General features: G+C 38.2%; 1 protein-coding gene across 1 annotated transcript; it reads right to left on the minus strand.

Moving 5' to 3' along the window:
* Positions 1 to 11,189: 11,189 nt before the first annotated feature.
* PTPN20 (protein tyrosine phosphatase non-receptor type 20) lies at positions 11,190 to 59,882 on the minus strand. Its single transcript, XM_019718076.3, has 8 exons — positions 59,771 to 59,882; positions 58,247 to 58,249; positions 45,867 to 46,012; positions 43,255 to 43,345; positions 32,098 to 32,432; positions 29,494 to 29,709; positions 13,427 to 13,489; positions 11,190 to 12,555 (listed from the first exon to the last, which is right to left on the minus strand). Exons 1-8 carry the CDS (start codon positions 59,865 to 59,867, stop codon positions 12,490 to 12,492), a joined length of 1,017 nt encoding a protein of 338 aa, XP_019573635.1. The 5' UTR covers positions 59,868 to 59,882; the 3' UTR covers positions 11,190 to 12,489.
* Positions 59,883 to 61,859: the final 1,977 nt, after the last annotated feature.

Below are 61,859 nucleotides of genomic sequence, written 5' to 3' on the forward strand. Positions count from 1 at the left end.
AAAACATTCTACCAACAAGTACTGGAAAACAAAAGAAAGACCTCTTCCTATCAACCTGTTGCAGAAGCCACTCCTCTAGATGTCTAGGAAGAGAAATAATAAATCAGTAATTGCCATGAATAACCAAGACAACAAGATAGCTCAGAAAGAAAGTGAAAATTCTCCAGAAAAGGCACTTAAAGATAAAGAAATATGTGATTTAAATGACAGAGAATTCAAGATTGCAGTTCTGAAAAAACTCAACGAGATACGAGAAAACACAGATAGGCAGTTTAATGAACTCAGAAATTCAATCAAAGAACAGCATGAGCATTTTACGAAAGAGATTGAAATTTTAAAAAAGAACCAAATAGAATTTCTGGAGATTAAGAACTCAATAGAAGAAATTAAGAAGGAAATAACCAGTTTAGGTAGTAGAGTTGATCAGATGGAGGAAAGAATCAGTGACATCGAAGATAGAAACCTGGAAATGACAGAGATGGAAGAAAAAAGAGACTTGAGACTTAAAAGAAATGAAAGAACTCTACAAGAACTTTCTGACTCCAACACAAAGAGCAATATAAGAATAATGGGCATACCAGAAGGAGAAGAAAGAGAGAAGGGAACAGAGAATATATTCAAACAAATTGTCGATGAGAACTTCCCAAATTTGTGGACAGAACTGGACCCTCGAATCCAAGAAGCAAATAGAACACCTAGTTACCTCAATCCCAACAGGCCTCCTCCAAGGCACATTGTATTGAAGCTGTCTAAAATCAACGACAAAGAAAGAATCCTCAAGGCAGCCAGGGAAAAGAAGACGGTAACTTACAAAGAAAGCCCATTAGATTATCATCAGATTTTTCAGCAGAAACTCTACAAGCCAGGAGGTAGTGGAACCAAATATTCAAACTATTGAAAGAGAGAAATCATGAGCCAAGAATAATATATCCAACAAAGATATCCTTTAGATATGAAGGAGGAATAAAACCTTTCCAGACATACAGAAGCTGAGGGAATTTTCTAATACACGACCTGCACTAGAAGAAATACTAAAGGAGGTTATTCGACCACCAACAACAGGGACAATTTGCGACAACCAAAACTCAAAAAGGGGGAGAGTAAAGGCCTGAACCAGAATATGGGAATGGAGAAAGTAAGTGTGCTGAAGAAAATGGAATACTCTAAATATCAAACTTTCTTTTACATAAACTTAAGGGTAACCACTCAAAAAAATCCAGAACTGAAACATATACTGTAATAAAAGAAGAAACAGAGGGAAACATCATAGAATACCACCACACAGAAATAATAGACAACAACAAAAAGGCAAAGAAACAATGGAGACACAGCCTTACCAGAAAACTAAAGATAGAATGACAGGAAATCCTCATCTATCAATAATCACCCTAAATGTAAATGGACTGAACTCACCAATAAAAAGGCACAGAGTAGCAGATTGCATCAAAAAACTAAACCCAACCATATGCTGTCTCCAAGAGACACATCTCAGCTACAAGGACAAGCATAGACTCAAAGTGAAAGGGTGGAAATTGACACTCCAAGCAAATGGTACCCAGAGAAAATCAGGTGTAGCCATAATGATATCAGATGAAACAGACTTCAAGGTGAAAAAGATAACAAGAGACAAAGATGGACATTTCGTAATGTAAAGGGGACTGTACAACAAGAAGACATAACAGTCATCAATATTTATGCCCCCAATCAGGGAGCACCGAAATACACCAAGCAACTACTAACAGAACTAAAAGGAGAAATTGACCAAAACACAATTATAATAGGGACCTTAAATACATCATTGACAGCTATAGATAGATCATCCAAACAGAAAATAAATAACGAAATAGTAGCCCTAAATGACACATTAGATGAAATGGACATAATTGACATTTATAGAACACTTCATCCTAAAACATCAGACTATACATTCTTTTCTAGTGTACACGGAACATTCTCAAGGATAGACCATATATTGGGACATAAAATCAGTCTCAACAAATTTAAGAAGATTGAAATCATACCAAGCATATTCTCTGATCACAAGGCTTTGAAATTGGATATCAACTGTAAAAAGAAAGCAGGAAAAAACACAAATAAATGGAGATTAAACAACATACTTTTAAAGAAGGACTGGGTCAAAGAAGAAGTTAGAGGACAGATCAAAAGATACATAGAAACAAATGACAATGAAAATACATCCTACCAAAATTTTGGGGATGCAGCGAAAGCAGTTTTAAGAGGGAAATTTATATCATTACAGGCCTATCTCAAAAAACAAGAAAAATCCCCAATCAATAACCTCACGTTATACCTTAAAGAACTAGAAAAAGAAGAACAATTGAAAGCTAAGGTCAGCAGAAGAAAGGAAATAATAAAAATCAGAGCATAACTAAATGAAATAGAGAACAAAAAGACAATAGAAAAAATTAATGTGACAAAGAGCTGGTTCTTTGAAAAGATTAACAAAATTGACAAACCCTTGGCTAGACTTACTAAGATAAAAAGAGAGAAGACACTGATTAACAAAATCAGAAACGTAAAAGGGGAAGTTATCACGGACACCACAGAAATACAAATGATCATCCAAGAATACTATGAAGGACTATATGCAACCAAATTCAACAACCTAGAAGAAATGGACAAGTTCTTAGAAACATATAGCCTTCCAAGGCTGAACCATGAAGAACTGGAAAATCTAAACAGACCGATCACCAGTAACGAAATTGAATCAGTCATCCAAAACCTTCCCAAAAGCATAAGTCCGGGACCAGATGGCTTCAATACTGATTTCTACCAAACCTTCAAAGAGGATCTAACACCAATCCTGCACAAACTCTTCCAAAAAATTGAAGAAGAGACAGTACTCCCTAACTCATTTTATGAGGCCAACATTACCCTGATACCAAAACCTGGTAAGGACAACACACAAAAAGAAAACTACAGACCAATATCTCTGATGAATACCGATGCAAAAATCCTAAATAAAATTCTAGCAAATCTAATACAACAATGCATTAAAAAGATTATTCATCATGACCAAGTGGGGTTCATCCCCGGGGCACAAGGGTGGTTCAACATCCACAAATCCATCAATGTGATACATCACATAAACAAAATAAAGGACAAAAATCATATGATTATATCAATTGATGCAGAAAAAGCATTTGACAAGATACAACATCCATTTATGATTAAAACACTTAATAAAATAGGTATAGAAGGAAAATACCTTAACATAATAAAGGTTACATATGACAAGCCCTCTGCTAATCTCATAATTAATGGAGAAAAACTGAAGCCCTTTGCTCTACGTTCAGGAACACGACAGGGCTGTCTCCTATCACCTCTGCTTTTCAACATAGTGTTGGAAGTCCTTGCCAGAGCAATCAGGCAAGAGAAAGAAATAAAAGGCACCCAAATTGGGAATGAAGAAGTTAAATTATCACTCTTTGCAGATGACATGATGCTATATATAGAAAACCCTGAAGACTCCACCAAAAAGCTATTAGAAACAATCAACGAATACAGTAAAGTTGATATCCAATTTCAAAGCCTTGTGATCAGAGAATATGCTTGGTATGATTTCAATCTTCTTAAATTTGTTGAGACTGATTTTATGTCCCAATATATGGTCTATCCTTGAGAATGTTCTGTGTACACTAGAAAAGAATGTATAGTCTGATGTTTTAGGATGAAGTGTTCTATAAATGTCAATTATGTCCATTTCATCTAATGTGTCATTTAGGGCTACTATTTCGTTATTTATTTTCTGTTTGGATGATCTATCCATAGCTGTCAATGATGTATTTAAGTCCCCTAGTATAATTGTGTTTTGGTCAATTTCTCCCTTTAGTTCTGTTAGTAGTTGCTTGGTGTATTTCGGTGCTCCCTGATTGGGGGCATAAATATTGATGACTGTTATGTCTTCTTGTTGTACAGTCCCCTTCACCATTATGAAATGTCCATCTTTGTCTCTTGTTATCTTTTTCACCTTGAAGTCTGTTTCATCTGATATCATTATGGCTACACCTGATTTTCTCTGGGTACCATTTGCTTGGAGTGTCAATTTCCACCCTTTCACTTTGAGTCTATGCTTGTCCTTGTAGCTGAGATGTGTCTCTTGGAGACAGCATATGGTTGGGTTTAGTTTTTTGATGCAATCTGCTACTCTGTGCCTTTTTATTGGTGAGTTCAGCCCATTTACATTTAGGGTGATTATTGATAGGTGAGGATTTCCTGTCATTCTATCTTTAGTTTTCTGGTAAGGCTGTGTCTCCATTGTTTCTTTGCCTTTTTGTTGTTGTCTATTATTTCTGTGTGGTGGTATTCTATGATGTTTCCCTCTGTTTCTTCTTTTATTTCAGTACATATTTCAATTCTGGATTTTTTTGAGTGGTTACCCTTAAGTTTATGTAAAAGAAAGTTTGATATTTAGAGTATTCCATTTTCTTCAGCACGCTTACTTTCTCCATTCCCATATTCCGGTTCAGGCCTTTACTCTCCCCTTTTTTGAGTTTTGGTTGCCACAAATTGTCCCTGTTGATGGTGGTCGAATAGCCTCCTTTAGTATTTCTTGTAGTGCAGGTCGTGTGTTAGAAAATTCCCTCAGCTTCTGTATGTCTGGAAAGGTCTTTATTCCTCCTTCATATCTAAAGGATATCTTTGCTGGATATATTATTCTTGGCTCATGGTTTCTCTCTTTCAATAGTTTGAATATTTGGTTCCACTCCCTCCTGGCTTGTAGAGTTTCTGCTGAAAAATCTGATGATAATCTAATGGGCTTTCTTTGTAAGTTACCGTCTCCTTTTCCCTGGCTGCCTTGAGGATTCTTTCTTTGTCGTTGATTTTAGACAGCTTCAATACAATGTGCCTTGGAGAAGGTCTGTTGGGATTGAGGTAACTAGGTGTTCTATTTGCTTCTTGGATTCGAGGGTCCAGTTCTGTCCACAAATTTGGGAAGTTCTCATCGACAATTTGTTTGAATATATTCTCTGTTCCCTTCTCTCTTTCTTCTCCTTCTGGTATGCCCATTATTCTTATATTACTCTTTCTGATGGAGTCAGAAAGTTCTTGTAGAGTTCTTTCATTTCTTTTAAGTCATAAGTCTCTTTCTTCTTCTATTTGTGTCATTTCCAGGTTTCTATCTTCCATGTCACTGATTCTTTGCTCCATCTGGTCAACTCTACTACCTAAGCTGGTTATTTCATTCTTAATTTCTTCTATTGAGTTCTTAATCTCCAGAAATTCTATTTGGTTCTTTTTTAAGATTTCAATCTCTTTCGTAAAATGCTCATGCTGTTCTTTGATTGAGTTTCTGAGTTCATTTAACTGCCTATCTGTGTTTTCTCGTATCTCATTGAGTTTTTTCAGAACTGCAATCTTGAATTCTCTGTCATTTAAGTCACATATTTCTGTATCTTTAAGTGCCTTCTCCGGAGATTTTTCACTTTCTTTCTGAGCTATCTTGTTGCCTTGGTTATTCATGGTGATTACTGGTTTACTATTTCTCTTCCTAGACATCTACAGGAGTGACTTCTGCAACAGGTTGATAGAAAGCGGTCTTTCTTTTGTTTGCCAGTACTTGTTGGTAGAATGTTTTATTATTTCTCCAACTGCAACTTATTTTTCTTCTCCCACACGGTAGTGCTATGTTTTCTCTGCACTATTCCAACTTCTCACACAATGGGGGGATTCCCTGGGAGACGGGCTTCTCCTCTGTTAATAGTTCGTCTAGGTCACAGGGCACAGTGTCCCAGTGGGTATGCGGAGAGCTTTTGATGTTCCAAAGCTCTTCCAGCTCCTGATTCTGAGCCCATATATTTCAGCAGTTCTGTTTACTCCTGCAGGGATCCGCCCAGATAGGTGGGGTCAGGGGCGGGGTGAGTTGTGAGAGGTGGCCCAGAGCAATGGCGGCGACCACCACCACAGCGGGTCCTGCTTCCACAGCTCCCTCCCCTTTGCTGGAACTAATTGGCCTGTGAATTTGTGTTTGCAGTCCACAGTTCTCAAAACAGCAAATTTTCTGTTGTTTTAATCTGACACTGCTACTGTTTCACTTCTAGCACCGGGGCAGGTGGGGGCGGGGCGAGCTCTGGGAGGGGAGGGAGGGGGCGGCTGGTCTCAGTGCCTAAGGCTCCGTTCTCTGCTCGGCAGTGCGGGTTTAAACCACCGTTTTCAGCCTTTTTCCCTCAGTCTTTTCTCCGAGGTCTCTGCCGTGACCGTTGGGTTCAGCCATGTTATATGCTGTCCCCTCAGCCCTGTGGAGCCCTGGAGGACCCCTAGCAGTCCGATCTCCCGCAGCTGCGGTAGTTTCGGGAAGCAGCGAGCTTGGCGCACTGAGCTAGGTCTGCGTCCTGCGCCCGCGCAGCTCCGTCTCTGCGTACTTCTCCCTTCCCCCCTCCCTCCACTCTCGCGAATCTCCCACCTGTAGGTGATTTCAGTCGGTAGTGGGCCTCTTCGTCTTGCCTGTCTGCTGTGCAGGGAGTCCTTTGTGGAGTTTTTGTTGTTCGATTCTTTGTAAATTCCAGGGGAGCTTTACAGAGGCTCACCTCACGCCGCCATTTTTCCAGAAGTCCAACCCCAATAAATTTAATAAAATAAAAAAAAACACATGGAAATAAAGAAACAAAGAAAGAGCAAAAAAAGAAAAAAAAAAAGGAAAAGAAATTACTAAGACTTATATGAGGGAAGATCCAAGATGGCAGAGTAGATAAACACTGTACCTGTTTCCTTCCATAAACAGATTAAAATTACAACTAAATTACATAACAAACAACCTGGAGAACCATCTGAAGTCTAGCTGAAGAGAAATCATATAACTAAAAATATAAAGAAAAAGACAGGTTGAGACTGGTAGGAAGGGTGGATATGTGGAATGGGCCCCAAACCTTCCTCTGGCAGTTGAGAATCAGGAGGGATATCTTAGCCATGAAGATTCCCCCCAGAGGAGCAAGGGATCCCCGCCCCACACTAGGCTCCCTAACACGGAGTACTGGGGCTGGGGAAAGGAGCTGCCACAACACCTGGCTCCAGTAGAAGGACAGTAACTCTAGGGGCCTTGGAGACATACATCAGGCAGACTGAGGTGTGTGGCTTTGGGAGGAGGACAGCAGGACAGTCGACATTTCCCAGTGAGGGGTGCTTCTTCTGTGCAGCCAGCAGGCAGGTGCCATTTTTCCTATGTAGAGCCTGGCCCCACAGGCCAAATCTGAATCTGATTGGCCTGGTGAGCTCTGTTGCTGTGCTCTGCTGACTCACTGGGACCACATCCCACCTAACTTGTGCACTGCTGGATGCACTTTCTCTGCAAGCAGCCAGCCCCACTGCATTGCACTCTTTCTTGAAAACTATCAGAATCCATGGGCCCCAGGTAGGCATTGACCGAACTCCGTGTGCTCTGATACTTTTGCTGAGTCACTCCAGGCTCAGCACTGGCACCAAACCAGAGTCTACATTAACCTGGTGACAACTCTTCCCATTCAACTGACTCCCTGAGACCTTGCCTCACCCAACTTGCATACCACACAAGGTTTTATCAGTGGCTGAAAGTTTAGGGAACTGGCAGGTGGCAGCAGGCCTCAGGTTGTCTTGGGATTTTGAGGAGCTATCCCAGGCCCAGTACTGATGGGAGACACCCTTGGTTCACAGTGTGGCCTCTCCCACCAGCCTCCAGGTTTAGCACAGGCAGCAAACAACTGCAGATTGCTTTGTAGCACTTACCAGGTACTCCCTGGCTGGTCACAGGCAGCGGGTGACCTGGGCCTGCACTAGAGTCTCTCATTAGAGGCCCCAGAATCAATATACCTGGAGGTCAGCTTCAGACCAAAGAAGAGCACTGCCCAATTAGCTCCACAAGTGGCACATTCAAAAGGTGGTCTCAACAGGCAGCAGAGACCACTGGGGCAAATCCCACCCAGTGAGGGAAGCCCCTCTGCACAGCAGCCCATGAGCTGTGGACGTGGCCAAACCCCATAGCCAGTCAGCCTGAGGGTCAATCCTACCCACTTCCATACCAATAGCAATCAAGGCTCAACTATGACAGGAGAGCACACATAACTCACTCAAGGGACACTCCTGAAGCATCTAGCTCCGGTGACCAGGGAGACTGCAACTGTGCCCCACCGAATACTTGCTACATAAGGCCACCCAGCCAAGACTGGGAGACATAGCAAATCTACCTAATACATAATAACAAAAACAGAGAGGCAGCCAAAATGAGAAAATAAATGCATCATAAATGAAATAGCAAGAGAAAAATCCAGGAAAAGAATTATATGAAATGGAGGCAAGCAACCTACCAGAAACAGAGTTCAAAACAATGGTTATAAGGATGCTCAAGGAACTTAGTGAGAACTTCAACAAAGAGATGCAAGCATAAAAAAGGACATAAAAACCATAAGAAAAAAACAGTCAGAAGTGAAGAATACAATAACTGAAATGAAGAATGTACTAGAAGGAATTACCAGCAGACTAGATGAAGCAGAGGACCGAATCAGCAATTTGGAAGACAAGATAGCATAAAACACCAATCAGAACAGCAAAAAGCAAAAAAATTTAAAATATGAGGATTGTTTAAGAGACCTCTGGGACAACATCAACATTTGTTTTAACAACATTTGAATCATAAGGGTACCAGTCATAAGAGAGAAAACAACAAATGGAGAACCTATTTGAAGAAATAATGACTCAAAACTTTCTTAACCTGGTGAAGGAAATAGACATACAAGTCCAGGAAGTGCAGAGAGTCCCAAACAGGATGAACCCAAACAGGCCCACACCTAGGCACATAATTAAAATGGCAAAGGTTAAAGACAAAGAGAGAATACTAAAACCAACAAGAGGAAGGCAACTAGTAATTTATAAGGGAGCTCCCATAAGACAGTCAGCTGATTTCTCAACAGAAACTTAGCAGGCTAGAAGGGTTTGGCAGGAAATAGCAACATGATAAAAAGCAAGGTACAACCAAGATTACTCTACCCAGCAAGGCTATCATTTAAAACCAAAGGACACATAAAGAGCTTCCTAGAAAAAAAAAAAAAAGAAATGTTAAAGGAGTTCATCACCACCAAACCAATCTTACAATAAATGTTAGAGGGATTTCTTCAAGATGGAAGAAAAAACTCAAAATTATGAATAATAAAATGGCAATTGCTACATATCTATTAACAATTACTTTCAATGTAAATGGACTACATGCTCCAATTAAGACATAGGCAGGCTGAATGAAAAAGAAAACAAAACCCTTACACATGCTGCCTACAAAACACTCACTTCAGATTGAAAGACACATAGAAACAGAAAGCAAAGGGATGGAAAAAAGGTATTTCATAAAACTGAAATGAAATAAAAAAATAAAAGCTGTGGTGGCAATACATATACCAGACAAAACAGACTTTAAAACAAAGGCACAAGACACAAAGAAGGACCCAGTAATCCCACTTCTGGGTTAATTACCAAGAAACCCAAAACGCTGCTTTGAGGGGATATGTGCATCCATATGTTCATTGCAGCATTGTTTACAATGGCCAAGATCTGGAGGCAGCTTGGGTGTCCATCGATGGAGAGGAGGTGGTATATATATACATACATATACATATACATATACATATACATATACATATACATATACATATACATATACATATATATATATATATACACACACACACACAATGGAATATTGCTTGGCCATGGAAGGGAATGGGTTCTTGCCATCTGTGGCAGCAGGGATGGACCTGGAGGGTATTGTGCTGAGTGGAGTGTCAGACAGAAAGAAAGATGCAATGTGATTTCACTTATATGTGGAATCTAAAGAATAAAATAAGCAAACAAAACAGAACACACTCATAAATACAGAGAACATTTTGATGGTTGCTAGACGGGAGGGTGGTTAGGAGTAGGTGAAAAGGGGAAGGGATTAAGAAGTACAAACTGCTGGTTACAAAACAGTCATGAGGATGTAAAGTACAGGGAATATAGTCAATAATATGGTAATAACTATGTATAGTGCCAGGTGAGTACTAGACTAGTCAGGGGATCACGTCTTAAATTCTATAAATGCCTAACCACTATGCTGTACACCTGAAATTAATATAAAATAATACTGAATGTCAAATGTAATTGAAAAATTATAAAAGGGGGAAAAAGTGAAAGGGAATAACAGGTCCAAATTTCCAGCTATAAAACAAATAAGTCATGGGGATGTAATATACATCATAGGGAAAATAATCAATAATATTGTGATAGCACAGTACGGTATCAGATTGTTGCTGGACTTATCATAGTGATCACTTCCTCAGGTATATAAATGTTGAATAACTATGGTGTACCCTGGAAACTAATACAATATTGTATGTTGACTGTATTTTTAATAAAAGCCTTTTTAAGAGACTTACATGAGAAACAAACCTACAATATTTATTTCTGAAAAGTTTTGGTCCAACACATAAGTCCATCAAGCACACACATCTTTAAAATACGTATTTAAAGTTGAAAGTTAATAAATACGTAGCTGTTTATATTTAAATATTTTTGAGTCTCTTCTAAATAAGCATTCATATACTCACAAAGGTGTCAATAGAAGTTTCATATTCATGTCATGGGCAAAAATTTGTTTATTGGTGGTATCAAACTTAGTATTTCAATTAGTCAAAAGTTTTCAATTTGAAATTCACTTCCCAAAAATGAAATAAAAACACATGCAATCAGTATTTCCATGTTTACCTATTTAATTTCCCTGAAAAACTAAAAAAATTAGTCCAGCTATACAAATATGAGGCACACATTAAAGAAGAGACATGTTTACCATCAAGAATTGTGGAATTTTTCTTTACAAGAACATTTCAAGGCCCAGATAATAAAAATACTTCAGGCAATACACAGTAAATATTTTCGTTTAATAGCACTGAAACTTTCTCTGGAATTGTTGTACATTATATCTATTACTTTTTAATAACACAGAGAAAATACAATTAGTAATGCAAATATTAAAGGTCAATCATCAAAATTAATGTTTAGCATAGACTATTATTTATATGCACAATGACAAGAGGTAGAATCATCAATTTGATTTAATATAAAATACATTTCTAGCATATAATATTTTTAAAATGAGAATTATCAATTTTATCTCAACCAATTCAAGTATTCATTCAGCAAGGGAACAATATAAACTCTTAAAAATTCAAGATTTACAGCTTAATATTAGAACTTTTCTCAATGTAATGCATAGAATATTCTGATCTGTACTGAACTACACTGTACAAAGATTTGTATCAATTGTTTTATAGCTTATAATCAAGTCTAACTGGTCACTAAACTTCCTTGACCAAAATATCACTGTAATTTTATGAGGGAAAGTCCTATAATAAGATGGATGTAATAATGGCCCCAATCTTTTCAAAAGCAGAATATGGAAGTTTTTGTTTTCAAAACTATGAATTTGGTTTTCCAAAATTTGGTTCCCAAAGCCAACTTCTAAATGTTACAGCAGAGGTGGGGCAGTAATGGAAATAAATGACTTAATGGAACTCTGAAGAAAAAAATAATTATCACAGATCTTAGTTTGAAAAACATATCTGGTGTAAGAGATATTCAGAATTACATAATAATGCTTATATCAAAGTTTATTGATTAGCTAAAGGGCAAAGAGTTAAGAAGCAAGTAGAATGTAATATTTGCTTCCAACAAAGCAGACCAAGTAATATGTTATGTGTTAGGGTGGAATAGGAAAGAACTCAAGCCAGGCAAAAATTTCCTTTTGGACTTTCTATATAAACATCTATTTTAGTTTTGGACTGTTCAGCAGTGTGCTCACTGATGGAAAGGAGGAACTCTGCCTACCCATAAAATGCTGCCCAGGCCAACAGGTCCTTGTCCATGGCTCCAGAAAGGCAGCTCAGCCTCTCAGATCCTTGGGGCCCCGTGGGAGCGTGGACATACATGGAGATGGAATCCAATTTGCATAGAGAGCTAAGCCATCCTAACAGGACTCTTCTAAAAGGACAGACTCTAGATAAAAAACATGGGTAAGTATCGGGCTTAAAAATGCCCGTAAGAAGTCATGATGTGACTTTGCTGTTCACTGGCCCTATGTTCTCCCAGAATCAGGGCTTTATAAAGTCCTGGAAATCCTCAGCTCCCTTTAGCTGTCTTGCCAAATAAAATCTTAATGAACATAGGTTAAGTCCTTTATGGGCTCTGGAATCCCTTCAACCCAATAGGCTACAGCTGTTTTAAGTAACTTTTGTTCCATTGGAAAATGTGGGAGGGTATTCTGATCTTATCTAAGTAAGATCAGTGGGTAAACACTGTTCACCCCAAACCAAATAATGCTGCCTTCAGGGAGATGTCAGAAAGAAAATCAAGTGATATTCCAAGAAAGCACATTGTACCCATGAGCAAAACCCTTCAGTGCAGCTCAAACCCGTTCTTTATGAGGAAGCTCCAAGCCACTTGGTCATTTCATCTGTTAGGCAACAGAAGTCTTTCTTATTTGAAAGTCACAAGCTTCTGAAGAACTTCAAGAACAATTTTATAACAAAAGCAATACTGCTCCTATACACATACATATGAAAAACAAAAGAATGTTAAGTAACTGAATGCCAATATCCATTGTTAGAGAACACATTTGTAATTTTCAACCACAAAGAAAAGTACCTAAAAGTAAACACTTAACCAAGAACTTCTTTACATAAATATAGTTTTTTGTTTTTTTTAACATCAGGAAGATTAATGACCACAATATAATTATTGGTCCAGAACGAGTTAACTGAAGGCTTAATTAAACAGATGGGAAAGTGACTCAATCTCAATCTCCTTATATCTTCCCTGGATAAATCAAATTTTAAACTTTTTATTTTAGATATAGTCTATGTCTCTCAGATAAGATAGTCCAAATAAAATGCTTTCATATCATTCAACATTGGCCTTAAAACAGGTCAACCTAAAGATTTAGGGGTACCTGTTTGTTTTCATTATCCATACTCTCTTGACCCCCCCCAGTGATTAATAACTAACCTGTGACATAAATGATATCATTTTATGACATGCCAATGACTTTAATACTTTAATGACAAGTAACTACCCCAAAATTGCTACCCAGAGATTTATGAAAAATAACTTTACGTATGTTACTTAAATAACACAGCATTATGGACAAATCTTATGTTTGGGCATCAGGAGACTTCAGTTTCAGTCTTGGCTCCTCTATTTGCCATCTGATTGACCTTATGGAACTGACTGCATTGCTCTGAACTTGAAGTTCTACATCAGTAATATCAGAACAAAATTAATGATTACCTCAAACAGTGAAAATGCAGTGAAATCATGTAGGTAAAAGAGCTTTATAAATGGTAAAGTGCTATACACAGTGTTAATTTTTGTATTTATTATTCTTCAAATTAGAATTTATGAGGTGAGAGCTTACCTTTGTTTGAACCATGCCATGACGTTGTTCTCTCATTTGGGCCACTATATTCCTGATGTTGAACTGCAACAGGATGATAGTAATTTTATATTATCCATATAGGGGGAAAACATAAACCTACAGATTGCCAAATAAGTACTCTATACTGCTTTCCAGGAAAAGAGATGTCAAGATTTAACCAGAAAGGTCTCATTTTCAGTCATAAGAAAATGCATTATTTTTAACCTAGTCTAATGGATAAGGAAGACTTGTTTAAGTGGGTTTCCAGGTAAAAGCAGGAAACAATCATTTATAACAAGAAATGCTCTCCAAAAGGAATAACAACAAATTTTCCCCTGTGTATACCTTTTTGTTCTCCACAGGGAGAACTTTAAGCAGCATTATGATTCTGGAAAAGTCTGAAGCATGGAAGACTTTTTCTGGCCACGATAGTAGCACAGCTGTTTCTCATAAAAAGAGCTCTCTCCACTCCCATGGAGACCCTGAGGGACAGCTGGCCCCACACTAGATTCTGCACGTGTGCGCGGAGACCCTCACTACCCCGAGGAGCTGTCAGGTCTGCAAAGGGCCATTGCTGGTCCACATGAGATGAGTCCAGAAGCTAGCAGTAAGCTTTAAAAACTGTTATGACAGTCTGATGCTGGCACAGCATCAAGAAGCATCATCAGTGGAACAGGATATAGACCAGCTGGGGTGTTGCTGAATTTGCCTGGAGAGTCACGTGTGGTATCAGCTGAGGATCAGTCATGTGCAGTAAGACCATGGTGACACATGAAAATTTTAAGGTTTGTCAACTATGACCCAAAAGTATATAAAAATCAGAGAAAATGTAAGCATTCTTTTATTTTTATAACTTGCCATTTCTATAATTATTTAAAAATTTAATTTAGCCTTTAAAATTTTTTATATTGAGATAATTATAGATACTCAGTAAGTTGTAAAAAAAAAAATGTACAGAGAAATCCTGCATATCCTTCACCCAGTTTCCCCAAATTATACCATCCTAGATAGCTATAGTATAATATCCAAACCAGAAAATTGGTCAAATTTTGAAATTGACTTTTTTTCATTCAGCATAATTGCCTTGTGATCCATCCAAATTGTTGTGTATATTATAATAGTAGTTCATTCCTTCTTATTGCTCAATAGTAGTATTCCATGGTATGGAAATGTACCAGTATTTTTTTAACCATCAACTTGCTGAAGGATATTGTGGGGGCAGAGCCCCAGAAAGAAGTTTCCAGGCTCTCGGCCTCACATAGACAGGTGCCTGGCTCAGGTAGTAAATGGCCATCAACTGTGATTGCATGGCCATCAGCTGTGGCTAGTTGGCCGTCAGCTGTAACCAGTGAGCCATTGGCCACTAATATAACTGCTGTGGCTACGCTAGCAGAGAAGAGGAGAAGAATGGGGGCCTAGCAAGAAGATGGCGGCTGGGCTGGCAAGCGTGGATGGCGGTTTGCGGACAGTGTGGATTCAGCCTCCAGTGAGAGTCTAGTGCCGCCAGAGAGAATATAGTGGTATGACTCCCCTACCTATGGCTCTGTGGGTGTTCCTTTTTGGCCTCACCATATCCTGCGTTCTTGTGTGGGGAGCGGGAGCAGAGACCCCGCAGGCCGCCCCGCATGACAAATGGCGCAGCGAGCAGGGTCTCCCGCACGACAAATGGCGCAGCGAGCAGGGTATGGTGCCGGCCAAGGCTCTCCCAAGAGTGGTGGAGCAGTTTGTGTGTATGAACACTCAGTCTCTGGAAGACCAGGAGGAGAAGCTGCCGGAGAGCTGGACCCCCGTGGATGGGTGGGAGGACGTGGACGGTTCTCAACCAGCACAGGAAAAGCCATGCAGCTGCTGGAGAAATGGAGCCCCGTGGAGAGGTGGAAAGATGTGAACGGTTCCCCAACCAGCACAGGCCGGAGAAAGCAAAGGTTGTTGCGGCCCTGTGGGCCGGGAAGTTCCTGCTCAGGCAGCCCAGATGCAGGACTTGTCCCAGGAGGAAAGGCTTGCTGAGTCCTCCATGGGAGATAAGGGTGAGGTCAAGGTCGTCCCTCACCCCCACGACAGCCCTGGTGAATGACTATGGGCTATGGGGAATTGCCTTCCATCCCTAATTTAATGGACAGCTTAACTGTTTATTTGGGAACATACCACCATGTAGTGGAACTGGGGGATATTTGCTTTTGTGTCTTGACTGGCCACCATTGAGAATATGTAAGCACCTTGATTTTGAGTCACTGTTGTTCCAGCAGGGTACCCTGAGAGGCCCAGAGAGAGTGGCAGTGCCCTGAGAGCCCTGGCTGTGTCCAGGAAGTGTGGCTGTGCCCACAGAGAGTAGCAGTGCCCTGAGAGCCCTGGCTGAGTCCAGGAATTCTGGTTGAGCCCTGAGATGCCCTGGCTGTGCCCAGGAAGTTGGGCTGTTCCCAGAGAGAGTGGCAGTGCCCTGAGAGCCCTGGCTGAGTCCAGGAAGTCTGGCTGTGCCCTGAAGATGCCCTGGCTGTGCCCAGGAAGTCGGGCTGTTCCCAGAGAGAGTGTCAGTGCCCTGAGAAACCCTGGCTGTGCCCGGGGAAACTAGTGGTACCCTAAGAAGTCCAGGAAGTCTGGCTGTGCCCAGAAGTACTGGTGGTGCCCTGAGAAACCCTGGCTGTGCCCAGAGAGCCTGGCTGTGTCCAGGATGTTGCACTCACCTCCAGGCTCCTTGCACAGGTCCCCTCGCGGAAGACGCTTGTCGTGTAGATTGTGAGGCGAGAGCCTGTAGGGGTGGAGTGTGGGGACAGAGCCCCAGAAAGAAGTTTCCAGGCTCTCGGCCTCACATAGACAGGTGCCAGCCTCAGGTAGTAAATGGCCATCAACTGTGCAATTGCATGGCCATCAGCTGTGGCTAGTTGGCCGTCAGCTGTAACCAGTGAGCCATTGGCCACTAATATAACTGCTGTGGCTACGCTAGCAGAGAAGAGGAGAAGAATAGGGGCTAGCAAGAAGATGGCGGCTGGGCTGGCAAGCGCGGATGGCGGTTTGCGGACAGTGTGGATCCAGCCTCCAGTGAGAGTATAGTGCCGCCAGAAAGAATATAGTGGTATGACTCCCCTACCTATGGCTCCGTGGGTGTTCCTTTTTGGCCTCACCATATCCTGCGTTCTTGTGTGGGGAGCGGGAGCAGAGACCCCGCAGGCTGCCCCGCACGACAAATGGCGCAGCGAGCAGGGTCTCTAGCACGACAGATATCTAGGCTGTTACTAATTTTTGGCTATTATGAATAGATCTGCTGTGAGCATTTGTTTGAACATAAGTTTTCATTTCTCTGGGATAAATACCCAAGAGTGCTATTGTTGGGGTTATATGGTAAGCTTAGTTTAGTTTTGGTTTGTTTTTCTAAATAATTTTTTATTTTTAAGAAATAGTGAAAACACTATTTTCCAGAATAGGTATACCATTTTACATTTCCACAACTAATGTATGATTAATCCAGTTTCTTCAAATCTTGACCAGCATTTGGTGGTATTACGATTTTTTATATTAGCTTTTTTGATAGATGTCCAGTGATAGTTCATCATGGTTTGAATTCCATTTTCCTAAAGGCTAATGAAGCTGAGCATCTTTTCATGTGCTTATTTGTCATCTCTATATCCTCTTCAGTGAAATGTCTGTTCATGTCTTTTACCCATCTTATAACTGGATTGATTTGGTGGCATTTTATACAACTGTGTTTTAAGGGTTCTTGATATATGCTAGATGTAAGACCTATCTTGGACATGTGGCTCACAAACAGTTTCTCCAAGTCTGTAGCGTGTCTTTTCATCCCCTTCATGGGGCCTGACACAGAACAAATTATTTTAATTTGCTTTCCCCCTAATATCAGTGATGGCAAGATGTCTTCTCTCACCTGTATTTAACACAGCCCTTGAAGTTCTAGGTAGCATGATAAGGCCAGAAAAAGAAATGAAGCATACAGATGGGAAAGCAAGGGATAAATATGTCCCTATTTGTGGATGGAATGATTGTCTATGTAGAAAATCTCAAGGAATCTAAAAACAAAACAGAACAAAAAAATCCTCTTAGCACTAATGAGTTCAACAAGATCACAGGATGGATATAAGATCAATATACAAAAATCAATCACACTTCTACATAGTAACAATGAACGCGTGGAAACTGATAGTAAAAACACAATACCATTTACAATCACTCCAAAGAAAAAGAAATAAGGTAAGTAAGTCTAACATAACAGGTTCAGGAACTGTTAAGATGAAAATGACAAAATGGTGATGGAAAAGAATCAAAGACCAAACTAAATGGAGAGATATATCATGTTCATGTATTGAAAGATTCAACATAGCAAAGATATCAATTCTCCCCAAATTGATCTAGATTTAAAGCAATTCCTATAAAAATCCCTGGAAGGTTTCTTTTTGTTGTTGTTGTTTTTTGTAGAGGTATACAAGCTAATTCTAAAATTTTGGGGGAAGACACAGACCCCATAATCATTAAAACAATTTTAAATTTTAAAAAGAAGAATAACATGAGAAGAATCACTCTGCCTGATATGAAGAGTTACTATATATCTATAGTAATTCAAAGTGTGGTATTAGTAAAAGGATAGACACATAGCTCAATGGAACAGAATTCAGAACCAGAAATAGGCCCATTATGCCCAGTGATTTTTAACAGAGGAGTACAAGCAATTCAATAGTTTCAACAAATGGTGCAGGAACAACTAAACATCTATAGACCAAAAAAAGAAAGAAAGAAAAGTAAACTTTTGACCTAAACCTCATATCTTATACAAACATCAACTCAAAATAGATTATGAACTTAAATGTAAAACGTAAAACTACAGAACTTTCAGAAATCAGCACAGGAAAATTCTTTGGGATCAACGCTGGGTGGTGAATATTTGATTTGGCACCAACAGCATGATCCATCAAAGGAAATATTGATAAAATGAAACCTCACTGAATTTAAAAACCACCACTTCCTTGAAAGCCTGTTTTTAATTTGTAATAGAAGATTAGACAAATTATGGAAATAAATTTGTATTATCACTATAACCTCAAATTACTGATGGCAAAACCAGCTTCACTGGACTGTCTTATCAAGAAAAGACACAGCTTTCTGAATGCAGCTGTATGGTTAACAAAAGATGATAACGGAAGTGAATGCAGAGAAATGAAGACTAAAATTGTTCATGTTAATTTTCCCTGGAATTAGGATACCTCACATATTGAGTTTTATAACTTATTGATTGTGAATTGCTAGAAACTACGCTTGTGTTAACTGTAAAGATGTATTGGCTAATGAAGCATAGCAACCACTAAAATTACTTGTCATGTACATACAAAAAATAATAATGTAAAAGACAAAAGAATTTTTTTAAAGAATGTTAAGTTAAAAGCCAACAGAAGCTGATGCCCAATATTTCACATGTAAGACTAATAATGCTGTGTAGACTAACAAAATAGCACTTTGAATTGCTAAGACTAAAAATCCATATACGATTGCAAAGACAATGGTGAAAGACTGCATTAAAGATGTTTTCTTGGAAATTTTGGGTGACTGTGTGGCAAAAAAGATAGTTAAAGTACCATTTATTAATGACACAACAGCGTGATGAATTCAGGGACTGGTTAATGATATGGGGTGTTACCAATTTATGAAACAGATAAAAGCACCAAATTATTTACTATTGCAACTTAATCAATGCACAGACATTGCTAACAGTGATTCTTTCAGTATATATAATTTGAATATGCTGTGGTACAATAAAGGAAGAATTCTTCCTTTATTCATTTTGATTAGTGACAAACACAGCTAGTTCTAAATTGTACAAAAACTACATAGTCAACAAAGGTGATTTGGAGCTTAAGGTTTGTGTAGGATTATGCCCTGGTACGGGAACAGCAATAACCAGAAAACAGTCTAAGGTCTTTATATGGATTAAGGAATTTACGCCAAAACATATATCAACACACTGCTTCATCAAGGAAGTCTTTACAAGAAGAAACTTCCAGATGAACTAAACTGTATGCTTAGTGTTGTAGCAAGAATTTTTAATTATGCAAAGGCTAATGTGTAAAGTTTTAGATTAGTCACTTCATTATGTGATAGTGTGGTAATTGACAGTTCCCAACTGTTATTGCATACTGGAGACGGTGAGAGGGGAAAGTTCTGTGGAAATGTTTGAACTCCAGAGCAATCTCAGTGTTTCTGTAAGATGAGAGCTAGTTTGTTCCCAAAGTTTCAAGGACTTTCAGGCAGGTTTGATTAAAACTGAAAATGGCTAAAAAAATAACAATAAAAAGAAATAGGTGTTGGGATGCAGCAAAAGCAGTTTTAAGAGGGAAATTTATATCATTACAGGCCTATCTCAAAAAACAAGAAAAATCCCAAATCAATAACCTCACGTTATACCTTAAAGAACTAGAAAAAGAGGAACAAGTGAAACCCAAGGTCAGCAGACGAAAGGAAATAATAAAAATCAGAGCAGAACTAAATGAAATAGAGAACAAAAAGACAATAGAAAAAATTAATGTGACAAAGACCTGGTTCTTTGAAAAGATTAACAAAATTGACAAACCCTTGGCTAGATTCACTAAGATAAAAAGAGAGAAGACACTAATTAACAAAATCAGAAATGAAAAAGAGGACGTTATCACAGACATCACAGAAATACAAAGGATCATCCAAGAATACTATGAAGGAACTATATGCCACCAAATTCAATAACCTAAAAGAAATGGACAAGTTCTTAGAAACATATAGCCTTCCAAGGCTGAACCATGAAGAACTGGAAAATCTAAACAGACCAATCACCAGTAACGAAATTAAATCAGCCATCCAAAACCTCAAAAGCAAAAGTCCTGGACCAGATGGCTTCACGGATGAATTCTACCAAACCTTCAAAGAGGATCTAATACCAATCCTGCTCAAACTCTTCCAAAATATTGAAGAAGAGACAGTACTCCCTAACTCATTTTATGAGGCCAACATTACCCTGATACCAAAACCTGCCAAGGACAACACAAAAAGAGAGAACTACAGACCAATATCTCTGATGAATACAGATGCAAAAATCCTTAACAAAATTCTAGCAAATCAAATGCAACAATGTTTTAAAAAGATTATTCATCACGACCAAGTGGGGTTCATCCCAAGGGCACAAGGATGGTTCAACATATGCAAATCCATCAATGTGACACATCACATAAACAAAATACAGGACAAAAATCGTATGATTATATCAATTGATGAAGAAAAAGCATTTGACAAGATACAACATCCATGTATGATTGAAACACTTAATAACATAGGCATAGAAGGAAAATACCTTAACATAATAAAGGCCATATATGACAAACCCTCAGCTAATCTCATAATTAATGGAGAAAAACTGAAGCCCTTTGCTCTACGTTCACGTACACGACAGGGCTGTCCCCTATCACCTCTGCTTTTCAACATAGTGTTGGAAGTCCTTGCCAGAGCAATCAGGCAAGAGAAAGAAATAAAAGGCATCTAAACTGGGAATGAGGAGTTAAATTGTCACTCTTTGCAGATGACATGATGCTATATATAGAAAACCCTAAAGACTCCACCAAAAAGCTATTAGAAACAATCAACGAATACAGTAACGCGGCCTACAACAAAACCAACGTGCAAAAGTCCATTGCATTCCTATATACTAACAATGAAATCTCAGAAAAAGAAAAATAATTTCCTTTCGCAATTGCAGCAAAAAGAATAAAATACCTAGGAATAAACCTAACCAAGGATGAGAAAGACCTATATGCTGAACTGTAAGACATTTTTTAAAGAAATTGAGAAGACACAAAGAAATGGAAAGACATTCCGTGCTCATGGATTGGAAGAATCAACATAGTTAAAATGGCCATATTACCCAAAGCAATATACAGATTTAATGCAATCCCCATCAAAATCCCAATGGCATTTTTTTACAGAAATAGAACAAAAAATCATCAGATTTGTTTAGAACCACAAAAGAGCAAATAGCCAAATAGCCAAAGCAATCTTAAGAAAAAAGAACAATGCTGGAGGTATCACATTCCCTGACTTTAGCTTGTACTACAGGGCAACAATAATCAAAACAGCATGGTACAAAAAGCTAAAACCATTCCCCTTAAAATCAGGAACAAGGCAAGGTTGCCCACTTTCTCCACTTCTATTCAACATAGTGCTGGAAGTTCTAGCCACAGCAATCAAACAAGAAAAAGAAATAAAAGGCATCCAAATCGGTAAGGAGGAAGTAAAACTGTCATTATATGCAGATGATATGATACTATATTTAGAGAACCCTAAAGACTCCACCAAGAAACTATTAGAGCTGATAGATGAATTTAGTAAAGTAGCAGGATACAAAATTAATATTCAGAAATCAGTTGCATTTGTATATACCAATAATAAAACATCAGAAGGAGAAATTTAAAAAGCAATTCCATTTACAATTGCTCCAAAGTCTATAAAATACCTGGGAATAAATTTAACCAAAGAAGTAAAAGATCTGTACTCAGAAAATTATAAGACACTGAAGAAATGAAAGAAGATACAAATAGATGGAAACACATACCATGTTCATGGATAGGAAGAATTAATATACTTAAAATGTCCATACTGCCTAAGGCAATATACATATTCAACGCAATTCCTATCAAACTACCAACGACATTTTTCACAGAAATAGAACATATAATCCTAAAATTTATATGGGACAACAAAAGACCCCAGATATCCTCAGCAATCTTGAGAAATAAGAACAAAGTGGAAGGTATAACAATACCTGACTTCAAATTATACTACAAGGCTACAGTAATCAAAACAGCATGGTACTGGCATAGAAACAGACAAATAGATCAATGGAACAGAATAGAGAGTCCAGAAATAAATCCATGCCTATATGGCCATTTAATCTATGACAATGGGAGCAAGAATGTACGGTGGGGTAAAGACAGTCTATTCAATAAATGGTGCTGGGAAACCTGGACAGACACATGCAAAAAGATGAAGCTGGATCACCTCCTTACACCACATACAAAAATAAATTCAAAATGGCTTAAAGATTTAAATGTAAGATCTGAAACCATAAAATTCCTAGAAGAAAATATAGGAAGAAACTTCACAGACATTACCCGGAGTAAGATTTTTACTGATATATCCCCTCGCGCAAGAGAAGTAAGAGAAAAAATAAACATGTGGGATTACATCAAACTAAAAAGCTTTTTCACAGCAAAGGAAACCATCAGTAAAACAAAAAGGGATCCTACTGAATGGGAAAAGATATTTGCCCATGATATATCTGATAAGGGGTTAATATCACAAATTTATAAAAAACTCACTCAACTCAACTCCAAAAAAACAAACAACCCAATTAAAAAATGGGCAGAGGACATGAAGAGACATTTTTCTAAAAAGGACATACAGATGGCAAACAGACATATGAAGAAATGTTCAACCTCACTAACCATCAGAGAAATGCAAATAAAAACCACAATGAGATACCACCTCACCCCAGTCAAGATGGCTATCATCAATAAATCAACAAACAACAAGTGCTGGCGTGGATGTGGAGAAAAGGGAACGCTGGTGCACTGTTGGTGGGAATGCAGATTGGTGCAGCCACTATGGAAAACAGTTTGGAGGTATCTCAAAAATCTGAAAATGGAACTACCTTATGATCCAGCAATCCCACTCCTAGGTATCTATCCGGAGAAATCCAAAACTCCAATTCAAAAATCTTTATGCACTCCTATGTTTATTGCAGCACTATACACAATAGCCAAGACCTGGAAACAACCGAAATGCCCATCGGTAGATGACTGGATTAAGAAACTGTGGTACATTTATATAATGGAGTATTACGCAGCCATAAAGAAGAAATAAATCTTACCATTTGCAACAACATGGATGGACCTAGAGAACATTATGTTAAGTGAAATAAGTCAGAAAGAGAAAGACAAATACCATATGATCTCACTTATATGCGGAATCTAAAGAAAAGAATAAGTGAATGAACTAATCAGAGACAGTTTTGGAAACATGGAGGAAAAACAGGGTTGCTAGAGGGGCGGGGGGGTGGGGATAAGGGGAAGGTGAGAGGTTTAGAAAATAGTCGGTAACCACAAGATGGTTGTGGGGTTTTAAAAATTAATTTGGGGAACGTACAGAGGGATAGTGGATGGGGGGAGGGGGGTTCACACAGTGTGAGGGATATAAATGATAAACGTCTAAGTTTTGCTTTGTCTTGTGCACCTGAAACTAAAAAAAAAAAGAAAAGAAAAGAAAAACCACAATGAGATTCCACTTCACATCCACTAGGATGGCCATAATCAACAAAACAAAAAATAAAAACTGTTGTCCAAGAAAAAAAAACAAAAACAAAAACAGCATGGTACAGAAAAACAGACACATAGACCAATGGAATAGAATTGAGAACCCAGAAATAAAACCACATCAATATGGACAGATAATATTTGACAAAGAAGCAAAAATCATACAATGGAGAAAAGACAGCCTCTTCAATAAATGGTGCTGGGAGAATTGGATAGCCACGTGCAAAAGAATGAAACTGGACTGCTATCTGTCACTATGTACCAAAATTAATTCAAAATGGATCAAAGACTTAAGCATAAGCCCTGAAACAATAAACTGCATAGAAGAAAACATAGGTACTAAACTTATGGACCGTGGGTTCAAAGAACATTTTATGAATTTGACTCCAACAGAAGTAAAAGCTAAAATAAATGAATGGGACTATATGAAACTTAAAAACTTCTGCACAGCAAAAGAAACCATTGACAAAATAAAGAGGCAACCAACTGAATGGGAGAAGATTTTTGCAAACAGTGCCTCCGATAAGAGGCTAATATCCAAAATATACAAGGAACTCATGAAACTCAACAACAAAAAAACAAACAACCCAATTGAAATATGGGCAGAGGACCTGAAGAGACGTTTCTCCAAAGAGGACATACAAATGGCACATAGACATATGAAAAAATGCTAACCATCACTAATCATCAGAGATATGCAAACAAAAACCACAATGAAATACCACCTCACCCTATTCAGAATGGCTGTCATCAACAAGACAAATAGTAACAAGTGTTGGAGAGGCTGTGGAGAAAAAGGAACCCTCATACACTGTTGGTGGGAATGCAGACTGGTTGGTGTAGCCGTTATGGAAGGCAGTGTGGAGGTACCTCAAAAAATTACAAAGAGAATTACCATATGATCCAGCAATCCCACTCCTAGGTATCTACCCAAAAAATCTGAAAACATTTATCCATAAAGACACGTGTGCTCCAATGTTCATTGCAGCTTTATTTATGGTGGCCAAGACATGGAAACAACCAAAATGTCCTTTGATAGATGAATGGATAAAGAAGTTGTCGTATATATACACAATGGAATAGTATTTGGTGGTAAGAAAAGATGAAATAGGACTGTCCTGCGGGGCGGCCTGTGGGGTCTCAGCTCCTGCTCCCCACATAAGAACGCAGGATGTGGCTAAGCCAAAAAGAAACAGCCACGGAGCCATAGATATGGGAGTCATACAACTATAGTCTCGCTGGTGGCTGGGTTGGAGACACAGGAAGCAGGACCAACGCGATCTGCAACCTGCCATGTTAAGTGCAATCCGCGCTTGCTAGCTCAGCCACCATCTTCTTGCTAGCCCCCATTTTCTGCTAGCGTAGCCATAGCAGTTATATTAGTGGCCAATGGCTCACTGGTTACAGCTGACGACCAACTAGCCACAGCTGATGGCCATCCAATCACAGTTGATGGCCATTTACTACCTGAGTCAGCACCTTTCCACGTGAGACCGAGAGCCTGGAAACTGCACTCCTGGCTCTGTCCCCACACTCCACCCCTACGGGGTCTCGCCTCACAATCTATGCGACAAGCGTCTTCCGTGAGGGGCCCTGTACGAGGAGCCTAGCGGTGAATGCAATATCCTGGACACAGCCAGGCTCTCTGAGCACAGCCAGGGTTTCTCAGGGCACCACCAGTCCTTCTGGACACAGTCAGACTTCCTGGGCTTCTTAGGGTACCACCAGTCTCCCTGGGCACAGCCAAGGCCTCTCAGGGCACTGCCACTCTCTCTGGGCACAGCCAGACTTCCTGGGCTCAACCAGGGTTTCTCACAGCACTGCCACTCTCTCTCCTGGACTCAGGCAGGGCTCTCAGGGCACTGCCACTCTCTCTCTGGGTACAGCCAGACTTCCTGGACACAGGCAGGGCCTCTCAGGGCACCGTGCTGGAACAACAGCGACTCACAGTCAAGGTGCTTACATATTCTCGATGGCGGCTGGTCAAGACACAAAAGCAAACATCCACCAGTTCCACTACATGGTGGTGCGTTCCCAAGCAAAGTCAAGTGGTCCATTAAATTAGGGATTGGAGGCCATTCCCCATAGTCCACATTCATTCGTCAGGGCTGCACATTAGCCTCACAATGTGTGCCCTCTCCCGCAGGGTGAGGGCTTCAAGTCCTCCCCAGTCTGGGGGTGAGGGCCTCAGCAAGAACTTCCCAGCTCACAGGGCCACAATGAGCTTCGCTTTCTCCGGCCTATGCTGGTTGGAGAACCGTCCACGTCTTCCCACCCCTCCATAGGGGTCCAGCTCTCCGGCAGCTGCTCCTCCTGGTCTTCCTGAGACTGAGTGTTCATACGCACAAACTGCTCCACCGCTCTTCGGAGAGCTTTGGCCAGCACCGTACCCTGCTCGCTGCACCATTTGTCCTGCAGGAGACCCGCTTGCTGTACCATTTGTTGTGCGAGGTGGCCTGTGGGGTCTCTTCTAGGGTCTCTAGTTCTGCTCCCCGCATAAGAACACAGTATGTGGCTAGGCCAAAAAGGAACACCCACGGAGCCATAGATATGGGAGTCATACAACTATAGTCTCACTGGTGGCTGGGTTGGAGACACAGGAAGCAGGACCCACGCAATCTGCAACCCGCCATGCTAAGCACAATCCGCGCTTGCTAGCTCAGCCACCATCTTCTTGCTAGCCCCCATTTTCTGCTAGCGTAGCCATAGCAGTTATATTAGTGGCCAATGGCTCACTGGTTACAGCTGACGGCCAACTAGCCACAGCTGATGGCCATCCAATCACAGTTGATGGCCATTTACTACCTGAGTCAGCACCTTTCCACGTGAGGCCGAGAGCCTGGAAACTGCACTGCTGGCTCTGTCCCCACAAGGACCATTTGTGACAACATGGATGCATCTTGCGAATATAATGCTAAGCGAAATAAGTCAGATAGAAAAAGCAGAGAACCATATGATTTCACTGATATGTGATATATAAGCCAAAAACAACAAAAGAACAAGACAAATAAATGAGAAACAAAAACTCATAGACACAGACAATAGTTTAGTGGTTACCAGAGGGTAAGGGGGGTGGGGGGTGGGAGATGAGGGTAAGGGGGATCAAATATATGGTGATGGAAGGAGAACTGACTCTGGGTGGTGAACACACAATGGGATTTATAGATGATGTAATACAGAATTGTACACCTGAAATCTACGTAAGTTTACTAACAATTGTCACCCCAATAAACATTATTATAAAAAAAAGAAATAGGTGGCTACATAGTCCAGATTTTCATATCTTTGAGAGTTGTAATTGATAAATTAATCTTAGAATGTCACAGGTCATAACCTGCCCAGCCACACATGCTGACATGCAGCTTGCAGCATGGAGGACTCCCCACGTGAGTTCCACAACACGCTCACTCATCTACACCCTGTTCCACACCGCCAACCTGCCGCTCATCCTCTCAGATGTCACAGCAATACATCACACTGCCCTGAAAGTTTCTAAATGCTTACTCTCGGTTTCTATAAATTTATCTTGCTGCAGATAACAAACGTCCCAGATTGATGCTGGTCCAAGAACGCATTTTGAGGAGCTCTGGGGGACAAAATTTCTGAAAAGAGCAGAGAGGAGCATCAGTAAGAATGTTTGACAGTTCAAGGCTCTAAGGAAAGCCTATAAGGAAATAATGGATGTATTTCCTGGTTTTGAACCACTTTATTTCATCAAATCTAAGCATCCTTAATTGTAAAACACATCACTATTTTATGTACCACTAAGAAAAACACTGTCAATTAAACTGACAGAGAGGACTTAATCTAACACACAGTTTGAGTTTAAAGAAGGTATAATATGGTTAAAAAAAGAAAAAAAAAAGCAGTGGTCCTTAGGATCATGAAATATAATATTTAAAGTTTTTACAGCTTATATAAGGGATATACAATAAAGACAAACGTAAATATATTACTTAAGAAATTATGATGGAAAATGTATAAAAGAAAAATTGCACTAATGCATTTTCTGCTAAAAGGACAAAATAACATTAGTTATGGTGTGGGGATGGAGTCCCAGAGAGCAGTTTCCAGGCTCTTGGCCTCGAGTGGGGAGGTGCTGGCTCAGGTAGTGAATGACCATCAACTGTGACTGGTTAGCCATCAACTGTAACCAGTTAGCCAATTGGCTACTGATGTAATTGCGGGGCTGCATTGATTGGTTGGTTGGTTGCCAGGCAGAGAAGTGAATGGCGGACTGTGGATCATGTGGCTACTACTGCGTGTGTCTCCAACCCAGCCGCCAGAGAGAATATACTGGTACGACTCCCCTATCTATGGCTCCATGGGTGTTCCTTTTTGGCCTCACCATATCCTGCATTCTTATGTGGGGAGCGGGACCAGAGGCCCCGCAGGACATCCCACATGACACATGGGAATAGAAACACTAGACTTAAATTTTCAGCATTTTTGAGAACACTTCTCTTTTTTTTTCGTCACTCCGTTTATATATTCATTCTTTGTAATAAAGTCCTGAGTCTGATCTGGAAAACCATTGCTCTCTCATCCTCAACCTTATGGTCTAGAGTAGCCCCCACTGGCCTAAATTGACCAGCATCTCCCACAGTAACTAGTGAACTAGGAAGGGGCTGTAACTCAATTGCAAACAATGAAATTCTAGGAGATACTGGGCTGAAGCTTCTGAAAAACAGAAACTTCCTTTGTCCTCCAGGAGTTACTGGGAGAGGATTTTCCACCCTCCCACATGATATGGCCTGAAGATGGCGAGTTCCAGAACCCATGCAACCATCTGCTGTCACAGAGGAGAGGTGTCACTGTTGGAGAGTAACTACGTAAAATCCAAGAAAGCAGAGTCTGACATGTGTTCCGACAACAACATCCCTGCAGAATGTGCCTACTGGGCCAATGCCTCAGAGCCCCATTTTCTCAGGACTGGGGTGTGGACTTTTTTACTCCTTGTGGTTATGGTAGGAGCCACTTTCCCCCAGGGCCTGCTAAGTAAACACTCGTCTTCCCATTCTCACTTCTGCAGCGCAGGAAAAGAGTTCAGTAAGTGAGCCTTGTTGGCCAAAAATCTAAAGTCGCATTCCATAGTCAGTTTAATCAATAATGAAGGTAAAATGATAATCACCATATGTCCCATTCCTGTGTCTATCCCTTAGCTCATTCTAAACATAGGAGGAAAGTAAAGAATTGCTAATGATTTACTCAAACCCAACATTATTATTATCTTTATTTTATATATGAGAAAACTGGGTGTCAGAGAGGATGAGCAATTTGCACAAGGTCACTAAAAATCTACAGTATGTGGCAAAACTGGCACTCAAATCCAGGGACCTCTCATTAACTCTGAAGTCTCCATTTTTTCCAATGTGCTCACATGCATGTATTTCTGCTTATTAAAAACAGGCACACTTCATCTCCAGTCTCTAACAAGATTCTGGAAACTATCTGTGGGGTGGAGGGAAGAAAAAGGGAAATGAACTCACATTTACTGTGAATTCTGTCTAACCCAGACACTGTCTAAACCACTCATTTGCATTACATACCCCAGCCTCACAACCAACTCCAGGAACCTGCAGTAGGTAAATGAGAAGCAGGCACCCAAAGCTCGAGTGCTGTCCATTTGCTAAGTCCATCTTGAAGGCCAAATATTGGTCTTCAGCTATTAGAAGGCTGTTACAAGTAGAGTGCTCACTAACGGCGCCGGTTTATCAGCTTCATTCACACACTTACTGAAAAGTTCTTCTCAATGGCACAGAACACAACATCCACACAGAGGAACACCCCCGTGCGGCCCACACCAGCGCTGCAGTGAACAACGATGGGTCCCGTGAGGTGGCTCCTCCTCACGTAACGAACATACTTTATGAAGCCATCTACTGGGGCAGGGGTGCCATGATCTGGCCAGTTGGTGAACTGCAACTGTTTTACAAAGTGGCTAGTTCCTGTCTGTTGAGAGAAAGGGAAAGCGAGGGAAGGGGGTGGGGCGGGGGGGGGGGGGAAGAAGGGTAGCGCGAGAAGAAAGATTTACCAACTTTTTATATTAGAGATTTCATTTCAATTTCTAATATACCAGTAATAATAACAATGGCTATATGGTAACATAATGATAAAACCAAGAATACTGCAGGTGACAGGAATTGAGCATGTAGTGTGTGGCAGGTACTGTGCTAGGAACTTCACATGCGTGATCTCATTTAATCCTCACAGCAACCCTGGGAGGCAGGCACTATTTTATCCTCACTTACAAATGAAAAAGTAAGAATTAGGGTGACAGAGATGTACGCTAGGTCACATGTTTACCGCTGGGACTGTCATGTAAGCCTCCTGAATCCAGATCTAACATCTTTCTTCTGAACCATGAGGCTGCAGAGAAAACAAGAATCCAAAAGATGGCCTAACACGCTATGAATAAGGCAGAATAGCAATCTATCTTAGCTTAAATAACATGATACTAAATTCAATTAAAACAAGTAGGTGCTATCATGCTGCCTGGCGATGAGGACAGGATGGCTAATGGCCACGTGAGTGGACTGTGGCCCCCACTCTTGTGCGGAGCCCCCTGCAACTGGAGTCATGAACCCCTCCTCAGGGTTGACAGATAAAGCATTTTGAATTCACCCATCATCCCTTCCAAAGGATTTTATATCTCCACCCTGTCCCCAGTGTGAAGCCCTCATTTTACTTCACTGGGGACCCTCATGGGAAAACTTGGGATGGGTTTCTAACGCCTCTTCTGCTTCCTCCTAATGCATCTCTTTTTCCTAAGTTCTAAATAGAAAACTCAAGTTTGAATCATTTGTACGTGAAATTGAATGATGAAAACAATACTTGAAAATCCTGTGAAGGAAGGCACCAAGTTTTGGCACTCTCACCCTACCACACATTTTGGGGGTTAAGGCTCTCCTGCACTGCTGACCATGAGAACTTGCACACAGGTGGGCCTCAGGGCTGTCCTGACCCTGTGCCATGAAGACAGAGCCCTCATGCAGATTCCCCAAACATGAACCCCATGGTTTTGAGGTTTGCGGGTGGACCCCAGCATCTGAGTCCACAGACAGATCATTCCTCTGTGCTTCCCACCTGGCCTGTACTCTAAGCATGCTGTCCTTCTGCCATAGCACACGTCACACATCAGTTGGGACTGATATGTTTGGTATCTTCCTTCCCCACTAGAATGTTTACTCTAAGAGTTGTAAACGTGTCTGCTTTCCATCGCCAGCACCTGGTATAATACCTGGTTAACAGGAGGGAATCAACAAGTACTAGGGGGGTGAGCGATCAGGTGAAGCCCCAGGTGTACAGCACCTAGCACAAAGCCAGCGAGCTCTGCAGCGGTGTCAACCAGTGTTATTATTCTGGGCCCCCTGCTTCCCTCTCGGGGCGCTGACCCTCCTAACATTCCTTAGGTCTATCTTTCCCCATCCCTTCCTACTCTTCTATCTCTTCAACTTTTCATTTGCACTCAGGTGCCCCACCCCACAGCAAACTCTTGGAAGCCCTCATCGCTTCCTTAAATGTTTCCTCCACTTCCTTGCCTTGTCCTAGATGATCATGACACCTTCTTACTAGAAGTCTTCAATGTCTCCCAATTATCTTCATAATAAAGTTTGGCTCCTTAGCTGAAATCCACGATATTTCATGTTCTGGCTTGTCCTTGCTTGCCTTCTATAGCTTTATCTTATCTCTCATTACTCCCTGGCACTGAAGTTTTGTTCCAGAAACACTTAACTACTTCCATTTCTTTATACATACTCCATGCTATTTTGTATCTCAGTCATCTATTTCATCTTTCCACCTTTCTCATTTGGGTAATTCTCAATCCAAATGTCACTTCCTCCAGTAAACCTTCCCTCAAACCCCAAGTAAAGCTAATATTTCCTTTCTGAGCCACCAAAAGCCCCATACAATCTCAATGTTACCACCGAGCAGTAATTGGAAGTGTTAGTGAGCATGCCAAACTGCCCACTACTTAGTAGGTAGAGGCAGCGCCTGGCACCATGATTAGCACACCTTACAGACTCAATACACACCTGTCACACTTGGCAGAAACGGCCAAAGTACATCCCAGGATTAGGCAACTTCCAATACTCCCTCTCCCCGTCCCGCCTCCCCTTTTCAATGTTTTCATCTCTCTAGCCAGAGTTTGGTAAAGCACAAGGAGAAATGGTGGTGTCTTAGTTTCTGGTTTTACTTCTAGAGAGAAGTAAAAATAAGTTATTTAAAAAGTATCCCCAGTCTATATCCCATCCTACTCCTAACTTCTTATCCTGACACATGTGCTTATATAATGAAATATATATATATATATCTGATACCGATTTTTAAAAAACTTACAGACTTCCTCACAACTTGAAATATTCGAATGATGAAATACTGAAGTATCTGGTAGTTCTCCAGGATGATACAACAGTTTTTCAATTCCAAAGGCTTCTTCATAGAAATGGGCCAGTAATGATGGCATTTGACAATTCTATCTTCTATCTCTCTGGTTATCATGACAATAACATTAGAGTTATTTTCCAAAACCATTTGCCAAAAGTCATCTGTGGTACCTGGCAGTGGTCCTTGGGTAGCGATGTAAAAATACTCTTCTCCAGCATTGGTTATTCTAATATAACTAGCATTAATGTAGTCCTTGTTTTCTCCAAGAGGAACACGTGTTGAATCATCTATTACAAAAACAGAAACATCTGGCAGATAAAGGAAAAGTGGGAGATGCAATACACCCAGACTTCATGGAAGCATTTCAAACAGGCAAATCCATTTACCTCTTTGACCAACAGAGGAGATGACATAGGAGTTTCTTTTTAAAAGTGTTATTTGAGTCCATGATTTGAAATCTTCCCTCCCTAAAACCTATCAACATGACCTAAGAAATATACAACTAGGGAAGTTTTGTTGTTGTTTTTGTTTTAAATCAGTTTCTACTAAACAGAGAAGGATGCCATCAGTATTCAGACACTTTGAGAGATTTCTGTTAGATGTGGTACAAGATTAGGGAGGTACCCACTAGTCTGCAACTCAACGCAGCAAAGGAGAAGACCTCTGAGGGAGCAAGTGAACAACACTCTCCTACAAGTCTGGAGAAACTGCAAGCTCAATAGTGGCTTAAAATTACAAGTCAGACAACTACAACTCAGCAAGAGATACCCTGCTTGACACACAAAAATGCCTGAAAGATCCACCTATCAGAATATCTGAAGGTGAGCAGATTTGAAAGAGCAGGGGCGGCAGGACAGGAAGAAGGACAGGGACAGCTGCTGCAGATGCAGTTCCATGCCCATGGCAGCTCCAGTGAGAGGCCACGGTGGAGGGAGGAATGGGTCTGCAATGCTCACACTGGAGACTGGAGCTTACGAATGAGCAGAAGCAGTGGTTCCCCAAGAAAAGGCATCTCCCTTCCCTTCTCCACATTGCAGCAGACCTCCAGTAGAGGTGGCTGGGAAGCTTAACACAATACAACAAATCTGACAGCCATTGCTGGAAGGGGGGCAGAGCCAAGGTCCAAACTTGCCTCCATAGCCTCACCCATCCTGACAGAGACTAGTAAAGAAAACTGAGAAGCACCAGACACGGGTGCAGTGCCCATGACCACTGCTGGAAGAGTTGTGGGAGTTTGAGCTAAGTTCCCTAGCAATATCAATCCACTCAGAGAAAGGTAGAGAAAACTGAGATGGCTTAAACAGTACATCAGGGCTGCAAAATCATGAACTCACCCCCTTCCCGCCCTATTCATCCCGGCAGATCTCAGTAGAGGCAATGGAGATGTCCCCCAAAACAGCAAGGCCAGAGACCAGTAGTAAAAAGGAGGTAGTGCTGGGAGTTCATAAAACTGGTTCTCCACCACACACCACATACCACCACCACAGTGGTAATGTCCTGTAACCAAGGTGAGCTGGTCACACAAGGGACATCTACCATCCTAGAGGATACACAACATATTTCCTTTAACCAAAGTGACACAGCTCCACCTCAACCCCAGAGGCACAAATAATGCAGGTAGAAGAAAACAAAACTTGTGCTATACCACCATCTACTGGAAAACAAAAGAAAGTGTTTTACATATCAACCTGCTGAATTGTTGAGAGCAAAAGAGTAAAGAAGAAAAGAGGTCACTACCTCAAACACCCAGGCAAAGAAAACAATCCATCAAATACCGTGAACAACCAAGGTGACATGGGAGCACAGAAAAAAAATGAAGTCTCCAGAAATCAAATTTAAAGTTGTGAAAGACTGTGACTTAAATGACAAGAGAATTTAAGATGGCAATTATGAAGAAGCTAAATGAGATATAAGAGAACTCAGAAAATAAGTCCAATGAACTCTGGAAGAAAATTAATGAACAAAGGAGTACTTTACCAAAGAGACTGTAACTATAAAAAGATCCAAACGCAAATTTTGGAGCTGAAGAATTCAATAAATGAGATGAGGAATGCATTGGAGAGCATCTGAAACAGCAAACCAGATGGAAGAGAGAAGTAGTGAGCTCAAAGATAGAAACCTAGAAATGACCCAGGAGGGAAAAGAGAGAGAACTAAGAGTAAAACAAAACAAAACAAAACAAAACAAACCTCTGTGAGATCTATCTGACTCCATTACAAAGAGTTACCTAAGGATAATGGGTATACCTGGAGAAGAAAGGGAGTAGGGAACAGTGAGCGTATTCAAACAAATGAGCAATGACAAATTCCTAAACCTATGGAAAGAGCTGTACCCTCAAATCCAAGAAGCTAACAGAACACCCAATTATCTCAATGCAAAAAGACCTTTTCCAACACACGTTATATTAAAACTATCAAAAGTTAATGACAAAAAAAGAATTCTCAAGGAAGCCAGGGATGAGGAAGACTGTAACCTACAAAGGAAACCCCATTAGATTATCATTAGATTTTTCAACAGAAACCTTACAAATCAGGAGAGAGTGGAATTAAATATTCAGAATATTGAAAGAGATAAACTACTAGCCAAGAATAATATATCCAGCAAAGATATCCTTTAGGAATGAAGGAGAAATAAAGACTTTCACATACAGACAAAGGCTGAGGAATTTTACTACCACAAGACCTGTATTATATGAAATGTTTAAAGGAGCTCTTCTACCTGAAACAAAAATACGAAAGTATATAAACTTTGAGTAAGATGACAGACAGAAGCAGGAAAATACAACTTTATTTCAGAATAGGGTATTAAACACTTAACTATAATGTAAAGGTTAAAGAAAAAAATAATTAAAAAAAAAGACTATAACTTTTGCAATTTAGAAAAAATGCACAGCATAAATAGAGATAATTTGTGGCAACAAAAATATAAAAGCAAAGGCGAAAAAGGGCTGAACTAGCACAGGTGAATGAAGATGAAATGCAATCAGAAAAAAAAGGATTACTGTATGTATGAGACATTTTCACATAATGGTAACCACAAAACAAAAACCTACAGCTGAGACAACTAATGTTAAAAAAAAAAAAAAAAAAAAAAAAAGGAAACAGAGAGAAGAGTCATAAAAAAAAAGGTAACTAAAATAGCAGACAAACACATTGTGCTGAGTGGAACACGTCAGACAGAGAAAGACATGCAATGTGATTTCACTTATATGTGGAAACTAAAGAACAAAATAAATGAACAAAACAGAAACAAACTTACAGACACAGAGAACATTTTGATGGTTGCCAGATGGGAGGGGTTTGAGGGTGAGTGAAAAATTGAAAGGGATTAAGAAGTACAAATTGGCTGTTACAAAGTAATCATGAGGATGTAGGATAGAACACAAGGAATATAGTCAATAATATTGTAATAACTATGTATGATGTCAGACAGGTCCTAGATTTATTGGGGTGATAGAAGGGAGAGGGGGTTGGAGCAGGGTGAAAAAGGTGAAGAGATTAAGAAGTACAAATTGGTACTTACAAAATAGTCATGGGGATTTAAAGTAAAGCACAGAGAATATAGTCAATAATATGGTAATAACAAAGTATAGTGCCAGATGGGTACTAGACTAGTCAGGGGGAATCACTTCTTTAATTATATAAATGTCTAACCACTATGCTGTACACCTGAAATTAATATAAAATAATGTTGAACATCAAAATAAATAAGTGTAGAAAAAAGAAACAATGGTAATACAGAATAACAAGACAACAAAAGATAACATAACTGTAGTAAATCCTCATCTATTGATAATTACCCAAAATGGAAATGAACTGAACTCAGCAATCAAAAGACACAGAGTAGTGGGGTGGATTGAAAAACAAAACCCAATTATATGCTGCCTACAGGAGATCCATCTCAGCTCCAAAGACAAATATAGGTTCAAAGTGAAAGGGTGGAAGATGATACTCCAAGCAAACAACATCCAGAGAAAATCAGGTGTAGTCATACTTAGATCAGACAAAATAGATTTCAAGATATAAAAGCTAATAAGAGACAAAAATGAACATTTTATTATAAGAATAAAGGGGACAGTTCACCAAGAAGACATAACATTTATCAATGTATATACACACGCAACTTGGGAGCACCAAAATACATAAAGCTATCACATCTAAAAGGAGAAATTCACAAAAATACAATTATTATAGGGGACCTAAATACATCATTGACAGCAATGAATAGATCATCCAAACAGAAAGTCAATAAGGAACTATTGTCCTTACTTGACACAATAGACCACATAAACATAATTGATATTTATAGAACTTTCCATCCCAAAATGACAGAATATACATTCTTCTCAAGTGCACACAAAACCATCTCAAGGAAATACCATATGTTGGGACACAAAACTGATCTCAATAAATTTTAAAAGACTGAAACCACACCAAATATATTTTTTGAGCATAATGGTATGAATCTGGAAATTAACTACAAGAAGAAAGGTAGAAAGCCTATAAATAGGTGGAGATTAAACAGCATACTACTGAACAACGATTGGATCAAAGACACAATAAGAGATCAAAAGATACATCAAGACAAATGAAAATATGACATACCAAAATTTTGGGGATGCAGCAAAAGTGGTAGTAAGAGGGAAGTTTGTAGCATTATAGGCATAACTCAAGAAAGATCCCAAGTAAATAATTTAACATTATTCCCTAAAGAGCTAGAAAAAGAAGAACAAACAAAGCCCCAAATAAGTTGAAGAAAGGAAATAATAAAAATTAGAGTAAAAATAAATGAAATGGAGAACAAAAATACAATAAAAAAATTAATGAAGAGCTGGTCCTTTGAAAAGATTATCAAAATTGACAAACCTCTAGCTAGATTCACTAAGGAGAAAAGAGGAAACTCACTCAAAAAAATCAGAAGTGAAAGAGAAGTTACAGCATTTACCACAGAAATACAAAGGTTTATACAAGAATACTATAAAAGGCTACACACCACCAAATTTGAGAACCTAGTAGAAATGGACAAATTCCTAGAAATATATGACCTTCCTAAACTGAGCCACGAAGAATTGGAGAACCTGGAAAAACTAAAGAATTGAAAAACTGGTAAAGGAACTAAAACAGTAACCAAAAATCTCCCCAAAAATAAAAGTCCAAGACCAGAGGACTTCATTGATAAATTCTACCAAACATTCAAAGATTTAATATCTCTTTTTCTCAAACTCTTTCCAAAAAATTGAAGAGGAATGAATAATTCCTAACTCATATTATGAGGTCGACATTACACTGATACCAAAACCAGGCAAGGACAAACAACAACAAAAGAAAATTATAGGCAAATATCTCTGATAAACATAGATGCAAAAATCATATACATAGTACTAGCAAATACAAAAATACATTAAAAGGACAATATATCACAATCAAGTGAGGTTCATTCCAGGATGCAAGGATGATTCAACATCTGTAAATCAATCAATGTGATACACCACATTAACAAAATGAAAGATAAGAATCATATGATCATATCAATAGATGTAGAAAAAGCATTTGACAAGATACTACATCCATTTATGATTAAAACATTCAATAAAATGGGTATAGAAGAAAAGCACCTCAACATAATAAAGGCCACAGATGACAAACCCTGAGCTAATATCATATTCAATGGTAAAAAAACTGAAAGCTTTTCTTCTGACATCAGGAACTGGACAAGGATGCCCACTCTCACCAGTATTATTCAACATAGTACTGGAAGTTGTAGCCAGAGCAATAAGACAAGAAAAACGAATAAGTCATCTGATTGGACAGGAAGAGGTGAAATTGTCTCTATTTATAGGTGACACACTATATATAGAGAACCCTAAAGATTCCACCAAAAAACTATTAGAACTGATAAATGAATTCAGTAAAGTAACAGGATACAAAATTAATATTCAGAAATCGGTTGCAATTTTATACACCAGTGACGAACCATCAGAAAGAGAAATTAAGAAAACAATCCCATTTACAATTGCATCAAAAAGAATAAAATACCTAGGAATAAATTTAAAGAAAGAGGTAAAAGATGTAATTGAAAAACTACAAGACGCTGAACATTTAACGGACTTGAGGTATAACTGTCCCACATCAACACCCCTGAAACCATCACTACAATAAAGATAATTTAACATCTCCACCACTGCCAAAATGTTCTCATGCCCCTTTGTAATCTATTCTTGCTGCATCCTCACATGACCTTACATTTCCTTGGTGCCCTAGCATCCCTTGTGTCTTTTGAGTGTCCTAATCTCTTCTTATGAGGAGACCAGTCATGTTGAATTAGAGTCCACCCTAATAGCCTCATTTTAACTTAATTACTTCTTTAAAGGCGCTATCTCCAAGTACAGTAATATTCTGAGGTCCTGGGGGGGTTAGGACTATAACATATGAATTTTGGAGAAACAAAATTCAGTCTATAATGTATCATTAGTTTGGTAATTTTTATTGCTGAGTAGTAATTCCATTGTGTAGGCATATCACATTTGTTTATCCATTCACCTACCGTTGAACATTGATTTGTTTTCAGTTTTTGGCTATTGCAAATAAAACTGATATGGGCATTCATATGCAAGTCTTTATACAGACATATGTTTCTATTTCTCTTGTTTTCCACATAGTATTCTGTTTCATTTTAAAAAAATTAAATCTATATTGAATTTATTGGGGTGACATTAGTTAGTAAAATTATATAGGTTTCAAGTGTACAATTCTATAATACATAATCTATATATTGCATTGTGTGTTCACCACCCAGAGTCAGTTCTCCTTCCATCACCGTATATTTGACATCCTTTTTCCTCTTCTACCACCCTCCTTCCAACTCTTACTCTAATTCTCTTAAGTAAATACATAGGAGTAGAACTGCTGATTCACATGGTAGGTATATGGTTAACTTTATAAGGAACTGTTAAACTCTTTTCCACTGGAGTAGGTGGGAAAAGATATAGTATTATAGTTTTAACTCACATTTTCCAAATGATTAATGATGTTGAGCATCTTTTCAATATTTGTCACTTGTATACATTCTTTGGTGAAGTGATGCCCAAGTCTTTTGCTAACTTATTTTTGGGTTTTTTGTCCTCTTATCAAGTTGTAGGAATTCTTTATATATTCTAAATGCAAGTCCTTTGTCAAATAATGTTTTGAATGTATTTTTCTCTCAGTCTATTGCTTGTTTTTCATTTTTATAACAGTGTGCTTTGAAGAGCAAATTTTTTTTTTTTTAATTTGATAAAGTCCAATTTGTTTTTTTTCTTTTATAGTTTGGGGTTTTTCTGTCCTATTTAGAAAAACTTTGCCAAACCCAAGGACACTAAATTTTTCTGTTAGGTTTTCTTCAGAAATTTTATGGTTTTAAATCTTACATTTAGGCCTATGATCTATTTTGAATTAATTTTTATAGAAGGTGAGGGTCAGAGTTCATTTTGTGGTATAAGAATATGCAATTGTCCAGGACTGTTTACTGAAAGGTTATCCTTGTTGACTTGCATCCTTAAATTCAGATGTTATCATCTGCTCTGTCCTCCTGATGTGACTGTAGATAGCATTTGATATGTGTTAAATGTGCTCTGACAAGTGGAAAACTAATAGAAATCTAAGTCACTACCATTATTAGTTAGTTCTGAGTAGATCTTGACCCAGAGACAAGTAACGGAAAAAGTTTTACTAGGCCAGGAGTCAGAGAACCTGACATGTGGTATGGCTCCACTCCTTTTTTTAGCCTTTAAAATATCTTTTAAACTCAGAGCTTATTCCCTCATCCATAAGACAAGAATAACAATACCTGGCTGGTATATTTCAGAGGCATTTTATAAAGATTATCCATTTTTAAATGCTTCTTAAATTATAAAGTGCTATAGAAATGTTGTTACACTTGAAAATTCCTGGACTACATAATGCGGTCTATTCTTGCTTTGCGTGGTAGTACAGGGCCATAAATTTGACTGTGCATGCTGAAGTTGTTAATAATCTTAACAACTTAAAGATCTTAATAACCAATGGGGGAAATTATGATTGTTCCATAACCCTTAAAAATGTTTGGTTATAAATGTACAGGGAAGTGGAAAAACAGCAAAAATAATATTTATAACACTGGAATTTAAAACATTGGAAACATCGAGAATTAGAGCAATTACTTTGTTAAAAAAGAAAACTTATCAAGAGTAGTTTGAATAGTGTTTGCCTCTTTTCGTCACATAACTCATAATACACACTGAGCATTTTTTCTATGCCTTGGTGAACTATCACACTCCCTAGTTTGGATAAAATTCCACTATTTTATCCTTTGCACTTACAATGTTGTGGAGTAGCACCAATATTTTCTTTAATGTGAAGTTTTTTTGCCAGTACCATTTCCTCTAGGATACCTTCATGCTTTCTGTCACAAACACCTTCCTCATTCATGTCAACGAATTCCCCTTCAATGAGCTCTTCTGGCTTCATATCTGGAGTGTCTTGAATGGTGGGAGCATCAGCATTTCCCTGGTCAGCTATTTCTTCTTTAATTCTATGCTCTGTTAGAATTTTGTTTCCATTTTTTCCTTTTTTTGTTTCAATTTCATCTTTGTTGGTCAATTCACTCTTTTGATTATCCATATCCAGTAAAATGTTATATGGGTTTATCATTGAAAGATAAGGAAACGACATGAGAACTTACTTTGCTGTCTGTCGTGAGCTGAATAACCAGCACACAGTGATGAACTGCTGACATATTTTAAAAGAAGTGACATGGTTTATCACTGATGAAGACGTGCATTTATTATTTATATAGTAATTTGTGGACAGAAGAGTTAGCGGTGAAGTTTGTACTTTATGCAATTATTCATAGCTAATATACGGTGATTACTGCTATCTGAATCATGTTGCTGAGGGGCTGGTGTTATTTAACTAAACACAGTAACTGAAATTTGTGCATATGGGAGCCATGCAAAGTGAGGACTGCCTGAACTTACAGTGTCCCAGGATGTGGGAATTCCCACATTTAGTGTTCTCAGCATTTGAAGAAGAGGGAGAATTAGTTATTTCTTTGGCTTCCTTGTTGTGATTCTTCAGGTACTTCCTCTATTAATTCCAGAAATGTGTGGTGAAGAAATCAAAGAAACTTTCCAGGGTTGTCATTTAAGTAGGCTAATTTTAAATTAAATTACACTGCGGCATGAGGTACATAAATCGGCGGACTTCAAACCAGAACTGGGTCAAATAACGGTTGATTTTCTTTTAAGAGAAAGTCAAAAAGTTTTACATGATTTTCCTTAGTTTTAATCATTTAACTTTAGTTTTCATATCTTTGCATCTCTTAATTGTTACTCTTGTACCAGAATAAAGAGTTCAAGTCAGATCAAATGTTAAATATACCCATATCCTAAGATGAATTTCTATACTCCCAAGAGGCTCATTTTAAAGGTCTGCTAGCATTCGGTCTCCCTGATGTGTACGGATAGGAATTATATAATCGGAACCTCTAATCTCTCGGAGTAGAACCAAGTTGTTCGCATTCTCTCTTAAAATAATGGTTCTCTTTTAAAAAGTCTAATAATGGCTCATCACCCTGATTTTAGAAATATTCATTAATGCACTTTTTTACACTCTCCTTATAGAAGAGAGAATAAATTATTTTAACTATCTTGAAAAATTACTTATTGCTTTTATAATCATAGTTATTTCAGAACTAAACGAACCAACTAAACATGAAGGTATTTATTCAATGATGGCTGTCACCATGTTCTACTCTGATTTTTATAACCACCTTTCATCTAGTGGGAGAAACAAGAACATAAATAGATAATTCAAATATAGTTTGGTAATTTGGGGAGAGTAGCCACAAGATGGTAGAGACTATTAGAGAAATACCAAATCTAGCTTTGAAGAAAACAAGAAAGGTCTGGCTGAGCTAGCTCTGAAAGACTGCAGGAATTGCCTCCGCAAAGAAGAGAGGATAGATGGTTCTTGTAAGAACCACAGGTTCAAAGGTTTGGAGACAAGAGAAAGAGAGTGATGAATTCTAGAAAGCAAAGGAAGTTCTGTGGGAGAGCTGAGGCTAAAGAGGTAAAATTCATGCCTTGCTAAAGAACTTTACCATGATAGAGACAGAGAGGCAAAAGGCTTTAAAAAAAATAAAAAAAGAGTAACATGTTCTGATTTGCAATTTAGGAAAATCATTTCAGTAGCTGCTGCGAGTAGATGGGAGTGGAGACAGGCCAGCTGAGAGATGAAACAGGCTCAATCTAAGTCCTCATAAGCAGCAGTGGGAATTGAGAGATGGAAGAGGATTCCAGAGGACCAAGGAGGGAGAATCAAAAGAGCTTTGTGACTAGTTTTGGATACTGTAGATGACTCAACGTTTTCTGGTTTGGACAGTTGGGTGGTTGCATTAAGTAAGTGGTATAATAAAGGAGGAAGGTCAAGTTGGAGGGGGGGGAAATGTTCTTTAACTTGGGAAAATTTTGACTCTGAAAGGAATGTAAGGCCTAGAATGAGATTTCTGGCCTAAGAAGAAAACTGTGCTGTGTTTTGTTTCTGCTCTTTGGATGGCCTGGGACAGATAAATCCTATGAGTAACTAACTGGGTGGGGAGGGAAATGGCACTAGCTTCACTCAGCACAGGGAGGTAATGTGAAGGGCCCTTTGGAGACACTCAGAGGGCAACCTTCTGCTGGTAGACTGACCGCTTCATTGTCCAGAACAAAGAACATCAATAGCCCCACTGTATCTGCGTGTGTAAACAAAATGGCCAGGGGAAGGTGTCAGGGCTTGGGCTACCAAAAGTGACAGACATCTCGGACTATTAGACTTTGTTTTAGATGATTCATAGCTTGAGAAGTAGCAGAGCATAAGAACAAGGTTGAAGGACTTCTGCAAATAAACCTGTGACAGTGGCTGGAAGACACACCTGAAATAGAAGACTTGACCTTTACCATGTTCTAACATATCCAAAAATATGCCCAGGCCCCCCACTGCTACAGCTCCTCAGGAAGGTCACAGGTCAAAAGGCCTACCACTAAAAGCCACACAACCCACTTTTCATCTTTTCCCAAATACAAACAGGAAAATAAAATCATTTTTAGCTTACATGGAAGAATATCTCGATATCTGTTTTTGTCTCTGTTGCATGGTTCAGTCCCACAGTTGAACTCACCAGGCAGATTCTTATATTGTAAATTCTTTAAAAGGTAAGAAATATAAGTCATGTATTTACTATAACAAAAAATTTTTAAAAAATAAAAATAAATCTGACTTTGTTTAGTGTTCATGATCCTTAACACGACATGACATGAACTTATGTTAAATGTGTTGCACGGTAAGTGGAGAAATCAGAACACCATTTAAAAAGTACTATAGAAAATATCTCAGATTTCAGATGTCAATCAACAAGTTACTTGGTGAAAAAATGTTAAATTCTTGGAGATCATTTTTACCTTGAACTTCAATATTTTTCAACTTTCCTTAAAAAAATAGTCAATACAGAATATTCACTTCTTAGAACCTACCCACAAAGCTATCATTTTATAGACAAAAATAATAAAATAACAGCAATAAAATTATATAAACATATGAAAAAATATATATAAATAGTCTCACAATTTATTCCTTGTCCCATGAAGGAATTATAGCTAGGACACCAATGAAAGAATTCTTCCTTTCAAAAAAATTTCTTTACCAAGCGCAAATTCAACAAACATTTACTGAACATTTAGCATATATTTGGCACTGTTCTAGATATTAGCATACAAAGATGAATCAAAACCTGAAAATGGCTTCATCCTAAAGGAGTTGCCAGAGCAGTTGGTGAGTCAGACACGTGAACAATGTACGGAGACACCATTATAGATGACAGCTCTAGGTTGTACTTGAAGAGACAGGAAGGAAAGCTCCTAGAAAGGAAGTAGCATTTGAACTGGGCCTTCCTGCATCATCAGAAGTTACTCACATGAAAGTCTGCATGTGTGGAAGGAAAGAAGAGCAGAGGTAAATGGCTACCATTCCAGGTAGGAGGACAGGAATAAGGGCATGGAGGCATATACATCCTCTCGGGAAGCAGAGAATAGTATGGTAACAAGAGCACATGATCCAGCCCAAAGGGTAAAACTACCTGGAAGGCCTTGTTTCATATACAAGAGAAATTGAGATGTATCTAGTCCTACTTTATTTGTGGAGAAAGCTTTAGAGCCTGTACTTTTTATACTCTTCGGTAACTATTGAGTAGCCAACTTGGCACCACAAGTCTTTAAAAAAGGGTTGGCAACTCCTGCCATGGGGAATGAGCAGCCAGTGACGGTTTTAAGCAGTGGGATAATATAATCAGATTACCTTTTTAATCTTTCTGCAAACCAATTCTAAAGTTAACTTGGAAAAAAAAAATCCGTAGGAAGAACCAGCACAATTTTGTAAAATGAAAAATGAGGAAAACCTAGTCTTAACAGATGATAAAAATAATATAAAGCTATGCTAATTAAAACAGTTTGGTACCAGTATGTGAATAAACAAATCAATGGAAAAAGTCCAAGAATAAGTTTAAATGTATGTAGGACTTCAGTATATGATAAAAGTAGCATTTAACATCACTGAAGAGAAGTTTCCAGAGAACCTTGAGACAACTGGATGGCTATATAATGCGGGGTCCCTATCAAATACCTTAAACAAGTTAAATTCTAGCCAGATCAAAGACTTACACATTACAAAAATCATCAAAGTATTAGAAAAAACGTGAAAGAATTATTATGATCCTAGAGTGAAAGGGGAATTCCTAAAAAACACAGAAAACTCTGAAGCTCAAAAAGAAAAGCTTGCCATACTTGACCACTACAAATTAGCTATTTCTCTTTAGTAAACATACGCAGGCACACGTGTGTACAAGTATGTAACACAAACAACAAAGTGAAAACGTTATCACATATAACATATAAAAGGGATAATGTCTTCATTATATAAAGAGTTATTAATTGATAAGAAAAAGAATAAATAGAATATTGGGCAAAAAACCTGGAACAAAAGTTCACTGAAAATAAATATGAAAGTCTTAAAAACATATGGAAAGCTATTCTTTTGTTCTCAGATAAACAAATGTCTTTTAGATCATCAATGGGAAACCATTTGTCATTTAAGAAATAAGCAAAGATCCAAAAGTTTGATAGCACAAAATACCGGGTATCTTTCTAGGAATTTGTTCTGAAGAATATGCACACATATGCACATGCATATAATAGGGGTGATTGCTGTTCACAATAGCATATACTAATCTAAAGATCCATCATTGGGGACTATTTAAAGACAAGAAAGTCTTTATCCATATAATTAACTACTGTGCAACACTTAATGAGATAGAGCTGCATGTGCTGATAATATATTTGGAAATTATTTCTTACATGGGAAATTTGTTTGAAAGGAAATAAAGGGTAGCATAGTGTGTAAAGTACATGTCAACAATTTTTCTGGAAGTCTATATGACAAACTTAATAGTGGAAAGGGGGCCTAGGAAGGCAAGGGAGAAAAAGACGGAGACTTTATCCATTTTATAACTTTTCGTGCTATTTGACTTTTTTACTGTGTACACCTATTACTTCAAAAATGTAATATTTAAAAATAAGAACAATGTACTCAATCTAAAAAAAAAGAAAAGAAACCCTCTGGTAGTGACGTGGAAAAAGAAATCACATAGACATTTGTTAAGACCAAAATATTTACCATAAATTCCTGAATGATTTCATATCCTACTTTTTTCTGAAGCGTTATAAAACAATTCTTGATGGCTGACTGCTCATGAAAACTGAATATTAATGGTCGAACCTGAGCCAACTGAGTTAGCTCCCTTTCAGAAACAATTTGCATACCTAAGAAAGAGAAAAATTCATAGTTGTAACTTACTTGTATGTATGCGCAGGGAGATTTTGTTGTTTTTGTTTCCTTTTAAGTAAAGGCACAGCCACTTAAAAGATTAATGGACGTTTACTTTTTCAGAGGTGAAGAGTCTGTTACTTTGAAAGAAAGTATCATTGTTTTGGAAAAATTATGACTATTTACCTTGAAATTACACTAAACCTACTGTTCTTGGAGGAAAATGTAAGTGCTATAAATATAACAGATGCAGTAAAATGAAAAGTTTTCTGTTTTATAATGTGAATTGAGTGGATGTATTGACAATTATGCCAAGGCAAGCATGTGCAAGACTTTTCCCCTCCCTGAGACCAGTATTTGGAAGCCCCTAGAGTCTGAGATGAGAGGATGTGGGGAGTCTAACATACCTCTTACTGTAAAACAGATTAAGTACATATGCACACACACATGCACACATACACACACACACACACAAATTCCCAAGGATAGAGAGGATCTATATGATGTAATCAATAGAAATATATTTGTATTTATATTTATATTTATAAATAGTAACAACAGAAGAAAATACATTCTATTTAATACCACACATGAAATCATGTTTTGTTTTGTTTTAATGATGATCTTTTAGGTCATGTTGACAGTCTAGATTCCACACATCTGAAATTTTACACATCATGTCCACTGGCCAAAATGTAATAAATCTAGAAGTAAATATTAAAAGAATATTAAAATTTCAGAATTTTGAAGTAAAATGATCAAGTGAAACCATTCTCAAAATCTCTGTCTAAAGCCAAATAATATGAACTAAAATCAAGTTAATAGCAGCAAAAAATATACAAGAAGCCATTTAGCAGAAATGGACATAAAAAAGAGATGGAAGTTTATAAAGGTCTGCACAGCCCTGGGCAACTCCTCTGGTCTTGGAACACTACTATACCTGAAAGCTTTTTTTTGTAGAGGTGGGAGTCAGGGATTGTTGGTTGGGAGAGAGTGTCACAGAAATCGTAAAAAAATTTCACAGATAGCTCTGAACGTACTATGAGAAGAAGACTAGGAAGTGCAAAAGGGGAGATAATTCTCACAAGAGTAGAAGCCATTTTGATCATCTTTGATCCCCGACAGAAAAACCCTTAGAGCTTTCTTCCATTGTGTTCCAGCCTTGCTGGAAAAAGAAGCTGAGAGAAGGCAGAGAGGAAAGGTATAAGCCTGCGATGGACACAGTCGGTGACTCCCCAACACTGAGTCTACCCTCATCGTTAGTTAAAGTCATTTGTGATCGTTTCACAATAATCCCCTTGCCGGTGAATAATAATTCAGCAATAGGTAGATGATTTGAGTCAATGGGAAGCAAGGGGAAGTTTATTTGGGGCTTATGGGCAAGAGAATCGAGCCTCTGTCCCACCTTTGTCCCCTGCTCAGAAGCATAGGCCCTGATAGCCACAAGCAGCCCTATTGTGACCATAAAAGGAATGAGCTGCGTACAGCAAATATGAGGGGAGGGGGGGAATAAAAAACGTATGTTCTTGATGACAGCACTGAGCAACTAATGATATTGAACCTGGAATACTTCCTACCTCTGGGCTTCCATTATGGGAAAAATAGATTTCTTTATTGTTAATGTCATTTTGAATTTGGTTTCTTTTTATTGTAGCCTGGCCCAAGAATTCCAACAAGGTGTGCAGCTCAGGCTTCAGCTATAGATAATGGCAATCATTACAGAAAGAGATGTCTTTTAGCTACTCGGTGCTGACAACATCACTGGGCAGGTTTGAAGAGAAGGTGCTTCCCCATTATGATCCAAAAATAACACAACAGAATGGTCTGCCAAGAAAAGTGCTACCTTTGCCATGATGAGGAATCTAAGGGAGTTGGACACAACTGCTCTAACCACTGGCTCCTGGATGACACTACCTTAGCAACCATGAGGAATCAGAAAGTCACAGCCACAACTGCTGGCTCGAGTAACGTCCCACCACAGATACAATGAAGCACCAGGAATGCCATGCCTGCTGTGCTGTAGTGTATATCAGCAACATGGGTGCTTCTCTACACATTTAAGTCTTTTCTAAGTGCATACGATTCGTCAAACCTACACTAGCTTCGAGGCTACCTGGGAAATATAATTTTCAGTTTTCCTTCTGGGGCCATACAGGAAGGTGCATGAGGAGGAGAGTATAGTCAAAGTTGAGAAAGCTGATCTACAATACACGCCACATGACAATTCAACCACACCCTTTCAAGCATTCTGCTCCTTCCTCCCCAACCCTTCTACATACTTGCCATTGTATGCAGGCAAAACCCAGCCCTCAATGTATAGTTTATAATGAAGGATAACTAGATGCAAATCAAGTGGAATGAGAGTCAAGAAGAATTCATTCATGCTCAATGAGCAAAATCAAACAGATACAGAGCTATACATGTTAGTGAACAAGATGGAAATAAAACATGAGATGTGGGGGTAAAAATGAGTAATACAATATGGTGTGCAAAATTTTTTAATCCATTCTGAATGGAACATAACCTAACTTGTAGATCTACCATCTATAGAAAGAAGTAATAAGAATATTAATTATTTTAAATAATAGTACAAAAATAAGACAAACCCCAAAAAAATGAAGTGAAAACTCAGTTTACAGGCATAATAAAATAAAAGCTAAAAGTACATGATTACAGAACTAATAATAAAACATTGCAAGAAACAAAGTAGACAGTTGAAAATTAACTTATTTATAGGACAAAGACATATTTCTATAAATTAATGAAAAGAATAAAAGGAGAAAAAAAAACAAAAGATAATGCATATAAGGACTTCATCAGAAGCTCAGGAGAAACAGTGGGGACAAAGTGAGCAACTAAAGAAATCCTCCTTTATGGTGCAAGTTTGGAGAGGGGAGCAGCACCTTCTGCGGGAAAGGCATGAAGCCCCACCCAGTTTCTTTTTCCTATCTCCCCTAAGGACCAAAAGCATAAGAAGTTGAGAAGAGGGCAGCAAACTCTAATACCCTCAAAGCACAGGTTAAGACCCACTAACATTGGGGATAGGGAAAGAAGAAAATCATCTGGGCTCAGACCACAGCATACCACCTACCCCTGAAGAAAGGGCAGGATAACTGAGAAAGCACCATCCCAGGGATATGCCCCTTAACCAGGTTGAACAGGGGCAACAGAGAATGCCACTCCCTCCCTCAACCAGGTTAGGAAGCACTCTATTGCTAAGCAATGGACCAGATCATGGACAGGAACCTTCTCTGAGGTGTAGGTATAATAGGGAGATCTAAAGTAGAGAGCATAGTAAACACTGAGGTAAACCCTCTGGCATGCCATTTTCCATTCCCACCACAAGTTAACAATACAGGAATTTGAAACTGGTGGCACACTGAGAGTAACCACAGCAACATCAAGACCCAAACTCTGGTGAATTCCTAACTAAATTATCTCAACTCCTCACACTGAACACCTACCTACCAAAGCAAGAGGCATGTCTATTCCTATTTACCTCAGTCTCTAGAAGACAAAATATCCAGATTTCAACAATAAAATAATTATATGACACATAAAGAAGCTAGAAAAATAAAAAAAATAATAAAATAAAATTGTCAGGAGACAAAGCCATGAACAAAGCCATAAAAAAGAATCAGTGAGAAATGAAGAATACAATAACTGAAATGAAGAACGTACTAGAAGGAATCACGAGCAGACTAGATGAAGCATAGGATTCAGAGATTTGGAAGGCAAGGTAGCACAAAACACCCAATTGGAACAACGAAAAGAAAAAAAAGACTTTTTTAAAATGAGGATATTCTAAGAGACCTCTGGGACAACATCAAGCAACAATTTTTACATCATAGGGGTAACAGAAGAAGAGAGAAAGCAAGGGATTGAGAACTCATTTGAAAAAGTAATGACTGAAAACTTCCCTACCTTGTGAAGGAAACAAACATACAAGTCCAGGAAGAGCAGAGTCCTAAACAAGATGAACCCAAAGAGGCTCTCGCCAAGACACATCATAATTAAAATGACAAAAGTTAAAGACAAAGAGAATACTAAAAGCAACAAGACAAAGGCAACTGGTTAATTCCAAGGAATCTCCCATAAGATGTAAACAGCTTATTCTTGTCTGGGAAGCTCTTTATCTCTTCTTCAAGTTTAAATAATAGCCTTGCTGGATAGAGTAGTCTTGGTTGTAGGTCTAAGAAATTTCTCAACAGAAATTTTGCAGGCAAAATGGGACTGGCACGAAATATTCAAAGGGATGTAAGACAAGGACCTACAACCAAGACTACTCTATCCAGCAAGGCTATTATTTAAACTTGAAGAAGAGATAAAGAGCTTCCCAGACAAGAAAAAGCTAAACCCATATTACAAGAAATGTTGAAGGGACTACATTAAGAGGAAGGAGGGGAACATAAATATGAATAATAAAATAACAATAACCATATATCTACCAATAATCACTTTAAATTTAAATGGATTAAAAGCTCTAATCAAAAGACAGCATTGCTGAAAGGATAAGAAAACAAGACCCATACATATGCTGTCTACAAGAGACCCACTTCAGATCAAAAGACACACACAGACTGAAAGTAAAGGGATGGAATAAGATATTTCATGAGACTGAAATGAAAAATAAAGCTGAGTTAGGTAGTAATACTTACGAGGTCTGACAATTAAGTTCGTGAACTTGCCACTGTGCGCTTACATTGGCAGCACTGTACAAACAGTTCTGTAAGGTTTCATAACCTTGTATATCAGTGTCTCACAGCTGTGTTTGTGTCGACAGGTGGCAGTGTCTTGCTGAGTGGCGTTCGTTATTGTTGCGTGTTTTTGTGTGCTGTTGCAAGAATGTCAGAGCTTGAGTTAGAACAATGAACAAACATTAAATTTCTTGTTAAACTTGGCAAAAGTGGAAGTGAACTCAGGGACATGTTAGTCCAAGTTTATGGGGATAACGCCATGAAGAAAACGGCAGTGTACAAATGGATTAAATGTTTTTCTGAGGGGAGAGAATGCGTCACTGATGAAGAGAGGTCAGGGCGGCCAGTAACGAGCAGAACTGATGAAAACATTGCAAAAATTCATCGAATTGTGCATCAAAGTCATAGGCTGACTGTGAGAAGCATAGCAGACCAAGTAGGCATTGATAGAGAAACAGCTAGGCAAATCTTAACTGAAAATCTTGGCATGAGAAACGTGTGTGCAAAACTGGTCCTGGAGGGGGCCGGCCCGGTGGCTCAAGCGGTTAGAGCTCCATGCTCCTAACTCTGAAGGCTGCTGGTTGGATTCCCACATGGGCCAGTGGGCTCTCAACCACAAGATTGCCAGTTCAATTCCTCAAGTCCCCCGAGGGATGGTGGGCTGCGCCCCCTGCAACTAGCAACAGCAACTGGACCTGGAGCTGAGCTGCGCCCTCCACAACTAAGACTGAAAGGACAACAACTTGAAGCTGAACAGCACCCTCCACAACTAAGATTGAAAGGAAAACAACTTGACTTGGAAAAAAGTGCTGGAAGTACACACTGTTCCCCAATAAAGTCCTGTTCCCCTTCCCCAATAAAATCTAAAACAAAAAACAAAAAAACAAAAAAACTGGTCCTGGAGGAGCTCACCGATGAACAAAAGCAAAGAAGAGTCAACATTTGCCAAAAGCTTTTGGAGAGGCAAGACGATGTTTTGGGCAGTGCTATCACAGGAGTACCACTGATGAAACATGGGTGTACCAATAGACACTGAAACAAAGTGTCAAAGTGCACAATAGACGTCAGCCAATTTTCTACCACCAAAAAAGTTCCGTCAGTCCAAATCAAGAGTCAAAACAATGTTGCTAACCTTTTTTGATATCAGAGGGATTATTCATTATGAATTTGTATCAACTGGACAACGAGTTAACCAAGTTTACTATTTGGAAGTGCTGAAGAGGCTGCATTAAAAAGTTAGATGAAAACGACCTGAATCTTTCGCCAACTCATGGCTCTTGCATCACGACAATGCACCAACTCACAAGGCACTGTCTGTGAGGGAGTTTTTAGCCAGTAAACAAATAACTATTGGAGCACCCTCCCTACTCACCTGAACTGGCCCCAGTGACTTCTTTCTTTACCTGAAGATAAAGGAAATATTGCAAGAAAGGTATTTTGATGACATTCAGGACATCAAGGGTAAGACAATGACAGCTCTGATGGTCATTCCAGAAAAAGAGTTCCAAAATTGCTTTGAAGGGTGGACTAGGTGCTGGCATCAGTGCATAGCTTCCTAAGGGGAGTACTTCGAAGGTGACCATAGTGATATTCAGCAATGAGGTATATAGCACTTTTTCTAGGATGAGTTCTCGATAGACATTAAAACAAAGGCTATAATAAGAGACAAAGAGGGACATTAAATAATGATAAAGGGGTCAATACAAAAAGAGGATATAACCCTTGTAATGCATGCAACATACGAGCATCTATGAAACATATAAAGCAAATACTGACTTACATAAAGGGAGAGTATGATAGTGATACAATCATAGTAGGGGACCTAACCACCCCGTTCACACCAATGGACAGATCTTCCAGACACAAAATCAGCAAGGAAACAAGGCTTTAAATGACACACTAGAACAGATGGATTGAAATTATATTTTTAGAGCATTTCATCCAAAGCAATAGTATACACAATCAAGTACACAGAGAACGTTTTCTGGTTAGACCACATGATAGGCCACAAAATAAGTCTCAGTAAACTTAAGAAAAGTGAAATCATATCAAGTGTCTTCTCAGACCACAATGGCATGAAACTAGAAATCAATTACAAGAAAAAATATTTCAAAACACACAAACACATGGAGGCTAAATGACATGCAACTAAACAATGAATGGGTCAACAACAAGCTCAAGGAAGAAATCAAAAGATACCTTGAGACAAATGAAAATTAAAACACAATGACTCAAAACCTGTGGGACACAGCAAAAACAGTCCTAAGAGGGAAATTCACAGCAATGCAGGCTTACCTCAAGAAACAAGAAAAATATCAAATAAACAATAAAACCTTACATGTAAACGAACTAGAAAACGAACAGCAAACAAAGCCCAAAGTGAGTAAAAGAAAGGAAATAATAAAAATCAGAGTGGAAAAAAATGAAATAAAGTCCAAAAACAAATAAGAAAAGATCAATGAAAACAACAGATGGTTCTTTGAAAAGATAAACAAAATTGATAAAACTTTAGCCAATCTCATCAAGTAAAAAAGAGAGAGGATCCAAAGAAATAAAATCAAAAATAGAAGAGGAGAAGTGACAATGGACACCACAGAAATACAAGTGATTATAAGAAAATGTTACCAACAAATTGGACTATCTATAAGAAATGGATAAATTCCTGGAAACATACAATTTTCCAAAACTGAATCAACTGGAAACACAAAATGTAAACAGACTGATTATTACTAATGAAATCAAATCAATAATCAAAAAGCTACCAACAAACAAAAGTCCTGGACTGGATGGCTTCACAGGTGAATTTTACCAGACATTCAAAGAAAAATTAAAACCAATCCTTCTTGAAGTATTCCAAAAAGTTCAAGAGAAAGGAATGCTCCCAAACTCATTTTATCATGCCAGCATTACCCTAATTCCAAAACCACAAAAGACATTACCAAAAAAACAAAAAATTATAGGCCAATACTCCTGATTAATATAGACGCAAAAATCCTCAACAAAATATTATCAAACCAAATTCAGCAATATATTTAAAAAAATTATACACCATAATCAAGAGGGATTTATTCCTGGGATGCAAGGTTGGTTTAATATCTACAAATCAATTAACATGATACAGCACATAAACAAAATGAAATATAAAAATCATATGATCATATCAATAGATGCAGAAAAAGTGCCTGATAAAATCCAGCATCCATCTATGTTAAAAACTCTCAACAAAGTGGGAATAGAGGGAACACACCTCAACATAATAAAGGCCATATACAACAAACCCACAGCTAACATACTCAACTGCAGGAAAAACTAAAATGACTCCTTAAACATCAGGATCAAGACAAGGATGGCCACTGTCACCACTTATAGTCAACATAGTACTGGAAGTCCTAGCCACAGTAATCAGACAAGGAAAGGAAATAAAAGATATCCAAATGGAAAAAGAAGAAGTAAAACTGTCATTATTTGCAGATGACATGATACTATAGAGACAGAAACCCAAAATTCCACCAGAAAACTATTAGAACTGACAAATGAATCTAGTAAAGTAGCAGAATAAAAAACAATATCCAGAAATCAGTTGCATTTTTATATACCAATAATGAATTGTCAGAAAGAGAAATTAAGAAAGCAATCCCATTTACAATTGCATCAAAGGAAAAACCTAGGAATAAATTTAAGCAAAGAGATAAAACTTGTACTCGGAAAACTATAAGTCACTGAAGAAAGAAACTGAAGAAGACACAAATTAATTGAAGCACATACTGTGCTCATGGAGAGGAAGAATTCACATCATTAAAATGACTGTATGACACAATGTAATCTATAGCTTCAATACAATCCCTATCAAAATATCAATGGCATTTCTCTCAGAACTAGAACAAACAATCTTAAAATTTATATGGAACCACAAAAGACCCCGAACAGCCACCGCAATCTTGAGAAACAAGAACAAAATTGGAGGTATAATGCTACCTGATATCAAACTATACTACAAGACTATAGTAATCAAAATAGCGTGCAACTGGCATAAAAACTGACATATAGATCAATGGACCAGAGCAGAGAGCCCCAAAATAATCCCATGCCTATAATGGTCATTTAACCTATGACAAAGAAGGCGAGAATATATATTGGGGTAAAGACAGTCTATTTAATGAACAGTGTTCGGAACCCAAGTGGACAAATACATGCAAAACATGAATTTGGACCACCTCCTTACACCATATACTAAAATAAACTCAAAATGGATAAACACTTAAATGTAAGACCTGGAACCATAAAACTCCAAGGAGAAAATATAGGCAATAAATTCTCTGACATTGCTTTTAGTAATATTTTTTTTCTGATATATTTCCTTGATATATCAGAAACAAAAGAAACAAATAAACGAATGGGACTATATCAAATTAAAAAGTTTTTGCACAGCAAAGAAAACCACCAACAAATGAAAAGACAGCCTACTGAATGGAAAAAGATATTTGCCAATGATAAACTAATAAAGGCTTAATATCCAAAATTTATAAAGACCTCGTAAAACTCAACACCAAAAAACCAAACAATCCAATTAAAAAATGGGCAGGGGACATGAAGAGACATTTCTCCAGAGAGGACATACAAATGGCCAACAGACATATGAAAAGATGCTCAAGGTCACTAATCATCAGAGAAATGCAAATTAAAACCACAATGAGATATCACCTCACATGGCTGTCATCAATCAATCAACAAACAACAAGTGTTGGCAAGGATGTGGAGAAAAGAGACTCCTGTTGCACTGTTGGTGGGATTGCAAATTGGTGCAGCCCTTGTGCAAAACACTATGGAGGTTCTTCAAAAAATTAAAAATGGAACTACCTTATGACTCAGCAATTCCACTCCTGGGTTGTTACATGAAGAAATCCAAAACACTAATTCAAAAAGATATATGTACCCCTATGTTCACTGCAGCACTATTTATAATAGCCAAAATATGGAAACAACCCAAGTGCCCATCAATAAATGATTGGATAAAGAATATGTAGTACATATTTACAATGGGGTATTATTCAGCCATAAAAAAGAATGAAATCTTACCATTTGCGACACCATAGATGGAACTAGAGGGTATTATCGTAAATGAAATAATCTGACTGAAAAAGACAAACATCATATGATCTCATTTATATGTGGAATCTAAAGAACAAAATAAACAAATAAAACAGATAGATACAGAGAATAAACTGATAGCTGCCAGATGGGAGGAGTGTTGGAGGGGGTGGGTGAAAATGGGGAAGGGATTAAGAAATACAAATTGGTAGTTACAAAATAGTCACAGAAATGTGAAGTACAGCATAGAGAATATAGTCAATAATGTTGCTTCAACTATGTATAAGGGCCAGGTGGGTACTAAACTAACTGGGGGGATCACTGCATAAATTATATAAATGCCTAACCACTATGTTGCACACCTAAAACTAATATAAAATAATACTGAATGTCAACTGTAATTGAAAAACAATAATTTCAAATTCCATATGTAGCAGTAAGTTGCCCAAATAAGGTACAAAAAATTATTTTTAAAAAATTAAGGAGAGGATGGATATACCTTTCTAGATATTACTTAGAACTATAATAATCAAAACAGAATAATCCACAGGAACAAATAAGTCAATCAGTGAAAAATTTTGGAGAACAGGAAAGTATCTAAATATTTTGGGAGCTTAACGTATCATAAAAATGTATTTAAATTTAGTTTGTTACAGTGGTTTATTTCATGAATGGTGCTGGTATAACTGTAGTCAGTTTTCTAAACCTCTACCATAGTTAGCAATTAACTGCAGACAGATTAGTGACCTAAGCAGAAGGAATGGAGAGCAGGCAGGGAGGGAGGGAGGGAGGGAGGGAGGGAGGGAGGGAGGAAGGAAGGAAGAAAGGAAGTCCTGGGGAAATTTTAGGAGAGTGTTTGTATGTTCCTCCAGTAAAGATGACCTTTTTAAACATTCTAGAAACCCAGAATGTTTATGGGGTCTCCATATGAAGGTCTCCCTTCTTAAGGTATGAGGTAGGAGGAGAATTTATAATATACTTGTTAGACAGACAAGGTGTTAAGACTTCCAACATGTGAGGAGTTCCTACAAATTAATAAGGGGAAAAAATGGGCAAAGGATATAAATATGCAAATGAAAGAAGAGGCTAATAAACATACAATTGTTCTCACTAGCAATCAGAATAATGTGAATTAGAGTAATAAGGAAGAGCTATTTTTCATCCATCAGATTGGCAAAAATTAGAAAAAGGATTATCTAGTGATGATAAGAATGTGAGAAATTGGACTCTTCTAAATAGCTAGAGCAAGAATAAATTGCTCTAACCTTTTGGTAAGGAATCTGGTATTATCTACCAAAATACAAAATGACCATATACTTTGACTTAGCAATCCTACTTTATGGAGTCTAACAAAATTAAAGCATTAGGAAATATGAAATATTTTAAAAATATATGTTGCATAGGAACATATATTTTTCCTATATATATTTTATATATGAACATATATTTTCATATATAAAAGTACATAGGAAATATGTTTTAAAATATATGTTGCTGATTAATAAAAGAAAAAAATCGAATTGAGAATGGGCGAATTTCTTATAGCATTTCTGTAAAATGGAATGTTAGGCAGCTATTAACATGATGTTAGAATATGCATTAACTTATACACATATGATATAATTTAAGTTTACAAAATAAGGTAACAGAGTAATATATAGCACAGTTTTTATTTAAACTTTAAACAGAAAATCAATATTTTTTTATGTTCATAGAGAAACTTAATATTTGTTACCTCTGAGTCAAGATTTTGAATGATGAAAAGAAACTACTTTTTCTTTATATCTCTTTGTATTGACTTTTATTAATATAAGCATATATTGTTTGTGATTTAATTTTTTTGAATTTGGTCTTTTAAAATATTTTGTAAAACACTGAGTAGGTACAAAATAACAGTTAAAAATATCTTTGAAGTGTAAAATGACAACAATAGCCTACTCAATTTGAAAGAGAACATTACATTGCCCTCATGCCCCATGTGCCCTTCCCCTACTCAGGAAAAGCCACCATTCTGGATTGTGCTGTCATTCCTTTGATTTTGTTGGTTTGTTGTGCTTACCACATATGCTGTTTTGCATATTCTGCAAATTTATATAGATGGAATCCTTTTTTCTTTTAAATCTTGACTTTTATGCTGAGACTACATCTAGGTGAGTTTGTTCCGTTTCAGAGCGTACAAATACAAGTCATCTATTCTAGTGTTGAAGGACATATAGTTTGGAGAGATTTTTGTTTGTTTTACAGTTTACAGCTATTACAAATAAGGACGGTATGAATATTTTACATATGTCTTCTGAAGCAGAAGGTAAAGACTTTCTCTAAGATAATTAGGAAAGGAACTGCTAGGGTTACGAGTATATGTGAACATTAAAAAATGCAAAGTTGTCTTCTGTTGTGCCCCATATTCACCAATATTGACTACTGGCACAATATTTAATTTTTAACTATCTAGTATAAATTGTTATTTCACTGTCATTTAATTTTCACTTCCCTGATTCAAGATTAGGTTGAACACCTTTCCATACTTCCTCCTCTGTGAAGTGCCCGGTGGCGTCTGTTCTGTCTTGGTCAGCTTGGGCTGCCATAACAAATTACTGTACTGGGCGGCTTAAACAACAAACATTTATTTCCCACAGTGCTGGAGGCTGGAAGTGTAAGATCAGAGTGCCAGTATGCCTGGATTCTTGGTGGATGCCCTCTTCCTGGTTTACAGACGGCTGCTTTCTTCCTGCATCCTTACCAGGCCCTTTCCCCCTATATAAGGACACCAGTCCCATCATGAGGGCTCCACCCATTCAAACTCAATCACCTTCTAAAGGCCCCACCTCCAAATGCCATCACATTGGGGATTATAGCTTCAACATACAAATTTGGGAAAACACAAACATTCAGTCCATAGCATTCCTCCTGCCCTGGCCCCCACAGTTCATGTCTTTCCACATGCAAATTATATTCGTTCCATCCCAACAGCCCCAAAGTCTTAATTTGCCCAATATCAACTCTCAACTCTAAAATCCAAAGTCTCATCTGAGTATTATCTAAATCCGATACGGCTGAGACTGGAGGCAAGAATCCTCGTAAGGCAATAATTTGAGGGGTGGAGGAAATGTCCTCCACACCTCGATGGCGGTGGGAGACCTTGGTCTAACCTGGCAGAACTGTATGCCAAAGGGGGGATTTTACCATATGCAAATTATACCTCAATACTTTAAAAGGATTTCTTGTAAAGACTTGTATTTTAATAATTGCAGAGTGCGATATTGCATTAATTAGATTTGACATTTTTTAAATTGAAAAACTGTTATTAGAGATGATGATTCTGGCACTTGAGGTGAGGTTGAAATGGGTGATCTCTAAAGATCCTCTAATGCCAAAGTTTTTGAGGTATGTATGTGACCCCCTAACCTCACAAACAAAAGTTTTCTATATATATGAACATATTAATTCATGCTTATATATACGCTTATATATTACGTTTATTTATATTATATATAAACGTAAATATATATACATAGAAAAAATTTGGAATATTCTTCAGTATTATGATTTATTTTATTATACATCATTCTATTTCCTTTTTTCCCACAACATGTGATTATGTATAATCCAAACAAAGTTACAAAGTGTATATATACTGTGCAACAAATTAAAATTTAGGAAATGAGAATGTCATATTCAAGTCTGTACAACTCTATAATCCCTACTTTAAGAAAATGTAAATAGCTCATTTTATTAAAATGACACGTTTGATATATTAAAATAAAGAAAGGATAGAGAAATTTGTCCTTATGAATGTGGGCTGTGGAGCACTTTCTTCATTTTTAGAAGAAAATCCTAGAAAACCATGTTTTCCCCATTTTAAAAGTTTTCCTGGCTCTTTCCTGCATTTATATGAGAAATTTCTTTGTGCATGCCTTTGAAATACAGCCTCTTCAGGAATGTGCTAGGAGAAACAGGACAAAGTCATACCGGGAAGCTGAGCAGAAACAGTCTGGGATGGCCCTGCTAGCCCTTCACGCTCACTGCTCCACTTGTCTCTGAGGAAGGAGCCACCAGCTGTCTGCATGCTGTGCTCATTCTTACTAGAAGATAAATTTATATATTTGTTCATGTTGTCAAAGAATGCATACCTTTAAAAACCTCTGATAATCGACAGTAATTACTAAGTTGACACTCACCTCCCTTTCAGTTCAGCCTCCCACTTCCTTTGTCAACACCTGGAACTGGCCCACACCCAAAGAGATAACCCCAAAATCCCAATGTCGGGTCACAAACTCCATTTTCTCCCAGTTTTACCTGGCTTGCAAACTAGCCACTTTGGATCTATCCACCTTCTTTCCTCCTTTACCTAGGCTGTGGGAAAACAGTACTGGGGTCCCCAGGTCTAACATCAGCAGAGAGCCATTTGGAAAATACTGGTATATTACTGATTGGTTTCCTCTACCATTCCTCCACTGCAGCTAATTCTGAACTACCATTCTCATAAAAAAGGAGCCCCTTCTAGAAAATGCAAGCCAGAAACAGGAATTCTTTCAACGTACTCTCCTTCAAAACGTATACTTAGATGCATCAACATTCTTCACTACTCCTTACTGTCTACCCGTTCAGAATTAATCCTTCCACATTCTAACTCCATGCCTTCTGTCTTCTCTCAGACATTTTTCTATAATTATCTTTGTGTATATAAGCAATTTCTCCCTATCTCCAAATTCTTGCGTATTATAAGGATACTTGGTTCTCTCTCATCAAAAACATAGAAAACGCTTTAAACTTTCTATTTCCATCTAACTACTGCTCTACTTCTAATAGACTTTTCAAATACTAGTCCATACTTGCTTTCTGCTTTCTTTCCAACTTCTCACTACTCAATGTATTTACTTATGTTATCTGCTTGGCTCTTGTTGCACTTTTATTTGCAAACCTGCTTAACAAAAGCCTTCTAATTTCACTTCTGAGTCTAATCTCCAGTGTCTAGAGAAAATTCTCCCTAAAATCCAAATTTAATTATACCTGCTTACTGACTTCAAGATAAATCAAGGCTCCTTACTGGACACATAAATTTAAGATGTTAGCAATCTGGTCCCTGCCTACTTTTTCATCATCTCTACTAATTTCCTTCATGCACTTCATGTTTGTTTTTTTCTTTTTTTGCTTCTGTGGGTAATTTCAGGTTTCTCTCTCTTTCTCCTTCTCATCTTTTCTTGGATTACCGTAAACACCTAATTATTCTCTATTTCCTGCCAGCTATTTTCCACCTTGCTACCAGAAATCCTCCTTGTCGATTAGATAGGAGATGGATGGATAGATAGATGGACAGACACTCCGTCTGTGCTTTATTTTCATTCTAACAGACAGAATAAAATGCATTTCACATATATCGATTTCTTCACACTCTGGCTCACATTATATTTTTGGCTTTACGTCTCATCTTCTCAAGCTTTCTGGCATTCCAATACATACATACTCTACAACTCTTAATGCATAATACTTCTCACCCTTAAAAGATATTTTCACAACTCCTTACCTTTGCTTAAAAATTTTCCCCCAGCTTGAAATTTTCTTCCCTCTCTTTTCACCTGCTAGATTTCTATTTATTGAAGATCCTAAATCCAACCAAAATATCTTTTCTTCAGAGAGCTGGTGAGGAACTACCTCCCTTGCATGTTTTTCTGCCTTCTGTACTCACAGTCCTTGGACTTGATAATAATATTTACCACATTGTATTTAAATTTGTCTTTTACATGTCTGTTTCCCGAATAAAACTGTAAGCCAAAGAGCGAGAACTATGTAATATTTTGCATTTGTACCCAGTGCTCAGCAATATAATTAGTAACTACTAATTAGTATATACTATTAGCATTTAATAATATCTGAAAATGCCTTTTGAATTACTATTATTTATTTGTTCATTTAATGCATTTCTGAAAGTTGTACTTACAAGTTGTACTTACTATACACATTTTTATGCAGTGCTATTCCAGTGACTATAGCTAATGTTACTTAGAAATCTCTAAGGGAAAATATCTCAATAAAATACTTCCTTATTTGATGTTTTTGC

The sequence above is a fragment of the Rhinolophus sinicus genome, chromosome 15 (genome assembly GCF_057876585.1).
Source record: "Rhinolophus sinicus isolate RSI-liver-muscle chromosome 15, RSI-T2T, whole genome shotgun sequence".
In the NCBI taxonomy this organism is placed as follows: Eukaryota; Metazoa; Chordata; class Mammalia; order Chiroptera; family Rhinolophidae; genus Rhinolophus; species Rhinolophus sinicus.

What these genes read in the sequence shown, in the direction of transcription:
- PTPN20 (XM_019718076.3), bottom strand. Translation starts at nt 59,867, where the DNA reads ATGCAGACAGCTGGTGGCTCCTTCCTCAGAGACAAGTGGAGCAGTGAG. An exon ending in CCATTGAGAAGAACTTTTCA is followed by an intron (nt 13,490 to 29,493) that starts GTAAGTGTGTGA and finishes ATCCTGTTGCAG; the next exon opens with TTCAACATCAGGAATATAGT. An exon ending in ATGGCATGGTTCAAACAAAG is followed by an intron (nt 12,556 to 13,426) that starts GTAAGCTCTCAC and finishes GTATGTGTATAG; the next exon opens with GAGCAGTATTGCTTTTGTTA.